At 38.3% G+C, this 72,089-nt stretch overlaps 1 protein-coding gene, 1 long non-coding RNA gene and 1 pseudogene across 2 annotated transcripts; all 3 read left to right on the top strand.

Annotated features, from left to right (window-relative positions):
* The first annotated feature begins 10,856 nt into the window (after positions 1-10,856).
* LOC147908834 (uncharacterized) lies at positions 10,857-11,356 on the top strand (annotated as a pseudogene).
* A 20,240-nt stretch (positions 11,357-31,596) lies between these two features.
* LOC147908835 (uncharacterized) lies at positions 31,597-32,774 on the top strand. The gene is made up of 2 exons (XR_015545945.1): positions 31,597-32,329; positions 32,396-32,774. It is a non-coding gene; the product is annotated as an uncharacterized LOC147908835 (long non-coding RNA).
* Positions 32,775-42,789: 10,015 nt separating this feature from the next.
* On the top strand, positions 42,790-44,620 carry LOC147908836 (uncharacterized). Its single transcript, XM_087408760.1, has 2 exons — positions 42,790-43,513; positions 43,956-44,620. Exons 1-2 carry the CDS (start codon positions 42,790-42,792, stop codon positions 44,618-44,620), a joined length of 1,389 nt encoding a protein of 462 aa, XP_087264886.1.
* The last annotated feature ends 27,469 nt before the right edge of the window (positions 44,621-72,089 follow it).

Raw genomic sequence — 72,089 nt, forward strand, 5'->3', positions numbered from 1 at the left:
TTATCATCGAATGTTACAAACTTGTATCGGGTTTATTAAAAAAAAAAAAAAAAAAAGTGTTATTTAATTAACCATTATCGATTTAATGTAAAAACTGAACTCGAAAAATACTTTTATTCGCTGCTTCTATTGTTTAAACCATAAAGAGATTTGAATAAAATCAGAGGTGTATACGAGACTTATACGGATGTCTTTAAGAATTCAGTGTCTTTTTTGACGAAGGCGATGAAATATCACGAAAGGCTCGAAGAAATACAATCAGCTTTTGAGTATGTTACTGAATTAATCGAGAAGCGCGAAAATAATCTGAAAACAGCAGATAGAAACAAATTCGATAACAACTGAATTGCAATCCGATAGAAGCTGACGATGAAAGAAATCTGATAGATTTTGGTAAGATTGACGCCCCGATTGATTTATCGCAAATGATGTCGCGATTGAACGAAGATCAGAAAAAAGTCTTCGATAGAGTATGTCAAATTTTACAAAATAAAAATCAGATTCTGTGATTGTACGTAAGTGGCGAGGGTGGTACAGGAAAAAGTTTTCTTATTGAAATGATTAAACATTGGATCAAAATACATTTAAAAAAAGCTACTGTCATATCTGCTCCCACGGGTATCACGGCATTCAATATCGATGATTTGACGATCCATAGAATATTTCAACTACCCATCCCCCATGAATCTACGGTACTTGATATACAATATGTACAAATATACGCACTTGTCAGATATGATTTTGAAAACTTTGAGAAACAATTATTTATAATCAATGAAGTGTCCATAATTTCGAATATGACATTTATGTTTATCAATCTACTATTATGTGAAATCTTTGATACGATAGATACAAATGATTTCTTTGGCAGAAAACACACATTCTTTTGTTTGGAGACTTGCTGCAGCTTCCCCCTGTAAAAGAACAATCTCTATTCGTGAAAATGTCTCGATCAGAAATTCATAAGTATTTAAGTACCATGGATGGATCTGATTTGTGGAGATTGTTCGATTACAACGAACTCTTGATTAATATACGATAAAGATGCGACAACACATATCGTGATATACTTTCTAGAATACGAATAGGTTTGGAATACGGATTGAATACGGATTTTTATGTCAATGTTCATTGGCATTTTAAAAAGTGAACCGATGACTTGCCAAATCGTGCATCCTTCGGAACAACCAGTAATTAGAAGGAGCAATGTCCGGAGAATACGGCGGGTGCGGTAAAACATTTGAATGTTTCCAAATATTTTTTTACGACTTTAGCGACATGAGGCCGAGCGTTGTCATGAAGAAAAATAACTTTGTCATGTCTTTGCTCGTATTCCGGCCATTTTTCTCGCAATATACGGCTCAAACGAATCAATTGTAGCCGATACCAATCGCCCGTAATGGAATCGCCAGGTTTCAGCAGCTCATAGTAAACAACACCCTTTTGATCCCACCAGATACACAGCATGATCTTCGAACCATGTTCGGCTTTGGTGTTGATGTTGAGGTCGATGGCAACGATTGACCGGGCTTAGCGTAATATTTTTTCTTCTTGGGGTAGTCGTAGAATATCCACTTCTCATCTCCAGTCACAATCCGATGCAAAAAACCATTTCTTTGTTGTCTTTGAATCAGCTGTTCGCAAGTGAAAAATCGCCTTTCAACGTCTCTCGGTTTAAGTTCATAAGGCACCCAATTTCCTTATTTTTCAATTATTCCCATGGTTCTCAATCGTGCAGAAACGGTTTGTTGAGTTACTCCCAATGATTCTGCTCCTCTTGCGTTTGACTCTGATCTTCTTCGAGTAATGCCTCTAATTCTTTGTCTTCGAATTTTTTTGGTTGTCCAGAGCGAGGCTTGTCTTCAACGCAATGAAATATCCATCCTTGAAACGTCGAAACTATTCCCTACATGATTTATCAGTTGAAGCAGTGTCACCATAAACTTCGACAAGCATTCGATGGGCTTCAGCTACACTTTTCTTCCAATTAAAGCAAAAAATTAGAACCTCCCGCAAATGTTGCTTGGTTAACACAAAATTCGACATTTCAAATACAGTAAAAATCAAGGTTTTTGTATGAAACTCAAAGCGATATAAACTGAATATTATTAGCAGATGTCTTAATCTCTCTGAAAACGCCAAAATCAGTTGTCACTATGAACCATTCACAACAGTCGGAGCCAGCTTTTGGAAAATTAACCGAACTAATTTGTACTCCCAATATTATTCAAGATTCCAGTTCAAAGTAAACATATATAAAGCGTATTCTCAAAAATGTAAACCTTTCAAAATGTGAATGATTATTTGATAATATATTATCTAACAATATACATTCAACAATATACAATCATTCATATCTAACAATATACAAGATCCCAGTTTAAAATGAACATATAATACATAAATTAAAATATTAAATGATTATCTAACAACCTATTACATGACAAGTAACTGATATATTATTAAAGGTGCAAGTTCAAAGTCAACATACATCAAGTGTATCCTCAAAAATTTAAACTTTGAAAAATTTAAACGATTATCTGATAATATGTTATCTTGACAAGTAATAAATATATTATCATAGGTGCCAATTCAAAGTGAACATAAAGTGTATATATTATCTAAATTTATAATAAAATTTATAACATATTATCATAAAAAGTAATTCATATGTTATTGAAGGTGCGAGTTCAAAACGAACATACAAACATATAAGTAAAACAGATTACAATTTCATTCTAGAAAAGTGCAATATATTATTCTTAGCGCACATTATAGTCGTTTATTGAGATTTGATTTGAAATTTATACTAGCCCGTACAATGAAAAATAATTGATCGTAATTCCAGAGTACCAATTTGTTAATGACTCGGAAAAAGAACATGGCGGCCTGTTTTTAAAAAACTTTCGAAAACTTTGGATGGAATATTGAAATAAAAGAGTTATGAAAATGGTTAAAAGTCTACAATCTTTCTTTAGTAAAATTTCGAATTTTTGTACTTCCGATTTTGTTTATATCGTACTTTCAAGTGATTTATTGATCAAAAAACGTTACCTTATTGCCTAAAACGCAAATATTAAGTAAATCCAAAATTCATAAATGTTCTCGGGTATAAGTATAAACAAGCTATACGATTAAAAATTTACTAATTATTTGACGTAATATATATTCATTTCGTTATAGAGCTTTTGAAAATAATTCTAATGTAACACTTTTCGTACTTCAAGTGTTGTAATAATTGAGGGGATGGGCGGAATAAAGGTCTAATTATAAAATCTTGATTTTAATAAAAATTAATAAATTATAACTTGTTACTTTTTTATTATACACAAACGAATACAGTATCAAATAAATTTATGTAACATATTGCACTTATTTTCTAGAATGAAATTGTAATTTGTTTGTATGTATGTATGTTCGTTTTGAACTCGCACCTTCAATAACATATGAGTTACTTTTCATGATAATATATTATATTAAATTTAGATAATATATGGTATACACTTTATGTATATTCACTTTGAATTGGTAGCTTTGATAACATATCTATTATTTGTCATGGTAATACTAGCTTGATCAAAAAATTTCCGGAATTCATTCAGAAAATTCAAAATACAAGTTTATTCATCAAAAGTGATATTGTCCCCTTCAAAGTACTCTCCAGCGACTGCAACGCACTTATGCCAGCGCTTGATCCAGCTCTCGAAACATTTCTGGAACTCTATTATTGGTATAGCCATCAGAGCCGTCTTCGATTTTTCCATTATCTCCTTTCGGCTGTTAAAACGCATTCCCCGCAGGTTTTTTGACTCGATCGAACAGAAAAAAATCGCAGGGAGCCATATCGAGTGAATTCGATGGCTGTTGGATGATATTCGTTGTTGCAAACTCGTTGTTGCAAATTCAACTCCATTTTTAAAACTGTAAAAAATCGAAAACATGCGCAGAGGTAGATGTACTCAAGACGGCGTAATTTTTACAAATGTCAAGCTATGGCGATAAAATTTGATGGAAATGTCAATGATAGATGTGGCAACCTAGCCAAAAAAAAAGAACTGAAATCAGCTGACTCAGAGCATCACCCGGTGGTCTCTTCCGGAAACTTTTTGATCAAGCTGGTATATTATTAGATAATCATTTAAATTTTTGAAAGTTTAAATTTTTGAGGATACATGATGTTCACAATATGTTCACTTTAAACTGGGACCTTGAATAATATATCAGTTACTTTTCGTAGTAATGTATATTGTTAGATAATACAGTCAGATAATTGTTTACATTTTTAAAGGTTTACATTTTTGAGAATACGCTTTATGTATACGTTTATAGGAAGTCGTCAGCGAGCCGTCATACTGTAAACATTTGTCTGTTGCTCTCGCGATTTCGTTATCAATATGTTAGATTTTGTTTGGTATTTCTTATTTATTGTTTGATTTTATGCGGTATTTTCATATTTCTCGTTTTGCTGTCGTGCATTGTCATTTTGTGCAGAATATTTTATACTCGTGCAATATTTTTTAATATCCGTGTAGCTCTTTGTTCGTATATATTTTATTAGATCCCATTATCGTGTGCTATTGTGCTATCGTGTGCGATGTAGGGAATGTTCGAGAGTATTCTTATTTTTTACATATATTATTCCCTATTATCAGTATTATTATTATTTCATTTTCTTCTTTCATGCGTTTATCGAATTGCGTCTTACTTAGCTGTATGGTGTTGGTTGTTATTTTTTTTTAATTTCGTAAGTATTATGATATATTGCTTGTGCCTCGTGTTTTGTTTATCGTCTTAGTTTTTCATTTCAACGTTATTTTATATTATTTATATTTTGTTCGTGTTTTTCTTTACTTATATATTTTCTAACATATAATTGTACATATATTAGGTGTAGTAAAAAGAAATCCATTATTTTTCCAATAGATGGCTTTAGTAATCTGTATCACGCGTAGACGAGATACAGATTACTAAAGCCATCTATTGGAAAAATAATGGATTTCTTTTTACTACACCTAATATATGTTATAACTTAATCATTTATTCATAAATTTAATTATGAGTCAACCTACGTATTGCAAATATAAGCGTTTTTTGTCGCGTACGACGTGCATTTATACATTCTGCAAGACGGACAGTAACGAGCACATTTCTGTTTGTACGAGCGCTGGGCCTGATATTGCGCCTCTGAGGACGGTAAATTCTCTCTCTGCATTTTCTGGACTTGGGACTACTCCATTTCTCTCTCCCATTAGTTCTCAATCCACTCGAGGGTCCGGCTCGGTAAATTCGATGGCTTCGGAGATCACGGACGTTCCCACTGTTCGAACTTGGAGCTTGCCTCTCTCTCGGTAACTTTATCATTCATAAACGGTCGTATTGCCCGACTGAAGTCTGGTATTGATGATCGTATAGAGCGCAGATTGGAGACGTTGAGTGCTGGTTTAGCCGCCCTCGATTTGTCTATTTAGGGGCTTGTCTGTGTATAACAGAGAACTGAATGTCTGATATCGATACCTTTGATGTGTCTTCTGATATGAGTGCACTAAGAGCTCAGTTCTCCCTTGAGAACTATCTGTTTCGCGTTAGAGAATGATGCCTACCACGGAACTATGATTTCTGTACTCGATGTCTCGGCTCTGCCTGTTAACTTTGCCATGCGCCTTGAGAGAATGGAATGTGAGCGCAGAGATCACAAGCTCATCATTTTTTGTCTGCCTGTTGTGGATTCCGAGACGTCTGCCGTGGTCACTCGTGTGGCTGCTTCCTTGGGCGTGACGCTTATGCCTAGCGAGATCATCACTTCATTTCGGATCCTAACAAGAGGTGTTTCCCATAGTCAGCCGCTCATCACTAAACTTACTATCATTGCGAGGAAGAATGAGCTTCTGGCGTGTGCTCGTCGACAGCGGGCTGATTTCGTCGCTTCTCTCTTTCGTCACTCATTTTGGCCTAATGTAAGGGTATTTCTTCAGGAGCGTGCTACAGCTGAAAGACGCACTTTTCATGAGGCAAGGCAGTTGGCGTTAGCCCACATTCGTTATGTGTGGATGCGTCGCGGCGTGACTTATTTTTGTCTGTCTGACGGCTCTCGATCCGATATTCGTCCTCGGATCGAGGACAATATGCTGCTGCGGGAGGTTGACGTCGCCGTTGATCCTGCCCCAAATCCTTTTTGTCGGCTCTCTCGATGGATAATCGCTCCGATTGATTGACTCCGCACGTATCTGATTTTCGATCTGAATCTTCTTTGCGCTTTCGGGGTGGGGGATACATTGGTGCTGTCTGCGGTGGAGGCTCTTTACTTATGGCACACGTTAACTCTAGATCGATCCTATCGTGCACCTTACTTCGAGATTTTGTAGTGTATCAGTGACCTGATGTACTTGTCAAGACTTGGCTGTGCGGTGATGTCGATTCGTCATATTCCGGGGTACTCTCTTATTTGCTCTGATCGACCTGCGGCGTGTCGGCGAGGCAGAGTTGCACTTTTTGTTAAAGACTCTTTATCTTACCATGAACTTACCTTTGTTGCTCCTTCGGTTGATTCTCTCGTGGAGCTGATGGCGTCATCATACTCAATAATCACAGAAAAATAGCTGTTTTATCACCCTCCCCGCTCGCTGCTTGTAAACCTCAGTCACATCGAGTCTTGCCTGTCTGAGATTGCGTGATCGCACTGATTTCATCGTTTGCATGAACGACTTTAACATTAATATGCTTTCGCAAACTGATAGCGGTCGGATGCAATTCATCTTTGATGTCGCTTCTCTCGCTCAGACAGGTTATCGACTCGCATAACATCTGCCTCCGAATCGCTCCCTCTTATTCTGGTCTCATCCGGTATTGATGTCGTCGAGTCCGGTGCATGCGATACCTTTGACATCAGCGATCACTGTGCCGTTTATGCACCTTGCGTTTGGGGGAATCATTACGTCGGTCGCGTTCTTATATCGTAACATTAAATCGATTCTGTCTGATTTGATAGAGGCCGAAGTCTCCCAAATCGATTGGATGCCTCTTTTCAATTTTACCTGCATCGACTATGTCTCCTTCTTTGAATCCTCGGTATTCTTTGTGTTCAATCGCCTTGCACCGATTTCTTTGAGGCGTTCTTCTTGGCCTTCTGTCCCGTGAATTAACGCCGCGGTAAAAAATTGATTGCTTTGAAATCTCGAGTTTTAAATAAGTTTAGGCGGATTCGTTCCAGTATCGACTGGATTTATTATAGAAAGCTTCGAAATGCCGTTACTGCAGCTATGTGTCACGAAAAAAAGATTTTTTGCCCTTACCTCTTTCCATTAACTCTCCTTGTTAATTTTCATGCAACCTCTCTATTCTTGACTCTCGTTCACTCCATCTATCCCAAACCATCTTCTTGATCCATCTCTCTTCAACAATTATTTCATCGACTCTCTTTCCAGTTCTATCCCTAATTCTCTCTCACCCTTTCAAATCTCTTTTCCATCTGACTTCGTCACTCCTTATTCTTTTTCTTTTTCCCCTATTACAGCCACCTATCTTTTTAATAGACTGAAGACCATAAAACTTACTTTTATCGGTTCTTTTGACATATCTGATCGTATGTTTCTACTCTGTCTTCCACAATGTCTTGACTCTCTCCTTCATATTCTTAACTATTCCTTGTCCTCCAATATCTTTCCCTCTGCTTGGAATCAAGCTATAGTATTTCCAATTCTTAAAAATAATAGCCCCTCTTCACTCCTCCTTACAACCAATTTCTATCCCTTCTTTCCTCTCTAAATTGCTTGAGCGTATTTGTTTCGATCAATTGAATGATTTCTTCCGAAAGTTCTTGATTGTCAATCTGGTTTTTGCAGTTCTCACAGTATTACTACTGAGCTATTTCACTTATCTGATATTGTGTTACATGGATTCAACTCAGGATTATTAACCTCATTTGAGGACTTTTGATACAGTTAATTACGAATTGTTTCTCCTAAAGCTTCTTTCCTTTGGCCTACCTTCTTTCATTTTTACATTCTTTACTTACTAATCGCTCTCAACGTGTCTTTTTTTATAATCCTTCTCCCTCTTTCTCTCCTCGCAATATCCCTTCCGGCGTCCCTCAAGATTCCATCTTTATTTTTCACGATATTTACCGCTGACATGCGTCCATCAGTTAACTCCAAACTCTTCATGTATGTTGATGATGTACTATCGTACTCTTTTCATGTATCCGAAGCTTCCTCTGCTGCTGCTGATAAACCAATCTTTGCTCTATTGCGCAAATTACCTCTTCCAATGCACTCCATCTTAACACTTCTAAATCCTCTTTGCTTGCAGGATCACTTTTCTTACGATCCCATTTTTCTTCTTTCAACATTCTCCTTAACCGCTCACAAATCCCTCTCTTATCTTCTGTTAAAATTCTTGGAGTCCACTTTGACTCCTCCTGGACTTTTAGTGAGCACATCGTGATGAAATGTCGCGCAGCCTTCTTACGTTTTCTTTTATATTCATTTCGTCTTTTATCATTTTATCTTTTACAGAAACTCCTAGTATCCCAACTGATTGTAATTTGTTCAACTATGCCGACTTGAACTACATACCAGTTTTGTTTCAAAAATTGCTTACCTGAGTCCAGCGTGTTCAGAATACTAGCTTGATCAAAAAGTTTCCGGAATTCATTCAGAAAATTCAAAATACAAGTTTATTCATCAAAAATGATATTGTCCCCTTCAAAGTACTCTCCAGCGACTGCAACGCACTTATGCCAACGCTTGATCCAGCTCTCGAAACATTTCTGGAACTCTATTATTGGTATAGCCATCAGAGTCGTCTTCGATTTTTCCATTACCTCCTTTCGGCTGTTAAAACGCGTTCCCCGCAGTGGTTTTTTGACTTGATCGAACAGAAAAAAATCGCAGGGAGCCATATCGGGTGAATTCGATGGCTGTTGGATGGTATTCGTTTTGTTCTTGACCAAAAATTCACGGATAATGATGGCACTGTGCGACGGAACGTTATCATAGTGCAAAATCCACGAGTTGTTTACCCACAAATCCTTTCTTTTTTGGCGAATTGCTTCACGCAAACGTCTCATAACGCCCAAATAATACTCCTTATTAACTGTCTGACCTTCTGACAAAAATTCGTGATGTACAATACCGTTGTAATCCATGAAAACCGTGAGCATCGCTTTCTTTTTTGACTGAAAACGATGTGGTTTTTTTGGTCTTGGCTCATTTGGAGCTCTCCATTCACTCGCCTGATATCTGGATTGCGTGTCGTACTCATAAACCTACGTCTCGTCTCCAGTAATGATGCGTTTGATGAATGTTGGGTCGGATTCAGTCTTGGAAATCATGTCTTTGGCGATGTCAACGCGGTCCCTTTTTTGCATGAAATTCAGTTCCTTCGGGACCAACTTTGCAGCAACACGGCGCAAACCCAAATCATTAACTACAATGTCCTGAACGGATCCATAAGCAATGTTTAAGTCTTCTGCCAGCTCTCTGATAGTTAATTTGCGGTTATTGGCCAACATTTCTCTCATTTTATTGATGTTTTCGTCGGTTTTCGATGTCGACGGCCTGCCACTGCGTTCGTTATCCTCGACGGATTCACGACCACTTCTGAAGTGTTCATGCCCTCGTAAACAGTTGTTTTCTTTAGAACATCACTGCCGAAACAGTTTCCCAACATTTCCAAGGTTTTCGCACCATTGAATCCATTTTTAACGCAAAATTTAATACGAACTCGTTGTTGCAAATTCAACTCCATTTTTAAAACTGTAAAAAATCGAAAACACGCGCTGAGGTAGATGTACTCAAGACGGCGTAATTTTTACAAATGTCAAGCTATGGCGATAAAATTTGATGGAAATGTCAATGATAGATGTGACAACCTAGCCCAAAAAAAGAACTCAAATCAGCTGACTCAGAGCATCACCTGGTGGTCTCTTCCGGAAACTTTTTGATCAAACTGGTATATATCTTCGTTATTTTTTAAATTATGTAAGTATGATCATATTTTGTTTTTTGACTCTGGCTGCCCAAAATGCATCAACGTTATGTTCTTGTGTTGTTTTGTTTTTCGTCTCCTTCGTTATGGCATTCCTCGATACTTACGTAGTCTCTTGTACTTGAACTCCGAACCTTCATTCTGATGATACTCCTGACACACGATATCATAATTCCTTGTCCTTCTCTAGACATCAAATTTTCAAATTCAAGACTGCGTTTTTCTATATTGCCACAAAATTTTACAATATGCTACTCTCTTCCGCTCATCCCCTTCAGTTCCTTCGTTTCACTTTGCCGCTACTAACAAAGGAACCTCTTGAGGTATTAAATTCTGATTTTAATAAAACTTTGTGAATTTATAGCTCACATAAAGAGATGAATTCAGAAAATATTGAGGCTGAAAAATGATTTGAAAGGGTGAAATCACTCCTTACGTGTACAGCGGTTTTCAGCTTTTTTCGTTATATCTCGAAAATTACTCGAGATATTAAAAAATGTTTTATACAAAAGTTTTATAACAAAATGGCTGTATTTATTCGCGTCAACAATATTTTTTAAAAATAATTATTTTTTTAAATTTTCAAAAAAGTGTTAAATAATTATTTTAAAAAAATATCATTGGAGTGTATAAATAGAGGTAATTTTATTGTAAAAATTTTATATGAAACATTTTTTTATATCTTGAACAATTTTCAAGATATAAAGGAGAAAGTTCAAAATCGCTTTACACATGAGACCTAATTTCACTCTTTAAATTGTATGTTGTCAACAATTTTCAGAACTTTTGAAAAAAATTGTTATTTTTTAAAATATTTATGATAGATAGACGTAATTTTATTATAAAGTTATTTGTAAGTAGATTTCTATCACATGAAACTGTTATTAGACTTTTGGAGCGAACATTGTCCTGGAAGAGTTTATGCTAAAAAAGATAAAGATATATACGAATTTTAACTATACCAAAGAAAACTACGGGAATGATTTAATCTTGACGTTTATGAATTTAGACTATGGAAAAACTTTGTGAGAACATTCAGTGATCGTGTTATGCTATTAAATTATGATATTAATTTACATCTGAGAAATAATATCATCAAATTACAATCTTTAACGCACATACAACTATCTTCTCCGCGATTTCATAATCTTTTTAAATATGCCTGGTTTAAGAATGGATACATCAAAGAACGATCGTCACAATTTAAAACTCCAATAGATTTTTGTTTCTTCAGAAAAGATATTCAAGGAATGTCTCACTGTTCCATATGTGGTGCACCTACTATATAATACGATGTTCCTGGTGCAAGAAATATTTTTATATGCAGCATTTATTTGAAGAATATTATAATTGCGAACATATTGGCATATAATAATCATGTTAGTATTAATAACGAGATTTACAAGTAGTTTTAAAATTTATAATAAATACATTCATGGCTCTTTATAAAAAATGTGCTTACATTATAGGAAATATATGATACCATAACTCATCACTGTTAGATGTTAAAAAAGCAACGGCAAGCCTGTTCCTTGAGTTAAATATTATAATATTTTATAACATTTTATTATCTTCTTACTTTCATGTCAATATTAAAATATTAATCAATCTATTTCTAACATAAGTTAATTCTAACATAAGCAACTATTACGTCCAACGGATTGCCACGACTCTTTTCTTTCGTGGAGATCTGGAATTCGTTGAAATAAAAAGACAGCTGCGAATAACGCACAAGTTGAGCATTATAGCCTAGGAAGACTAAAAATTTTCTTTTCCCACACTAAAAACTAAAACGAAGAATCCAATATTTCCTCGTAAATATCGCTCCGAGATAAATTAAAAATCGGTGTACGTGCACGAGCGGCCAAAAGGACATCAAGTTTGTGCCCCTCGGACACTGCGGCTAAAATAATAATTAATATATCATTGGAAGCGTAAGACCGGCGCCAAGATACTTTTCAAGTCGCGGATGATTCTCACGAGTCCGTGATCACAAAATCTAAAAAGCGATACACGACATTCAGAGGTAGATTCTGGGTGGTCTCGTGCTGACGCTGCACGTGCGCTTTCTTGATGCACTGCACGTGCGTTTTCCCATAAATTTTAAGGTCATAAAATTTAGGAGAACACTTTTCCACACTACAGACTTGGTCAACATCCTTCAAGATCTTGACCAATCTGAGAGCAAAGATCCTACTACTAATTAACGAAACCTATTCTACTAATCCAAATTGGAGTAATCAGGGGGCGATTAATATAAAAATCGCGGTTCCGTGGACCTCAGGATGATTTTTTTCTGAGTTTTGGGAAGCTATAATTGTTAGAACTTTTGGAAAAAGCTTCATCCGATTCTCGAAGCCCTTTTTCTCCAATAGAGTCAATGCAAAACCATACTATCAACTTAAGACCAAGCAGGCACTGATCGGATAATTTGACGAAGCGGACCTGGCGTCCAATATCCCACAATCGATGGTCTCTCGGGCATCTTATTCATCATTATCGCGAAGTAGTAAGTTTTGATTTCGCTGCAGTACACTGGGTGATCCCTTTTCTTCTTGTGTGGTCCCTCTTTAAACACGACCAAATTTTTAATGCGTTCACGCAGTTCTTCCGTCACCTAGCAGGGACTAACAACGCGCGCCGACTCACCATCCGTGTCCGCTCTAACACCGCGCAAAACTCTCGGGAACAATCTCCGTTAATTCAGACATCAGCCCAAGAACAGGGCCTTCATTTCGAGGATCGTTCAGTCACCACCCTCAAGTTTATCACCGCTATTAGAAATTTCTTACTCCCTTATCTCCGATCTGTCCCCAGACTTCTTCGATGGTCTCTTCCCGTCTAGTCCTTCCCCTGTTTCATATTCGGTATCACCACTCCCGATTGCGGAATTTCCCATCTCGCATATCACCCCCTCAATTCCTCCTGTTCAACCTAACGCTTACTCCCCCGCTAATCTCCTTCCTCTCCTCTTTCATGACGCTCATCAGTTGTTGATATACATGTCTTATTTTATTCCTTCTACTAATGACTGTGTGATAGTTAGCATCACAGGATTAACTTGTCTATTTTTAATCCCCATTCCCATACTATTCCTCATTCCCATCGACCCTTTTTTCCTCCAATCATATTACTCTACACAACTTTAATTTCCCTCTCCTCTTTCTAAATCCTCCTCACACAAAATAACATCAATATTACACGCAACTCTCTTTCCACACGCATACACATACACACTCATTCACTCATACATTCACTCATACGCTAACATATTTCAAAATAGAGAACCAAAAGATTGTATTTTTATAAATACTTAAAAAAAATGTATTATATACTAAATATTACTTTTATTATAGTACTATTAAACTAAACTCTTGTTTGTTAATTTGAAAAATCTCTCCTTGTATTTATTGTAAGCTTTCCCGCGGGCTTCGCCCTTTTTCCGATCACTTGGAAGTTCCATGACCGAAAGCCAGGGCATACGGATGTACAGGCACATCTGGCGTTAAAATGCGTCCTCCCGGCACACCTATCCAGTTTGGGCCCTTTAAATTAAAAGCACGTTTGACTCGTGTGTCCGTTTAGCGAAGCATGAGTTGAGATTTCCACTTCGTCTTCCATTTGATCTCCGGCTTTGTTAGGAGTCTCAGGACGAAGCGAAGTGTCTCCCGATTTGCGTCAGTCCTTGCCCACGGTTTCTTTGCGGTTCTGGACACGACTAAATCGGTCTAATAATTCGGTTTCTGTTGCGTTCACCCCCCTCAGCTCCATGCATACGGAGCTTGGACGTAACACAACATTCATATTAACATATGTAAGTGTAAATAAATTAGACTCAAATTAAAACAGCTTCTCAAGTTAAATTATTTAACTGCATTATTAAATTAATGAAATATTGAGGAAAATGAGAAGAAGGATGTTGTACATATATTGTTAATTTTACAATATTTTGGTAAGCATTCTTAAATATTACTCGCGCGAATATAATTTTTATATGATAATAATAATATATATTTTTGAACACATTTTTTTAAATGACATGTATTCACACAGGGAAAGAAGAACAACATTCGGAATAATTCTTGCATAAAAGAATGAGAGTGGAATAGGTCTACTGGGGAAAGAACTATAAAAAAAAAACGCACTATACTATCTATTTCATGATAGGTGATGTGGAAGTGATAGCACTTTATCATTTTCTTGTGATAGAAGTCTACTTACAAATAGCTTTATAATCAAATTACCAGGGACCATAACCGTTATTAAATATATGCAATAAATTGTACAATAACAATTATTTGTTGATCTCGTTTCTTTCCATAACGATTATTAGATAATTTTTTTGTTTTCAAGTCAGCGATAACGATTATCGATTGATTTTTATATACCGATTGTCCCATAATAATTATGAACTGATTTGATCGATATTAATCACCGATAACGATTATTAGGTGACACTTATCATATCGATCCTATATGATTATCTAATAACATTGCATTTGTATTCATAACTGAGCTAAAATTTCTAGGGCACTAGGGTGATTTCTGGGGGAGTCGTGTCATTTGTCATTGTCATTGTATTGTCAATATTGAATTTAGACAATGGGAGCCAACGGCGTCTGCGGCGTCTACTACATCCTATAGCATTGGAAAACGTTGAGGGTTTTTTATAAGCAGAACGCTTTGAACTTTTATTAGATCTACGAATTTTTACAGACGACTCTTAAAACTGGCATTTAATGTATTTGTGTCGTTTTCTTTTGTGTGAGTTTTATGAAAAAGTGAATATGCCCAAAAATATTATAATTGTCTTCTATTTTTCTTGAACTTTGTAACAATTTTGTTTTATCATTGATTTAACTTAACAAACATCAACTTTTCGAAATACTCATTGCTTATATTATAACGCAAATTACCAAGAATTAGCCTTAATGCTGAAAATGATCTTTCAACGCTCACTTGCGTAGCGGGAACGCTATGTACGAAGCGAGCCAGTTTGTATTATAAGGATGCTGATACTTTTTGGATTTCCAGTACTTAAGCAAATCCTTTTCCACATCTAATCTCTTCGGACTATACCCATCAATTTCTTCATAGGCCTACCGAACATTTGTATCAAATTCTTCATCGTCATTCTCCGATGAAAAAGACGCAGCGAGTTCTATGGTATGGATGCGACCTCGAAATATCGACGATGCTTTGCATGGAACTCTTATCTATATCAAATATTTGTTCTTTTCTGTCATTTAATTTTTCCTGTGTCCGTATGACCAATACAAATGTAGTGACATCTCTCTTTAAAAACACGAAATTTTCAAACACGAATGGATAACTGATAGATCAAATTATACCTGTGTCAAATGGTGCATTTTAACCATCAGTTTCTTTAAATGCTATGAAGCTTTGACAAGTTTTTTAACCGAAATCAATCGCTGAAATTTAGAGTCAAGGAATAGTGCAGCGTATATGGTGTCGTGTTCAAGCAGTCCTTTCTCTCTTATTCGTAAGAAATGAATGACTTGTTTGCTCATGTCGCTGTTCAGGTTTTCCATCTGGCAGATAAGTTCTAACCAGTGCTTATAAAAATCACCTAACAGCAATTGACTTTTTTGTAATTTTAAAGTCAGTTTATGTAAGGGCGCCAGAACATTTACTATGTCACCAATTGCATTCCAGTCCTCTTCCATCAGTTCTTTAGACGAACCGACTGTTCTCCAGTTATCTACCCAGAAGTCTCGCAGTTCCATGAGTCCTTTCAACATATTATATATAGATCCCCATCTCATGGCAACATTAATTGACGGTTTCCGTAAGTTGTTTTGCGCTATTTGATATCTGTAGCACAATACAATAATATAAGGGAAGTTAGAATAATCATTAAATGTTGAATATAGGAGTAAGAAAACTTTACTAATCTAAGTGTTGTAGTCCTGAGAACTTCGACAACATTTCGTGTTTGGTCGACTATTGTTGCTCTCTCGCTTTTCTTTAAAAAGTCATTAACTGCCAACTGCAGAGTGTGACTGCACATTTAATTGATGTGATTCTGTTGAACGAGATGGACTCTGAGAGAATGTCGGATCGATCTCACAACTGATCTTCCCAATCCGTCTCTGCTTCTATTGATAATTGGTCCACACATTTTAACTTATTCCGTTATCAGTGGTAATCAAATAAATTTAGCTCTTCTTTATAAAAAAGCCATTCAGAACCCGTTCCACTTCTGCATTCAAATTTTCGCCAGTGTGACGAGTTTTGATCTCGATCGCTAAGGTGAAAATTTTTACCTTATTTTCTTCTAGTGCTTGAACATTTATTCCTAACACAGAGTGATTGAGTCGCGTTGCTGCATCAATTTTTATGCATAACATGTGATTGCGCATTTTCTGAATAAGTTTCTGCTTTAGTTTGATAAATTTTTTAGTAATCCATTATATTGCGCGATGTAATTGGATCTTTGTCCAAAGATTTGAATGTTGCTTCCGTAAGACATTTAAATTCTTCAGAATCGAAGAAGGAAAAAGATAGATTTTGCTTTGTAACGAAATTGATGAAATTGATTGAATTTTGAATAAAAGTGTCTTCGCAAACCTCAAACTGAACTTTCACAACATCAGTTTTTTTTTTGGTGCTGCATTCTGCACTGGCCTCTTCTCTATTTTGTTTTTCAAATTGTTAATACATTTTACTATGTTCCTTTGCAAAGTGCCTTTTAAGATTCGTGGTTGATTGAGCACTATAACTACCACCATAATTCTTGCATTTGTTACCGCCTACGACAAAAAAATCTCTTATAAATGTATTCCTTTTGCGATCCATTTCACAACTGATATTACACAATAGTTTAAATTAACGAAATTGAAATCTCTATAAAATTCAAGCAAAATCATAAAATAATCAAAATCCGCAATAATATTACAAATCATCAATTTACTCTGCATCAATCAAAATTTACTCTACACGTGCACTCTGCGTAGACTTTATAAGAATACAAATGCAATCGTTATCAGACATGCATAGGATCGACTTGATAAGTGCCATCTAATAATCGTTATCGGTAACTAATATCGATCAAATCAGATGATAATCGTTATCGGTGACTGATATCGATCAAATTAGCTGATAATCGTTATCAGTGATTGAAAACGATTAAATCAGCTCATAATCATTATGAGGCAATCGATATTTAAAAATCATCCGATAATCCTTATCGCCGATTTGAAAACAAAAAATTACCTGATAAACGTTATTCAAAAACAGATCTTCAAAAATGTAAACCTTTCAAACTTTAAATGATTATCTAATAATATATATTACTATAAAAAGTAATATGTTAGTCATATGTTATTGAAGGTGCGAGTTCAAAACGAACATACATACATAAAGTAAAACAGATTATAATTTCATTCTAGAAAATAAGTGCGATATGATATTCTTAGTGCACAAAACATAAAAGTCGTTTATTGAGATTTGATTTGAAATTTATATTAGCCCGTACAATGAAAAATAATTGCTCGTAATTCCAGAGTACCAATTTGTTAATGACTCGGTAAAAGAACATGACGGCCTGCTTTTAAAAAATTTTTGATGGATGGAATATAAATAAAAAAGGTTGTGAAAATGGTTCAGATTGAAAGTCTACAATCTTTCTTTAATAAAACTTCGAATTGTCGTATCAACTTCCTATTTTGAGTTTATATCATACTTTCAGCGAGCGATTTATTGATCAAAAAACGTTGCCTTATTACCTTAAACAAGCAAATATTAAGTAAAATTTATAAATACAATCGGATCAAGTACAAAGAAGCTGTACGGTTAAAAGTTTATTGATTCTTTGATAGTATATATTTAATAATATTTCATACAATAGTATATATGTAACTTATAATTATAATAAATATTGACCATACATTATATATTTATTTCAATTGGAACAGAATGAATTCTTAATATTCTATGAATATACTGAAAATAAAGAATGGGCTCCTTCATCACCCATTCTCGTGAGGACGCAACCATATTTTCTTCGTCTCTCCGATTTTAACACAATCTTTAATATTTACTTTGATTGCAACAGAATGAATTTTTTAATGTAGGAAATAAGATGATTCCAATGATGGAATGTTTGGTGAGCCAATATTTATTGGATAACAATTTAGAAGAGATACTAATCGTATTTCACGCTTCGCTGTGCCACACGTGTTCGCCATTTTTAGACTAATTTCCTTTTGATCTAACTTTCCTTTACTTCTTGCGCAAGCGCGTTGATATTCTAGCGTATATTGCCATAGCCGGAGCGCGCGAATAAAAATAAAAATTTACAAACAGAACATATATTTTTCCTACATTAATATTGTATGAATATAGGTTTTTTTTTGCGAAGAGAAAAATCTTTACATAGCTCCTCATCCAGAAGGCTTCCGAAGAAGAATCTAATCGGATGAGAGGAAGACACCTAGGAGTCGGTCTCCTGATTATGCAAGATTCGATGAGTTTGCATCCCTCTTATAAGGAAGGACAGCGGACATCTAAAAAACTCCCGCTATTCAGCACCTGAGCAAGACTACATTGGGCACATCTCAGAATCGCCTACTCGGGGGCATTTCATCAGGGTGCTTCCAAGTCGTAGAGTATATACTCCTACCTCCAGGGTACAGTATACTTAAAGCTAGAATTCTATCCTATATTATATTAAATAGTATCCTAAATATGTACATTATATATACATTTTTACACATAGTTGTCAGACCCCAGACAGACTCGAGCTAAAAAAGCCCTTTGCCTCTTCAGGGTCTGACGTTCCCACTCGGCCCCCTCCTTTTTGCGCATGAAGGCCTCGCAGAAATCCATGAGGGCCAACACACAGCGAAGTACATAGCCGCTCTGACAATGGAGCCGTATGTCCTGTCAAGGATATATCAACCGCTCAAAAAGTGACGTCCTCTCCGCGGCCCAAGATGAGCAAAACAACAGCGTGTGCATCGCCGTATTCGCAGTCGCACGACAATGCGCACAAATCGGCAATACGTTACGCAGTATCTCAAAAAAGTAGGCCTCAACCATTAAAATCTGGGTCATGCGGATTGTATGAATATACTAAAAATAAAGACTTGATCCCTCCCTCGTTCATTCTCGTGAAAACACAACCACATTTTCTTCATCTCTCTAATTTTAATACGATTTTTGACACAGAGGTTCATTTCTTAATAATATTCTGAAATATCATGAAGTTCTTCGACTATAATAAATTTAAGAAATTAGAAAGAGATAAGAAATTTTTGTTATTCATAATAATATATCGATACCTAGGGCAAGCCAGAATTTTATTGCATTCGTTTTAATGCAACACTTACGGCAGCCTACATACAGTGTCAGAGCAGCTATGTGTTTCCGCGCTTACGGCAATCTTTATACAGAGCAGTCGATGTTTTAATGCAGCGTTTACGGCAATGTTTATACGGCGCCAAAGCAGACGATTAATTGTTTCAATATTCTGAAAATAAAATTTAATTATAAACCTCAATAGTTTATTAAGGTTCACGTAAACGTACCAGAAGAATTCTGTTCTATTTCAAGAAAGTGTCATTATATGTAAAAGTTATTTCCAAACTTACTTAATTTGTTTGAAGAACAACATGTATGCCTCTTGTGCTCCTTTCGGCCATTTCTTCTTGATAACTTGTAAATTATTAGAATAACACTTTTTGTCTGCTCTCACATATACGTATATGACTACGATTCATTTCTTCGTCCTCGTGAAATATAGCACTTATCTTTTTTTTATTAAATGTGACAGTTGGTACGGCGTTAATTCGATTACTAATCGATAATTTTTTTAGAAACCATTTAGAAAAGTGTATAAATTGAGCTGTATTACTAAGACGGATAAAGTCGATCCGATTACGGTTTTCTTTTTCAGAACGGTACCCTTGCATTTGTTACAATTGCCATTTATCGTTTCTTATTTCGAAAATTCTAAATCAATCAAAGTTTGCAGAATGAGGAGCTATGTGAAGATTTTTCCTCGCAAACAAAAAAAAAGAGTATATTCGTACAATATTAAAAATCCATTCTGTTGCAATCGAAATAAATATTAAAGGTTATGTTATAATCGCAGGAACAAAGAAAATATGGTTGCGTTCTCACAAGAATGAGCGATGGAGGAGCTCATTCTTTATTTTAAATATATATTTATAATGACACGCGCTACATCAACTGGGACTAATGTTAGCTGTATAACGACACGTTGCGATAATGACCAGTATACATCACTAAAAGTTTGTATATATTATATATATTTTTTTGTATATATTGCATATATTTTTTTTATCTTTTTATTGACCAGTTTAAAACCGATCTATATTAAATATACATATATATATATATATATATATATATATATATATATACTTGTCACTTTGTAATTATAACATTGAGAATGACCGGGCACGAAATGTCGTTTGTTATTTTTAATTTCTCTTAGTTCTTTATAATTATGTGCAAACTTTGGATAGTCTTTTCGTCATATTTCGATAACTTTTACTTAATTTTATTCCTCTTTTCAATCTGGAATTATTATTTGTTAACATAGACCTGCAGTATATGATACTTGTTTTCCCACTACGTTTCTTGCAACCTTTGAAAAATTAAGCAGTCACCCATCTCACGTTAAAAAGTTATTAAAAATGAAATAGGAAATTCAACTCCGATGATGTTGATCGTGACATATATATAGTCAAGGTAATGACCCTTAGTGACCATCGAAGGACAATTCATCTCCGATGACCCTAACCTTCCCACATATTATGAAGGTCAGCACTCCGAACAACTTTTAAAAAGTTGTAGTAGTCACCCATCACGCGTTACGAAGTTATATAATATAAAAAAATTAACTCACATTGTCAAGGTCACGACCCTCGTATTAATTTTTCTGTAGTATAGATCATCGGACACTTTCAGCAGACGAAGGTGAGAGACGACGAAAGAGAGTGAGATAGGGCGAAAAAGAGAGGGATGGGTGATGGTGGAGGAGGAAAGGAAGAGGAGGAGGTGGAATTAGTCGAAGTTGGGGAGATGTGAGTGAAAGGTGAGAGAGAGGAAAAGTACATGTGACTGCAGATAGAGAAGAAGAAGAAGAAGAAGAAGAAAAAGAAGAAGACATTATTTCATTCTTCACGAAAATCATTACTTTTCGACCGCTTGTATGTCAAGAACGGCTTGACCGATTTCTTTTGCTCAAATTACTCGTGGCGATGCCGCCTTTCATGATATGTTACGTGTGATTCAAAATTTTTTATATTTTAGTGGTTCTGTACCCCCAAAAAATGGACTTTGGTGGCTCCGGATAAAAGACTTGTAATATCTTTGTGTCTTTTACTTTTTTTTTTAACATGGCTGGAGACACTACCGCATCTCCTAATGAATATCTTTTTTTGAAAAAAATTGAAAAATAAGGATTCTAATTAAATTGTATAGTGCAGTTTTCAAAGATAATATTGGTGTACTTAAAATATAAGAATACGATAACATTTAGTCAATGTTTTTTTCAATCAGAAATGTGGAAAAAAATTGTTATTTTCGATCCCTGAATATTACGTCTATCTATCATAAATATTTTTAAAAATAATAATTTTTTTTAAAAAGTTCTGAAAATTGTTGCTAACATATAGTTTAAAGGATGAAATCAGGCCTCATGTGTAAAGCGATTTTGAGCTTTTTCCTCTATATCTTGAAAACTGTTCAAGATATAAAAAAATGTTTCAAAAGTTTTACAATAAAATTACTTCTATTTATACATGCCAATGATATTTTTGGAAAATAATTATTTAACAATTTTTTTTTAATTTTTTTTTCAAAAGTTAAAAAAATAATTATTTTTAAAAATTATTATTGACACGAATAAATACAGCTAATTTTGTTATAAATCTTTTGTATAAAACATTTTTTGATATCTCGAATAGTTTTTGAGATATAACGGAAAAAGATGAAAACCGCTATATATGTAAGGAGTGATTTCACTTTTTCAAACTGTTTTTCCGTTCCAAAACTGATGTTTTCTAAATTCATCGCTTTATGTGAGCTATAAATGCATAAAGTTTCATTAAAATCAGAATTTGACACCTCGAGAGATTCGTATCAACGCTTTAAGTCTATTTATATTAATTGTACTGTTTACTTTAATTGTAGTCAGTATTTTTAATATTAATTCTGATCTTTTTAATTGTCTTCGTTTACTATGTAATAAATCTGCGTTCATTATTTTAATCATGCTTTTTTACAATTATACTTAAGTCATTCTTGTCCTCTACTTTCTTAAAACTATCGAGTTATTTATTAATTGTAAGTAAAAAACTATCTTTTTGGAACTGTACTCATTTTTCTATAATTTGTAATTTGTAATTCGTTTTGTTTTTCGGTAGGCTTAGTAACAGCAATTATGCTTAAATTATTCTTGGCCTCTATCTTCTTAAAACTATCGAGTTATTTACTAAATAAGAAGCTTATCTTTCTGGAATTGTACTAATTTCTCTATAATTTGTAATTTGTTTCATTTTCTGGGAAGCTTAATAACAGCAATTCTGCTGGTGTCTCACCATTGTATGCTTTGTAATTTCTCTATACACAATAAAATAAATAATAATAATAATATGTTTATACTGTTACGTCCAAACTCTTGAAAATTTGGTCAAGGAGACAATGAGGGAGAATGGAGAGGATATGGAAGGACGGTCAGACTCAATCTCACAGGTATACGCGCGGAGGCGAACATCTGTGAGTTTTACGCACCTTTTAAGTCCCGGAATGTGGGTCAACGTCCGAAGGAACGCTATGATACCTGTTCCGCTGAACAATGCGAACGTCGGTCCTACTTTTTCGGTCAAGGAACTTAATCCCTTTGACCCGGGACTGGACCTCGTGCGATCTCAGGTATTCGAGGGAAGTGAATGCGAGGGGTGATATCAATAAAAGACAGGGGAATACCTTAAATTACATTTATTAATAAAATAATAAACAAAGGGTTTTGTACATTATAACTTCTTTTTACATAAAAAAATATACTATCTATAATTTGTGAATGCGTGTATGTGTGTGTGTGTGTGTGTGTGTGTGTGTGTGTGTGTGTGTGTGTGTGTGTGTTTGGAGGAGAAAGGGTTAGCGGGTACGGGCGGCGAGGAACGTATTGCAGGAGCACATCGGGATGAGGTATTTAAAAAGCACGGTGTAAGGTGCGGGATTTTCGGGGATATATACGGTCACTAATCTGTCCCCTTCGTCGGAGGGGGACGTATAGAACCGGAACATCCGATCCCAATTGATCGGCTCGGAATTTAGTCGAAATGGGAGAGGCAGGAGTTGATCCGAAGGAGGAAGCGGGAGTGGGAATCCTTGTTCGTAAGGAGGAGGAGCAGGGAATCGTTGCTCAAGAGGAGGAGGGGGAGGGAATCGTTGCTCGAGAGGAGGAGGGGGAAGGAATCGTTGCTCGAGAGGAGGAGGGGGAGAGAACCGTTCCTCGAGAGGAGGAGGGGAATAACCAAGGATTTCTTGAATATCGAGGTCGATAATAGGAGAAGAGGTGAGGTCCAACGGTTGCATTGGTGAGTAGGAGATTTCTGTGAATTGTTCGACAGTCGATTGTGCCGGCGCGATTGTGGGTGGCCCTGGGGAGCGGTTCCGCCTACTCCTCCGGTTATAGGAGGGTCGTCCGCGTTTCTTGATAGTATGCACTACGAACCGACGAGTTAAAATTGAAGTACGTTCTTTGGAAACGCGTGTATGTGTATTCATGCACAATAAATGAGTTTTTCCATGCGGGGAAACGCGGGGTGGACTGTAAATAATTACGACTTACTTATTAGCTGTCCCCAAGGTATCGGGTAGGTTCTAACCGAGTGGCCAAGGAGATCCGTCGCCAGCGAAGAGCGTCTGAAGGGCAGTCGCCGTGGCGTATGGCTAACTTCAGTTGCGATTTGATTACAAGTTCACACTCGGACGGGATCGCGAACTGGCGTGATTAGCGCGGGTTATAATGATTTTCGGACCGTCCGAGACAATAAGTAACTAAGCGCGAACTCCACTGATGTGGACTGAATGGTTTAAAATTCTGTACTGACGCTCTGTGCTTCCGCGGGACCTCTATTTATACCCCGAAAAAAGGGTGTTGAGCCCTTTGTCTAGGATGCTAAGTTAGTTGCAATGTCACTCGGGATTTACGATTTTTATAACGTTCTATCATTGTTGATTTAAAGTATGTAGAATAGTTTCGAGAAGAAGAGAAAGTGATTTATGGTTAAAGAGCCAAGATTGCTCCAAGACGGATGACGAATTCTGTTATTCTCGCGGAAAATATGGCTAGATAAGCAGATGGTTACCATGCTACCATTGTCAGTTGCGAGTCTGGTTTCAGATAACGCTCCTGTTGGAAGTTATTTTATGCGTTTACGTTTTTTTTAAGTGCGACATGGCGCCTGTTTTCTAAGATAAAATTGTTAGTCAGTCTCGGATGATAAAGCTTAGATTTTTACTATTGCGTGACTTCGGTACATTTATAATGTCTTTTCAATCTTGTCTCTTTTCGGGCCTACATTAAGGTTATTATTCTTTTCAGGTTGATTGACATTTACAAGTTTTCGCGGTGCCTGTCCGATCCCTTTTTCAATTCTGTCAGTCCGTTATCAGAAGGCGCCGCTCGTGTCTTGTAGACGCCAACCATAGTCGCGGCGAAGAAAAAAATCGTGGCGTCTGTAAGAACGTAACAATACATTTATACATACGTTTATACGTACGTTTATATGTACATATATATGTTTATAATCGCTCGCGATGCTGACTTATCTACTTTTAAATAATGTGTGACCCAATAGGCAAAGGGACAAATATTTATATTTTCATAGTGTATATGTTACTATTATATATTATCATTATATTTCGTCATATACATTTCTTACATTTATATAAATATTATTATTATGTTTTTATGTAGCACCATTTTTTACATATTATTATTATTTTTCATTTCATGTATCATACATTTATATACGTATTTTATATCTGCATACTTCAAAACGAAGATGAAAGGGATAATAAAAATATTTTACATGTTTGTATACTTATATTGATTTGTTATATCTGTACAAAATATATAATATGAATAAAAATTTTATTTATCAAATGACATTGTTTTTGTGTATCCATGAATTGTACGATCCATCGAATTACCACCACTTGACGTACACCCTGTCTCCCTTCCTGCGCAATATTTTTTCCACGAGATACACTCTCCGGATGAATAGCGCGACGCAACTCGTGCTCGTAGAACGCTCCAGCGATGGATTTTCCGCGATAGTCCTTGAGTAGATAGATTACAGGATTGATACGCTGCATCTTAACGATCGTAAACACCTCGGTGGTCTAATTTGGCGTGTAATCCTTCTCAAAAACTATCTTGTACTTGCTCACGCATATCGAATTGTCTTGAATTACTTTGAATTTTATCGGATCTTTATACTGTGCCTAAGAGTCTTTCGGCGATCGCGGGAGTTACGTCGGCGGATCGCATGTCAATAGTGCGATGCTTGCGCCCGTTATAATCTGACATGAGAGGCGGCAGCTCATCCCACTTATAAATGCCGTAAACATCTTCCACATGTCGTTTTTGTCATGTAACAATCAGTGCCACAACGCAGAAATACAATCTTAAATTAAGCAACAATGAATAACGATTACAATGAAAATTTAAAAACCAGTGAAATGTCAAAATATAAAAAAATCGAATGTCAATAAGTATTCCGCCAGATGACAATAAGATAGGAATATTTGGATACTTCAGCCAACAGTAGATTAATTATGTCATCGATAAAATAGATTCGCCAAATTTCTCGGTTGAGATCGAGAATCCAATTTGTCACAGATTTGTATCAAACGATTTGAGAATTCATTAGTTACGAGTACTTTATAATATTCTGTAGAATAGATTTATGATCGTTACTTTGTTAAGATAATATATTATTAGTGTAAATAACTTATGGTTAATTTATATAAAATACCATAATCTAAATTCTCAATCAAAGATCCGATTAAGTACATTATTACTCTATCAAAATCAGCAGTACGGAAATGGTTCGTTCGTTTTTGTATTGGAAATTTCGATGTGAAAGATGAACCTCGCTCCGGTTGACCAATCCACTGAAAAGTCCGATGAAATTATGGAAAAAGTTGAGCGTGATAAGCATGTGAGCACTGTGGAGATTGCCAGGGAACTAGGCATCGACCACAAAACAGTTTTAAATCATTTACACAAAGCTGAATACAAAAAGAAGCTCGATGTTTGAGTTCCTCATGAATTGAGTGTTAAGATATAATGGACCGAATTAACATTTGCGATACGCTACTGAAACGGAATGAAATTGAGCCATTTCTGAAGAGAATGACTGATGATGAAAAATGGATCACGTACGACAATCGAATTCGCAAAAGATCGTAGATAAAGAAAGGAGAGAAGGCACAAGCAATCGCAAACCTGGATTTACGAAGAAGGTGATGTTGTGTGTGTGGTGGGATTGGAAGGAAATCGTTCGCACTATTATCGCCCGATCAAACAATTAATTCCGAACTCTACTGTGAATAACTCAAGAGATTACAATAAACAATTGAGAGGAAGCGGCCAGAATTAATTAATAGGAGGGGTGTCGTCTTCCATCACGACAACGCTCGACCACACACATTTTTGATAACTCGACAAAAATTGTGAGAGTTTGGCTGGGAAGTCTTAAATGCATTCACCGTATAGTCCTGACATAGCACCCTCAGACTATCATTTGTTTAGGTCGACAGAACTCTCTTAATGGTGTAAAGCCGGCTTCAAAAGAGGCCTGTGAAAATCACTTGAAGCAGTTTTTCGACCAGAAACCACAGAAGTTTTATCGCGATAGGATTATGACTCTGCCCCAAAAATGGCAACATATTATTGAAAATAATGGAGTATATTTGGTTTAAATAAATTAATTTTAATACTCTAGAAAAACACTTAAATTTTACTAAAAAACCGCCACGAACTTTTTCCCAATATGATTCCTATCTTATGACATACGGGATGATTCGAATAGAACGATAAATACCTGCCCGAGAACGTCTTTTTATGGTACTAATCTGAAATAATAATATTGTCTTTATTGATGACCAATAGATCCAAAAAATTCAGACAATGGTCTTCATATTCAATAGTGAATTTAAGTCTATTATGCTGTTCATTAAATGAATTTAAAATTTGAGTGACCTTTAGATGCAATCATAAAGACATCATCAACATATCTAATGTAAGCAGAAACCCAAAATTGTAAAGAATTTAACACTCTCTCTCTCTTTCAAATCCTCTATGACAATGTCAGAAATGATAGGAAAAAGGAGGGAATCCATAGGTGTGCCAAAAGTTTGTTTGTAAATAATCCTATTAAATGTAAAATATGTCGATGTTAAGACAAATTTGACTGCATTAATGAATTTATTTTTTAGTATGTTTGTGGCACCTTTAATCCCATCTTCCCACCAGTCCAGCGCAATATCTAATGGAATATTAGTGAACAGAGAAATAACATCTAATGAAACCATTATCTCTGTTTTGTCAATCGTCATTCCAGTTAATTTATTGTGAAATTTAAAGCTACATATTTTTTATTCTCTTTGCAGGAGGGATATTTTCAGAGATAATATCTTGCAAAAAATCAGTCGAATATAAAGCTGTGTTGATTGAAGAAACAATAATTCTAAAGGGAACGCCTTGTGTATTTTGGTAAAGCATATGCCTTCGGCAAGATGGAATCGCCGAAGATTCCATAATTCCTTATCCGAAATGATTCCCTTCTGATGCCATTTTTTTAACATTTAAGATTTTTTCCAATCATCATTTTTTTTAACCACCAAATATGTATCAGAATCTTTAATTAGTTCAATAATCTTGTTATTATAAAAGGTCCATATCCATGGCTATGGTTACGTTGTCCTTGTCCACTCGTGTGAAAAATGTGTCTTTGTTATTATTACACCATTGTGCCATTAACTTCAGCATCTTATTAATTTTTCTATCATGAATATTCAAATGTGGATTGTTATGGAGAAACTGATGGAATTCAGGAATGGCGATGTTCCTAATTTTCGATATCAATCCTAAGTTATTGCGATTGAAGCAGCTTTCAATATCCTTGATGAATTCCCTTTGATTTCTCTTTAATGTTGGAATCTGGGAGATTAAGTAAAATTTAGTTCGTTCTAATAGATTAAAAGAAATGTCTCTAAATTTGTCAGGTTCGATATTAATGGTGACCAAAGATTCATTAGAATCAATCAAAGGAATATTTTGGCTAGACTTTAACATTTTAGTTTCTTCTTTGTTGTTCCTAATATAGAAAATTTATCCGTATTGGTTGGATATCTTTGGAATTATCAAATTTTTTTTTCGTTATTAACAAAACTTCTTTTTATGTTTTAAAAATAGTCTTCTTTCACATTTAAAAAGGTTGTGATGATAGGATATGTTGCCACAGGTGGTCAGATAAAGAGTTGATAAGAGTCCAAGTAATGGAGGCTAATCTCTTCTGCAAAAAGCTAATTGTTTTAGAGATCAGAAATTTCAATATTAAGTAATTTCTTTTTTAAAATAAAAAGTGATCTTTTATATTTAATATACAGGGTGGGCCATCTATTGGTACGTTTTTGAATTTCGTCGTATGGCAACACCGAACGAGCTACAGACCCGAAATTTTGACAGTTTATTAGTCATACCGTCCGCGGCACGAAACAACATGTTTTCTCTTGAAGAGCGTTTTGAAATTTTAAAAACTTATTTTCAAAGTCAGTGCTGTGTCGCCGAAACTGTACGAATTTTGAAAAGAAATATGGGTCGTGATAGAGCACCCACCGAAGGAGCTATACGCAAATTGGTGAGGAAAGTTCGTGAGAAAGGGATGTTAGTGGATGACAGAAGTGGTCCCAGAGCTCGGACAGTGCGCACACCCGAGAATATTGAGGCTGTGGCCCAAAGTGTGAGACAATTCCAGCTTTGAAAAACAATATTACGACTGTTTTGAGTGAAATTGGCGCCGAGGTAGTCCAAAATGTCATTAATAATTGGGGTGACCGAATGGCATACTGTAAGGCCAGTAGAGGGAGCCACATGAACGAAATCGTTTTTCATTCTTGACGCGGATACTTTTAGCTTCACAACAAAAAAAAATTAATAAAAAATATCAATGTATGCTCATTTGATCGCATTTTTAAAAACGTACCAATAGATGGCCCACCCTGTACGTTCTATGATGATGCAAATCTAACGAATTTCTAAAAATATGATTTAAATGAACTAAAATGACTTCATACTCTTTACAATGTCTTAAAAATTTCAATTTAGAAACTGTCTCAATTAATCTGTAATTATAATCAATCCACTGTTTTAATAAAAAAGGTTAATTATTATCAGGTAATATTATTACTAAACAATAATCTAATATAATAAAAGTTAGTTATGTTTCTATCTTTGAACAGACTTCTTTTTACATTCGATTTTAATGACTTACTTTTATTTGACCTACACTTCACATCAGTTAATTTTCAAATGAGCAACAGTCAATATTTTTAATGTAGTTGTCATCTTTGATTGAGAGTTTAGATTATAGTATTTTATATAAATTATCGTAAGTTATTATTTGATTTTATACCTTTTATTCATATTAATAATATACGTAATTATCTTAATAAATCTATAAGGAGTATGACTTTGCTCATGCGGTTTTTTTCCGAAATTCGAGGCTTTATTGTAAAAAACTGGTTATACATTTATGATTCAAAGTATTGTCCATCGCTGGCCACTACTTTTTCCCATCTTTCGGGCAGCATACGAATCTCGCGTCGAAAAAACTGGTCATCTTTTGAGGCGATCCACGAATCGATCCAATTTTTGACTTCTTCATAAGACCGGAAGTGCTGGTCAGCCAGGTCGTGTGCCATTGATCGAAACAAGTGATAGTCAGAGGGAGCAACGTCTGGAGAATACGGCGGGTGGGGTAGGACTTCCCATTTCAACGTTTCCAAGTATGTCTTGACCACTTTCGCAACATGGGGTCGAGCATTGTCATGCTGCAAAATCACTTTATCGTGTCTCTCGTTGTATTGCGGCCGTTTGTCTTTCAATGCTCGGCTCAAACGCATCAATTGCGTTCGATACTGATCGCCTGTGATTGTTTCAGTCGGTTTTAACAGCTTATAATATACTACGCCGAGCTGGTCCCACCAAATACAGAGCATGATCTTGGAGCCGTGAATATTCGGTTTGGCCGTCGACGTGGAAGCATGGCCGGGAACTCCCCATGATTTTCTGCGCTTGGGATTATCGTAATGAACCCATTTTTCGTCCCTAGTCACAATGCGATGCAGAAAGCCCTTCCGTCTTTGCTTTTCAAGCAGCTGTTCACAAGCAAACAAACGTCGTTCACCATCTCTCGGCTTCAACTCGTACGGCACCCAATTTCCTTGCTTCTGAATCATTCCTATGGCTTTGAGACGTTTTGAAATGGCTGATTGAGTCACTCCTAATGATCTTGCCAATTCTTTTTGATTTTGACAAGAGTCTTGATCAAGTAATGCCTTTAATTCTGCATCTTCGAAAACCTTCTCTCTTCCACCGCTATGCTGGTCTTCGACGTGAAAATCACCGTTCTTGAAGTGTTGAAACCACTTATGACACGTTCTTTCACTAATAGCGGCTTCACCATAAATATTTGAAAGCATTCGATGAGCCTCAGCCGCAGATTTCTTCATATTGAAGCAGAAAATTAAAACCTCCCTCAAATGACAAGAATTTGGCTCGTAAACTGACATTTTCAATCGAGAATAACTTTATGATGCAGACACAAATCGACTAATGTTTCTTTTTGGATTATGTTGACAGATTTCCAAGTTTATTGTGTAACGTCTATGATCTATTTATTTCGATCACCACTTACCGCTAAAGCCATGTATACGAAAACCGAATGAGCAAAGTCATACATCTAATATTTGTTGTACAGAATAAATTTGTTGTACAGAATATCATAAAATACTCGTAACTATGAATTCTCAAATCGTTCGATACAAATCTGTGACAAACTGGATTCTCGATCTTAATCGAGGAATTTGGCGAATATATTTTATCGATGTAATTAATTTACTGAATTAAATATTCAAATATTTTTATTTTATTGTCATCTGGCGGGATACTTATTGACGTTCGAATTTTTTTATATTTTGGCACTTCACCACTGATAGTTTTTAAATCTTTATTGTATCCGTTATTGTTGGTTAATTTAAGATTGTATTTCTGCGTTGTAGCACTGAGGAAGGCTTTGTAATCCGAAACGTTTGTTGATTATATTAATTTAAAGTTAATTTAATTATATCTCGAAATAAGCCATGACATTGTGTTAACTTTTTAAATTTATAGTTTATTAATTTATTTTAACAAAGTTTTATTGATTGACGAAAATATAACATTTTTAACGAGATATGATTTATATTAAATTTTTTGTTTTTTTTTTCTTTTTATTATGTAATTCTTTATTTTACAATTTTAATGATTTTGACAGTTTTTAATTCTTATACAATAATTTATTGCGGTTTTTATCGATTTGACTTAACAACATATACATGTGTTTTGTTCGTCATATTTGCAAATTTGCCTTAATGATTATCATGTGACTTCTTACTTCGAGAATAGTTCATCTGAGTAACACGTCGTCATACACGGACGTTCTAAAAATTGTGATCTTTATATTTGATTTTAACAATTCTACTTTTTAAGTTTTAATATGTTCAACATAGCTTCAGTGCAATGCTTCATGTTCCGTGAGGGTAAGTCATTTGAATTGTTTACGCATATATCACTTTAATAAGACTTGTTTTTATTAAAAAATATCAAACTAACAACGCTGCATCTTTATCAATTTGGTCACTTAAGTATTATGGACATGTGAGCTAATTATACTTGTATCATTCTTGCTGACGAGGACAAAGAGAGTCGAACCGTTCAAAATAAAGAAGACATCAATCCAATGTCTGAATATTGATTATCACAGGTCAACATTTGATCTAAAAGGATACTCTGGAAGCGGACTGGTCCCAGTAGGTTTTTTGGGTCGCTGATTACGATGGGCGGGTTGGTTAAGCTTCATCAGGTTCAAGGTCATTTCAAGGTCAAGTGGAGAGAAAACCTTCGAAAAAATCCAAAAAAATTCATGGATATGTTTTTGAGGTCCCCGAATCCGAATCCATAAATTGTTTAAACCCGCGACCTATCCTAGAGGTCATACAAGGTCATTCTAAGGTAATTTGAATATAAAGCACAAACAAAATGTATTCATACATATCTTTTTTGAGTTTAGCTTTCCAGAATTTAGGTTTGGTTGCAACCAGGGCACCTCCCCGTGGTGACGGTGTGCAACGGAGTTGTCTCACTATCCGGCGAAGTCCCTGGGTTACGGCGATTATGCCGTCATGGCAACTAAACGTAGAAAATTTACGAGACAGGATTTCGGATACCCAGAATCGGCGGCTGGTCAGGGTGGGGAAGCGGGCCCGCAGGCGTCGTCATCAAGCGACCGTAGCTCTACAGTGGTGGAAAACTTGGCCTCTGTAGAGTCGAATGCTACAAGACATTTGTCATGTACTATTGACGTGAACAATTTTTGTATTGTTTGTGGGGAGTTTATTCCACAAAAGAAAAAATTTGTATTTTCAGATGCTTTGAAAATAAAATATAAACAACTTTATAGTATTGATACAAGTTCATTGGACAACTCATATACTCCCAAAACTATATGTTCGAGATGCCGTAGTGTTCTTAATGAAATTAACAAGCAAGTATTTTCTAAACCAATGATATGGAGATCCCCAACAAATCATGCTACCGACTGTTTCTTCTATTTAACAAACGTGAAAGGTTACAACCGAAAGAATAAAAATTTAATTTCATATCCACAAGTCAGATCTGTGAATTTTCCAGTTCCTATTCACACGAATACCAATTAGTATTCGACTTGTGGATATGAAATTAAATTTTTATTCTTTCGGTTGTAACCTTTCACGTTTGTTAAACAGAAGAAACAGTCGGTAGCATGATTTGTTGGGGATCTCCATATCATTGGTTTAGAAAATACCTGCTTGTTAATTTCATTAAGAACACTACGGCATCTCGAACATATAGTTTTGGGAGTATATGAGTTGTCCAATGAACTTGTATTAATACTATAAAGTTGTTTATATTTTATTTTCAAAGCATCTGAAAATACAAATTTTTTCTTTTGTGGAATAAACTCCCCACAAACAATACAAAAATTGTTCACGTCAATAGTACATGACAAATGTCTTGTAGCATTCGACTTTACAGAGGCCAAGTTTTCCACCACTGTAAAGCTACGGTCGCTTGATGACGACGCCTGCGGGCCCGCTTCCCCACCCTGACCAGCCGCCGATTCTGGGTATCCGAAACCCTGTCTCGTAAATTTTCTACGTTTAGTTGCCATGATGGCATAATCGCCGTAACCCAGGGACTTCGCCGGATAGTGAGACAACTCCGTTGCACACCGTCACCACGGGGAGGTGCCCTGGTTGCAACTAAACCTAAATTCTGGAATCGAAAGCTAAACTCAAAAAAGATATGTATGAATACATTTTGTTTGTGCTTTATATTCAAATGACCTTAGAATGACCTTGTATGACCTCTAGGATAGGTCGCGGGTTTAAACAATTTATGGATTCGGATTCGGGGACCTCAAAAACATACCCATGCATTTTTTCATATTTTTCAGACGGTTATTTCTCTACTTGACCTACAAATTTCCTACGAATGACCTTGAATGACCTCTAGGAGGGGTCGTGGGTTCAAACGAACTACGGATTCGGATTCGGGGACCTCAAAAACATACCCATGAATTTTTTTGGATTTTTTCGAAGGTTTTCTCTCCACTTGACCTTGAAATGACCTTGAACCTGATGTGATGAAGCTTAACCAACCCGCTCATCGTAATCAGCGACCCAAAAAACCTACTGGGACCAGTCCGCTTCCAGAGTATCCTTTTAGATCAAATGTTGACCTGTGTTACAAACGCGTAGTCGTCACTAATTGATTTTGATACGATCGCGTAACGATTATAATTGCTTGGTGGGAAATCCTGTGACGGAATCTGAGATTGAATTATTCAAAGTGCAGTGGCAGATGCCTCATGTTGCGTTAAACGAAATCAATAAATTATCAATGCTGCGAGCATTGGAAAGCGGTCGTTATCTGAGCATGAGTTTTCGCTCGTGATATCTGTAGTATTCTCTGTTACAGAATACGATTAAGTATTCATGGGCAGTCAAAACGACTCAACTTGAGAAGCCGCGATGTTATCTTTGCTTTGCAGACAGGTCGAAAGAATGTCATGTCAGCGTGTTCGACGATTGTAATTTGAGTAATGTAAAAGAATATCTTAATTCAGAATTTTATCCATACAATGATTTAAATCTTGATTTTAGCAAAAAGAGATACGCCGTCCTGTTTGATATGTACATTTTCGTAAAGCATATTATGGAATCAACTGCTTCGAAACGCTGCTCTCATTTAACGAGAAAGGCCTTTTGCGATCATTGATTGCTCGTGACAAAATGAATCCGTCAAGAATATCACTGTGGACGTACGCATAGAGTTTGATTGCAAAGAGAATGTGCCCGCCAATACTACCGCGTATTGCCTCATCATATTCGATCGTGCAATCGAGTACTGTCCGTTGTCCAACGTAGTGCGCAAGATTATATAAATTGCAAGGTCAGCAAATATTTAGAACTTTAAAAGGGAGAGAAAAACCGGGGAGAAGCACAAAAATTCTTAAAGAATTACTCGTTATGATCATACCAATGTTTGTGGATCTGCAAGGATGCATCGTCGAAAAAAGATTTATCGTCAAAGAAGTAACGATGCTGAAACAGGGAACCGTTTTCACACATTACATTTTTATGAGTCCCGTGCCATAGAAATTTTTGACAAGCTCCGACAGTTTTTGCGCTTCCTGAGTGTTTATCAGCATGAATTGCTATGGAAGGATGGGATGGTCCCGTACAACGAAGCGAAATGCGTGATCACGGTAGTTGTATTTAAAAATGATGTTTTTGTGTATGTTAAGAGACGCGAGAAACGAATATATATATATATATATATATATATATATATATATATATACATAGTGCGACAAATATGTTCCCGGACAGGGCCTGAAAATCATAATTGAAACAACAATATGCATATTTTTTGGTTTTATTATTCAAAATATTCTCCTCTGGCTTCAATACACTTGTTACAGCGATTCAATAGTGATTCAAATGCATGTTCTAGCTTAGTTTGCGGAATTGCCTCTAGTGCCTGTGTAGAAGCTGATTGGATGGTCGGAATGTCATCAAAAAAGCGTCCTTTCAATTTCAATTTCAATTTTTGGAATAATGAGAAGTCGCAGGGGGCCAAATCAGGTGAATACGGTGGATGGTTTAACACAGAGACATGATTTCGAGCCAAACATTGACGGACAATCAATGAAGTGTGACTCGGTGCATTATGTGTGTGGAACAAACTTCGCACAAACCTTCATGTAATATGGTTCGAATCGTTTTTCTACTGATATTTAAAGCCTCCTCCATCATTTTCAATGATACATTGCGATCGTTTGCAACAAAATCACGTACCTTTTCGATCATTTCGGGTGTTCGAACTAAAATTGGCAGTCCTGATTTTTTGTTATCTTCAAGGGTCTCTCTGCCTTCCAAATAACGCTTATGTCACTCAAAAACAACTGTACGACCTAGACATTGACTTGTAAACTTGTTGCGTCGATCGGAATGTTTCTGATGCACTTTTACCAAGTTTTGCGTTAAATTTAATCACTGCTCTTTGTTCCATATTAAAATTTCTATCTCGACTAAAATCTTGTTTAACATGAACTGTCATATCTTCGTTATATGTCAACCAAAATGAATGAAACTATGATAGATGATAGCAAAATGTTCAACCTTTAAAATGCATGTTTGAACGCACAGATGTCGCCACTGGTTGCTGAGATATGGTTTGTGTCCGGGAACATATTTGTCGCACTGTGTATATAAATATATATATATATATATATATATATATATATATATATATATATACAGCACATGAAGTTGGAAAGGAACTGATATCAGTCTGGTAGCTGTTTATAGTTGTTAAATATAAGTCTGATAGCTGTTTATAGCTGTTAAATATAAATCAGATAGCTATTTATAGCTGTTAAATATCGGTCTGTTAGCTGTTTATAGCTGTTAAATATCAGTCCGGTAGCTGTTAAGTATCAGTCTGATAGTTGTTAAATATCAGTCTGATAGCTGTCAAATTTTAGTTCTATTTAATAGATATACGTTTAATAGATATACGTTATTGTGCTTCAATACGAAGTGCTGCAAGTGACAAAAATGTTGAGAAATCTTTCGAGCGCGCCGTCTTTTCGTATATTTTTGGCTGAGGCATACGCTTTTGTTCGAGGCATTATACTTTTACCACTATATTGATGATATGACAATCTAATAACTGATGATCTAATTATAACTGATAAATACTGAAGTTTATTCGTGGAATCGTTCAAACGCGTGATATCACGTCACCAATTGAATGAGATGAATTGGATTGGGATAATAATTTTAGACACAAAACAATCATTAATGAAAAGAAGAATTTCTGAAATGATATATATTAAAGGCCAAATAAGTGGTATCAATAAGCAAAGTGACACTGAAGGTTCGCCTGATGTTTATCTGCTTCTTCTTAAGAAAAATCTCTCTCACATGTAATAAATAATTCTAGAACTTTCTAAACTTTTGACTTATACATATAAATAAATAGTAACATATATAATATGACAAATAACAACACACAATGTCACGACAAATTTCCATCTATGCAAAGGATGCTTGAGATTCATTATTTTTTTGCTGTAAAACAGGTAACGATTCTATTCTCACACATTTCGATTAGAAGATATTAATGATACATAAATTTGTTAAATTAGAATCTGGAAATTCTCGTTCTACACTTTTCGTGATATGACTATTGGCGGTGTATTATTGTACGAGGCATCTTCACATATGAAAGAACACGTTTATATATATAATAATTATATCATACGACGGTATTTAATGTCAGCTATATGTAACTCTGCGTTTTAAGAATATTGTGAATTTACTGGCCAGGATGGCCAGATTGTGGCCGAAACGTCTAATGTTTTTATTAATGTAATGATAATTCAATATTACAAACTATAACTTGTGCGGTGGTTTTTTATGCTCTCCTTTTCATATATTTTTTTCAGTTGAGGTATAAATTTTTGACCGGAGCATTGTACTTTTGCTGCTAATATAATGCATTGATCTAATTATAACTGATAAAAATGCTTTATTCATCGTTCGATCGCGTGATATACTTTTCAGTGTAAATTTTGATCAATTGTTCTTTTCTTGGAATGGTATCGTATTCCACGAACATCTTTACTGTATAACATCTCACACAGCCCCGCGGACAATCAGTCTGTCAGTCTGTTAGTCTGTCAGTCAATCTGTGCGAGATTTTTATAATGGCAAATATTAATAACATGATTCAGTGTGCAAATGTGATGGATGCCCGGATGCGCTTATTAGCGCAAAAGACCGAGGCCTTACTCGAGCGGCTGATGATCTTATGAAGGACTTCTACAATCGAGATACCCGGCGGCTTTACTGTAAATTTGGATATGGACAGCGCTGGCAATCCGTTGAGGCAAATGTAAGTATTTTATTCTTAATAAATTAATTAATTAATCCCTTGCCCTATGATTTACGTTCTGATGGTGCGTGTCATGATCAATGTTTGCGTTTGGCTTGAACGACGTACCACGGTTCTCATGATATCCATGTTTCATGTGATATTGTGTTCTATTAATTTAAATTATCATTTTATATTTTTATTTTTCTGTTCCAGACATAGTACTGCGGACATCATCGCGCAGTTGAATGAAGTATTTGATGAATTAATAGAGAATATCTGACAAATGAAGGAGTAGGAGGAAGAGGAAGCAAGCCGCATTCACCGACGGTTGGTGCGAAAAAGGAGGCCAGACCGCGATGATGACAACATTGCAATTATATTGGAGTGGAGGAGAAAGACAATTGGATTCAGAAGATGACAAAGTTGCGTTTATATTGGAGCGAAGAGATTAAAAATATGCAATATTATATAAATATATATATATATATATTAGGGATACAAATAAATTCGTGCGGTTTTTTCTCGAAATTTGGGGCTTTATTGTGAAAAACCGGTTACAATGTAATCAGAGTCACTTCCAATGATAATGCAAGCTTTTCTTGCGTTTGACATGGATCTTCATCGAGTAATGCCTCTAATTCTGCGTCTTCAAACTTTCTTGGACATCCGGCACGCTCTTGGTCTTCCAAGTCAAAGTCACCACTCTTAAACCGTGCAAACCACTTCTGACACGTTAGCTCAGATAGAGCATGGTCACCATAAACTTCCACTAAAATACGATGACTTTCGGCAGCACTTTTCTTCATATTGAAGTAATGCAGTAAAACTCCCCGCAAAAACACTTTATTTGGTAACAAAGTTCGACATATTTGATGAAGTAAAAATATTGTTGTTTACAATTCGAACAAATGACACATACTGAACTTAATACCTACTAATGACAGTTATCCAACGCATACTTAGAAATACGGAACGGTGGAATGAAACAGTAGTTACGCCATCTCTTTCAAAACCGCACGAACTTATTTGTACCCCTAATATATATATATATATTTATATTATATTGCATATTTTATTTTATATATATATAAAGTAAAATGAAATATACATATACAGATTAACTCATTGTTGACATTTTTGCTTTTTTCTTTCATTCCTTTCTTCTTTCCTATCTTTGCCGTGTCGCGTTACGTTCGATTGTACCGAAGCTCTCGATAAATCGCACTCTTATTATTGTGCAGTGCAAATAATTATTAAAGGAAGTTAATAAAAATAAAAATAAAATAAGATAAAATAAAATACATAAATAAATAAAATATTTTGCGTGCGAGAAGAAGATGATGACACATAAGAGGAAAAATGTTAAGTATTAATGGTAAGTATACATCGTAAGTATAGCGCGCGGTGGGGACCGCGTCCGGAGGCGGCGGTGAAGGTCAGTCGCGGCAGTGGCCCCCTCGCGGGCTGCTACCTTGTCATGGTGAGGGGGCTCCCCCACGGGGAGCTTGCGGCACGTGGGAGTCTAAGAGCAGCCTGTACGGACTCCTTCCTCACGGGGGGAGTCTGTACACCGGGTCCGGCACCCTAAGGGAGTCTCCTCTCCTCGTGGGAGGGACTCCTGAGGGTCTCGTCCTTTCGGAACGGGTCCCCAATGTGCCGGTAGAGGTTGGCGGCCCTGACTTCAATCGCCCGGTGGCACGGCACCGTTAGGGGGAATTTCTATTCCCTGCCCGTGCGGATGTGGGCTTCGACCCCCCACCGCACCCGGGGTCCCGTGGGGCCCTCCCCTCCCCCCTTTGGGTTGGTTCCCTCGGGTCCCGGGTGTGGGTTGTATCGAGCGGGTGCTCCCGCAAGGCGGATCGGCCCATATGCTGGGTGCTCCTGGCTGCGGGCTGGCTCATGCCACTGAGCGAGGGAGGGGGTCCCTGAAAGCTTCGGCTCATTGCACCAGGGGTCCCTCTCTCCCGCCTCGAGAGGTGCGGACTCTGTTCGTAGGGAAGGACGGGGCCGCGCGGACTTCGGTCCGTCGCGGAACCACCCGTCCCTCTCGGCGGAGGGGGTCGCGAAGCTGCTCGGACGTATTCCGAGGCAGAGCGCGCGATCCCCACCCCCTCCGGACCGCTCGGACGTATTCCGTGGTCGGGGCCGGGGGAGCGTCGAGTAGTAGTGCACAGTGTCTCCGACGGCATCCCTTCCGAAGCGGGACACTGGGCAGCGCACATTACGCTGGTCGCCACGGCGGCTAGGGTCCGGAAGGGGCGCCGCTTCCCTGACCCGAACCGTCCGTGGGGCCGCCCGCAGCGGTGCTCTCGAGGCGAGGGACCCCCGAAACTCGTGAGTGGACTTGCACCACATCCACTCACGGGGAGTAAGGGGCTGGAGGCCAGTGTCCCCGATGATACATTCCGGGGATCCGTGCCATATGCCAGCTCCCCGGGAGAAGTCGGGGCCCCTTTTCCTGGTGTTCCGGGGGAGGGGTGACGGTACACCCTGGCTGGCGGAGCCGCTGCGGGCCGTGGGCATAACCAGAAATGAATAGCTCAACAATCAATAACGCGGACGAAATACGCTCTGCAAAGAGCGTAGAGCAGGAGGCTCGCCCAACTAAGGGCGAAACGGAGGGAAGCAACTCTCGAAAATCGCGTCCCGGCCCTGCCTGCAGCAAGGTCGGGTCGCGCGCCGAGGCTGCCGCCTCTGAGAGTACTCTGTCGAGGGCCGAATCCATGGCCTCGCTAGAGTCCCTTAGAGGAGAAAGCCGGAAGAGGCCGAATTTGTGGTCTCCACCTGAATCCGAAGCAGAGTCCACGAAACGGTCAAGGGGTAGGCCTTGAATCCTGAACACGCCGGCAAATATACGGCGGAGGCTAGGGCGAAGAAGGCCGACAAGGCAAAGGCCCGGCAGCTGAGGAGGGACCACCGAGCCATAATAGACCCGGATGTGGAGCCCTCCTCAGCGTCCGCTAAACGCGCAAGGGACAGAGCCATCGACCTCGCCATAGAGTTCGATCAGCAGCCTTTGCGATCGGTTGCCGCGGTTGTAACCCGCGAATTGGCAACCATCGCAAAGGCTGTCGAGAAGAGCAAGAACATAAAAGGAGACCTCGTAAGGGATCTGTGGGCAGCCTTTTCAAAGCTGTCCGCAGCCCTGAGCTCGGTTATGGCGAGGTCGGGCAATGGCGACATGCCGGCCGAAGATGACCAGCTTCATGAAAGCTCCAGGGCCTGGGTGGAAGAGAAACGGCAGCTCAACCAAGAGTTGGTGCTCCTCCGCTCTAGAGTTGCGGTCCTGGAGCACGACAGGGGGAGGTCTACCTCCCGCTGCACGTCCGGCAGGGACAGGGCGCCGGGGATGGAATGGGACTCGACCATGGAGTGGTCGGGTCCCGATAGCCTGACCGGCGCCCGCAGCCCGGTCAGAACGCGGAGAGGAAGAACCGCGGAGGGGGAGGAGCCGCGGCCGCGCGTGACGGTCACGGAGGAGGACCTGAAGTCCCCATACTTCAGGCCTCCACTGCAGGGGATTTCAAAGCAGTTGAATCCCCCGGCGACCGTCGCGGACAAGGTCGCGTCTGCCGGTAAGAAGTCCCCTGCGAAAAGGAAGGGGAAGACCGACGGACGGGACGACGGGGACGTCCGTATAGAAAGGGTCCTCGAGAGGCTCCTCCCCCGCCTCCTGAGAGGGATGGGGGTGGTCCCGATGACGGCAAAGGCATCACCCGCCAAGCGGGGCGGCCAGCCCCCAGCTAAGCAGGGCGACCAGCCCCCCGCCAAGAAGGGGGCGAAGATCACTCCTAAGTCCGGTGGCAACGCGCCTGGCGTGCCCACCTCCGCCACGAGGAGGAACTCGCCGCCCCTCGCGATCTCCCCATCAGCTGGGGACGGAGGGCGCGTGGCGGATGCCAACGAGGCGACCTGGGCACGGGTCGTTTCGAGGGCGGCGAAGAAGGCGGCCACCAAGGCGGCGAAGGCCGCGGCGGCTCCGCCCCGACCGACGCCCAAGAGCGCCAAAGCCCCCGCGGCCCCCGCTCCCACCAAAAAGGGGAACGGTGGGAAAGCGGGCGGGACGGCGAGGAAGGAGAGCACTGCCGCGAGGCCTCAAGCCTCCGATAAGAAGGCTCCCCTTCCTAAGCTGAGGTCGCCCAGCTCGGCGGCCATTACCGTGATCTGTGCCGACCAGCTATCAAGAGGTGGTGGGGAAGGCGAGATCTTCGATCTCCCTCAAGGATGCGGGGATCGAGGATCTCCGACTCAGGAGGGCCATTACAGGGGCCCTCATTTGGGAGATCCGGGGCCCGGAGAGCCGCGCCAAAGCCAACAAGCTGGCGGAGAAGCTATCGTAAAGGTGTCCCGTCCGTCAAAGACGGCCGAGGTGCGGGTCTCCGGGTTGGACAACTCGGCAACCCAACAGAGGTTGCCGAGGAGCTGACAGGGGCCTGCGGGCGACTCCAACCGGAGTTTAAGGTGGGAGGAGTCAGCAGGGCTCCCAACGGGCTGGGCACATGCTGGGTGTGGTGCCCCGTAGAGGCGGCCAAACAATTAGTGGCCGCCTCACGAGTCAAGGTGGGGTGGTCGAGCTGCAGAGTGGCTCTATTGCCGGCCCGGAGCCTCCAGTGCTATCAATGCCTGGAGGCCGGTCACGTGCAGCAAAAGTACACGAGCACGATTGATCGATCCGGGTCGTACTACCGGTGCGGGGGCATCGGCCACGCGGCGCGTGAGTGCCGCGGTAAAGTCGATTGCCCCGCGTGCCGTGGGCTCGGCCGCCCCTCGGGGCACCGGATGCGCCGCCGCTAAAGTGAAGAACAAAAGGGGGAGGGGGCAGAAGCCCAGTAGCCCCCCCAATACCGCCGTCACGGGGCAGACCCCCGCGGCGGCGACAACAACGGAAGCGCCATCGGCCGTGGTCGACGTAGAAATGACACCCTCCGCGGCGGTCAAAGAGGTGGTCGACGGCGCTAACGTCGGAGGGGGCGAGGGACCAGTTAATGTCCTTCGCCCTCGCCGAGACGAACCTCAACCACTCGGCCGGGGCACAAAGCATGCTTATGCAGTGCCTCACCGAGTGGGGGGGGGGGCTTGGCCATCACCGCAGACCCATACCGAATCCCGGAGAGTCACCCCAACTGGGCGGGGGACTCACTGGGACGGGTGGCGGTGGTCAGCCGGCACGCGCGCGACATCCCGCCGATGATTCCTATATCGGCGAAGGAGGGGTTCACTCTAGTAGAGTGGGGGCCCATGTGGCAGGGTGCTACTTCCCTCCTCGCCTAATGAGGAGGGAATATGAGGACGCCCTGGAGTCTCTGGGGGAGCACATCCGACGACGCTTCCCCAGGCCTGTACTGGTGGGTGGGGATTTCAACGCCCACGCGTTGGAGTGGGATTCCCCATCTACCGACTCCAGGGGCGACAGCACCCTGCTGTGGGCGGCGAGGCACGGCCTAGTCCTTCTGAATAGGTGCCGTGCCAGCACCTTCGTGGGGGCCCGGGGGGAGTCCATCGTCGATCTGACATGGGCGACCCCCGCGGCTGCCATCAAGATACGAGGATGGCATGTGGACGTCAGCTCCCTGGGAGAGCTTACGGACGGACCATCGCCTGGTCCGTATGGAGTTGGTGTCCACCCCCGCAGAGGTGTCACGAAGTCGCCGCCGACACGAGATGGAATGTCGATGTGCCCTGCGCAAGTTGGACCCCAGCGCTCTCGAGGTGAGTCTCCTCTCCTCCACCTGGCCGGAACGTAACCCGGCCCGCTCGGAGGAGGAGGCCGAATTGCTCGGGGACGCCATGTCGCGCGCGTGCGACGCGTCGATGCCCCGCTGTCGTCCTGTGGCGAGAAGGGCAGTCTACCACCACCTCTGGTGGTCCGAAGAGCTGGCTGAGCTACGACGGGCCGCCATGGCTGCTCGAAGGACGTATACTCGCCGCAGGAGGCGGGGCACCGACGCAGAAATGGAAGTGGCCGCCGGGGCGCTCCGTGATGCAAGGAGCGCCCTTAGGGCGATCATTAGGAGGGCGAAGGCCGACACCTGGCGCGAATTCGTCTCTTCCCTGGACAGGGATCCGTGGGGGAGGCCCTACAAAATTGTGACGAAGCAACTTCGTCCGTAGGCTCCCCCGATAACGGAAACCTTGGACGCTCAATTCCTAGAGGACGTGGTGGCCGCCCTCTTTCTCAATAAGGAGAGGGATATTCAAGAGAGGGTCGGCCTCCCGTCCGGATGGACGGAGGAGCTGAGCGTCACCGGGGAGGAGATGACGAAGGCCTTCGCCCGCCTTAAGGGGAGGCCGCGGGCGCCCGGACCCTCCGGCATTCACGGCAGGGTCTGGCTCGCCGCGGCCCCTATTGTGGGAGATCATCTGAGGCAGCTCTTCACGAGCTGCCTCAGAGTAGGCGTCTTTCCCAAGTCGTGGAAGAGAGCCAAGCTTGTCCTCCTACGCAAGGAGGGCAAGCCGGCGGAGAGTCCCTCCGCTTATAGGCCGATATGCCTGCTGGACGAAGCGGGGAAATTGCTGGAGCGAGTCATCGCTGCCCGCATCGTCCGGCACCTGTCCCGGGATGGTCCCAATCTATCCCGCGGTCAGTACGGCTTCCGGGAGGGCCTATCGACCATCGATGCCATTAGGCAGGTCAGAGCCCTTTCGGAGCAAATGACCGCGGGAGGGAAAGTGGCGTTGGCGGTGTCCCTGGACATCGCCAACGCCTTCAACAGCGTCCCGTGGGGCCAGGTAGTGGGGGCGTTGAAAGGACACTATCTCTTGCCCCTCTACTTGGTCGTCACTGTTGAGGACTATTTCCGGGACAGGAAGCTGTAGTTCCATGATAAAATGGGACTCCAGCAGCGGAGGGACGTGTCGTGCGGCGTTCCACAGGGGTCCGTGTTGGGACCCCTACGTTGGAATGTCGCATACGACCATGTTCTCCGCGCGGCCCTATCCCCTGGCTGCCACGTCGTCTGCTACGCGGACGACACGTTGGTGGTGGCCGGAGGCACGACCTGGAAGAGAGCCGTGAGAACGGCGAATGTCGCGGCGTGTGTGGTCGGCTTCATAAAGGAGTTGGGCCTGAGGATGGCCCTCGCTAAAACGGAAACCTTGTTCTTCCACGACGGGAAGAGCGGGGTGCCCCCTCAGGCACACATAGTGGTGGACGATGTCCGCGTCCCGGTTGGGCCCACGATCAAATATTTGAGCCTCACCGTGGATGGTTGCTGGGGCTTCGTCGAACATTTCGACGAGCTAGCCCCGCGGTTGGGCCGCCGAGCAGACGCTCTGCTCGGCCTAATGCCCAACCTCCACGGTCCGAACGAGTCGGTCAGGCGGGCATATATGCACGCTGTCCTGTCTGGGGCCCTTTACGCCCCCCCGGTTTGAAGTGGGAAGGCCCTGGCCAGCCTCCGCATCCAACAGAAGTTGCACAGCGTGCAACAGCGGCTAGCCCTTCTCATCTGTAGGGCCTACAGGACGGTGTCGTATGCGGCTGCCATGGTCCTCGCGGGGATCCCCCCTGCCGAGTATGTAGCCGATGCCCTGGCGGAGACTTACGCCAGGGTGAAGGCCATTTGGCTTCGGGGGGGGATCGTAACCCCGAGGACCGTTGACCGACTGAGGAGGAACGCCCGTCGGCGGGTCTTCGAGGAGTGGCGCGCCACTCTCGAAAACGACTCGCCGACAACGGGTGCACGGACCGTTGAGGCCATCCTCCCCTGCTTCGAGGAATGGGTAGGCAGGGGATAGGGCGGACTATCGTTCCACGCGACGCAGGTGCTCACCGGACACGGATGTTTCGGAGTACCTGCGTCCTTGCGGGGGCCGGGATCCCCAACTCCCGTCCCCCAACAACAACCGGGGAGCGGGCGCGGGGGTGATGTCCCCCCAGCGCCCGAATATTGGGTCGACGGTGCCCTGCACTGCCCGGGGTCGTTTCGACAATAAAATCCCCGGGCGGGAAAGGATGTCGGCACCAGACTGGCCAGAGGGGCTCTCAGAAGTATGTTGCACGCGTTCCTGGGAGTCCCTCAACCATGGCCTGGTAAGGACACCCGGAGGGGTTTTAGTGGGTGCAAGCCCCACATAACCCCGGGCTCTCTCCCGAGGCCTGGAGTATGCGTTAGGCATTTCCCCTCCGTTATCAAAAAAAAAAAAAAAAGTTGCGGCGGCGGACCGCGCCCGGAGGCCATTGATCCCGCGCCATGTCTTCACTGGACGCAAGTTTCCGCTACATAATTTCCGGCTACGTAATTTCTCGCACCCGGGACATTTTCGTCCTCCGCATCTCCATCCTCGCGACGTCATTCACTGTGACGTCATTTTCCTCCTCCCCCTCGCCTAGTGACGTCACTCCCTCCACTCTCCGTGGCTCTCCTCCCCGCGCCGCGGGTTCTCCCCCGGCCCCTCATCACTCCTCGGAGAACCTGGGTTAGATCGGTCTACTCTTACTATTTACATTAATCATTGTCATTGCGAAACATGTTAATTGTCCTTGAAAAAAATTTTTTGTATTACTGACAAGGTCACATTGAAACTTGCAAATTTGCTGACATTGCAATTTGCGGTATCACATTACATTAATGTCATCTGGATGTCTAAAATATATTTTGTTACAAAAAATTGTTGCAGGGGGTAAGATTTAAATAGAGATTGGAGCATTGATACTGCATCAGTCGCTCAGACAAATTCGTTTTGTGATCTCCATCTATGGATTCTCCGCTATGGATTCATATGTTCAACATGAGTCGAGCGAGTAAATATTTCAATTATACTTGTTTATAAAGATTTTTTTTTTCTATATATTGTTTATTTTTTTGTTCTTCTCCATTATAGCGTGTTTCTTATACCATTTTGACAAGACTATTAGCGTTGACACTGACAGTTTACAAATTTTTGAAGATTGGAATCGTCATGAGACCAACTCCTCATATAGAAATTGCGATAGGAATGGCGATAACCGAAGTAATCATCCTGTTGCATGCTACGTGGATAGCGTTCATCGAAAAATGTTTAGATATCCAACGATTGGTGCAGTCATCTATACCATCGAAAGTAATGATACAGGACCTTGTCATTGAAGTTGTTAAAATATGTAATGTCGACAATGTGAAATTATATTTAAGTGAGAAGTATTTATATATGAAACGTCAACTATACTTTTTATGCTTGAACTCGAACAATGTATCGAGCACATATTTTTCAATTTGTGTCAATATACTAATATTATAAGCGATAATTTTTAATATTTTATGATTCATTTATGTCAAAACTGTATAAATAACAATAGCGCTACTACAGATACTTTGCTTAGGATTTACGATAAAAATTTATATATTGAATGCGAATTGATAGTACGTAAGCTGCTAGAAAAGTTTCTGCAAACAATATGAAAAAAAATATGTAAAATTTGCTAAATGGCTTTATTGTTTTTCGAAGTATTCGCCTTTAAGATCGATACATTTTTGCATATGCTCGAACCAATTTTCGAAGCATTTTTTCCACTTTGCGGCTATAACCTCAGAAATCAGTGTACGAAATATTTCAACAGCTGCTTCAGACGACTCAAATCGCTCACCATACATCTTCTTTTTAATGTTTGGGAACAAAAAGAAGTCAGTTAGGTGATAAATCAGGTGAATACGGACAATGAGTCATCAATTCGACATTTTTACTGGATAAAAACTCAACGGTTTGACGTGTTGTGTGATAGCTGGCGTTGTCATGATGAAGGATAATGCGACGATTTTGGTTTGTTCTACGCAATTCATTTATGACTTCTGGCAAACAAATTGTTATATACCATTCAGTATTTCCTTCCTTCGATCCTCTAAAGTCACGGTTGCCACATGTCCAGTATAACTGAAGAAACAAGCAATCATTTGCTTGGCAATACTGCGTGAACAACTTTTGTTAGTTTCGGTTCATTTTGAAATACTCAAACAGCGGATTCTTGTTTACTTTCGGACTCATACAAATAGATCCATGTTTCGTCCCCAGTAACGATGTTGTAGACCAAATTTGACCGACCTCGGTTGAATTTCTTGAGCCTCTTTTTGAGCTTTGATCAAATTGTGTGGGATCCAAAGTGGGACTGCAAAGTTTCCGTACGCTCAAGTGATTGATGCAAAATCGTATGTATTGCTTTTATGTCAATGCTTAAGGATGCCTGAATTTCGCGGTATGTCATATATGCCGGTCTCGCTCAATCATTTCACACACAGCATCAACATTAGTGGCAACAACAGATGCGGATAGACAACCTTCACGGAATTCATCACAAAGAAAGGTACGTCCACGCTGGAATTCGGTAAACCAATTATAAAAAGTCCTATTGGATGGTGCTTCATTCCCAAAAGCCAAATGAAGTCGATGCATTTTGGAGTTAGATAAAATTTTCGGGCAATGATTTTCACGCGAAATTTCCATTTTCTCACAAAATAACTTCTTTTAAAATACTATGTAAACAAAACTAGTTGGCTTGGGTACAAACTATCAATTAAATTATAAGTTAAAAACGTCTAATTTTACGGATATGATAGTAGCAGAACGTTGGCGCCACTGAAAGTATTAGATTGCAGAAACTTTCCAGCAACCTACGTATATGCTGTGAAGATATTATAATATAATGCATCACATGAAATATAAATGTCTAAAAATATCTGTGTCTGCAATTAATCGTTCCTTCTTCACAGAATCGTATTACGCGTGTGTCATCACGCGCGACTGTACCGTCGCGCTCTCTAAAATAATAATATAATTCGGCAGAATAAAAAATATTTCTGCATGAATAATCGCATAAATGCTGAAGAGAAGGTTACGTAAGAAGAAGATGACGACGCTTGAGAGATGGTGAGCATACATGGTATACATATAAGCGCGGTGGGGACCGCGTTCGGTGGTGGTGGCGCGGACCAGCGGCGGACCGCGCCCTGTGGCGGCGGATTGCGTCCGGAGGCCATTGACCCGCGCTACATCTTCACCGCGACGCGGACGCATGTAATTTCCGGCTACGTGATTTCCCGCACCCGGGACGTCCTCGTCCCCCCCTATCGCCATCCCCGCGACGTCACCCATTGTGACGTGACCCCCTCGCCTAACGACATCACCTCCTGCGACGTCATCCACATATCCTTCTCCCTGTGACGTCAGTTCTTTACGAGCTGACGTTGCGCGACTTTGCTGTCGTTTACCGCTTTCGCCACGCTGTCCGCTTCGCCAATCAAGGATCCGAGCGTGCCAAAAATTGGCAGAATTGGTAACGCACCGCCTCGTTTCACCATCGGAAGTATCCGCTTTTTTATCACGTTTTTCCTCGTCGTCTTCTTCTTCGATTTCATACCGATCTTGGTCTTGGCTTTCATCATTGACCAGACCGCTGGCAGCAGCGGCGGCTCTCTCGAGCCGAATCTTTTGCGACGACGCGTCCTAGCGCTTTATCGAGTACCTTGTCCGCCGCGTATCTATCGGTGAGATCATTGCTCCTGGAATACGCAATGTCGTGTTCCCGGTACGCCGCGTCCAGAGGATTTATGCTCGCGTCACCTCTTACTGATCGTTTCGTAAGCCGAGTGCCTGGGCTGCAAAATTGATAATCCAGAATATGTAACTCGAAAGGAAGCGTGTTTATCGATTCAGTAGACCGCTGCGACGCTGACATTCGCTACAGTCCTTTATCTACAATCCTTTATTTGCGGAACCGTCAAAGTGCGTCCACTGTCACGGATTGTACTGCTCGTCGCAGCGACGATAGGTTGGAACCACTGAATCTGCCTTCACGTGTTCCGGAAACTTGTCCCAGACGTGTTCGATGTAGTCGCCGCACATGCGTAAAAATACGACCTTCGGTATATATTGCAACTGCTCGTGGCTCAAGTCTTGAATATTGGAAGCATGACACAGCTTGAGATACATTTTGCTACTGCACGATTCGGGTTCGCGCACCTTTATATTGTCGTTCGAAAGCGCACAGCCTGTAGTGTGAGCATGAAACTTGTGCGGCAACCGTTGATGATGCGTGTCACAAACTGTGACGCAAAATTGCAAATGATGGGAGGCAGCGCGGAGAATCGCAAGCACGGCGAAATGCTGCCGAATATTATACGCGTGATCATTTGCGGCCCGTCAAATTGCATTAAAACCAATATTCTCATAAGTTTGATTGATAGTCCGAACATACGTTTCGAGAATGTGTACGTCTACTCAAAATCGCTGCAACAGTCAAAGTATCGATATTAACAAAAATTATTTACATCTATCAACGAAATCGGTTACTTTACGTTTTCCAACAAGCGAGGTCGTTCCAAATTCTATTTTTATCTTTGATGACGTGGCATGTTCGAAACGACGGATGACTTGCTAGCAACGAAGGTACAAAGTCGATTGCAAACGTCGGAAGATCGAGACGCGTTACAAGCCGGCTTGGGTCCGCTGGGTCAAAATTACGTCGAGGCTATCCTGAGGGGAACGCGAGATAAACAGAAGAGTGGTATAGATGTGTACGGCATTTACCTACACAAGAATGGATAGATGTTTGGCACAAGAAGGATGCAGTGAGAGAATACTTCTCGATGGACTGACATGCGAACATTGACTGCTTCTATCTTTATCAGACGTGAGGAGAAGTCTAAACATCTGATATGCGAAAACGCGAATCTGCTGATCATGTTCAAATAGGATTGTACTAACTTGAAACACGTTTACAACGATCACGTGAATACCGACATATCGTACGAAGAATTTTGTTTGTTGTGATTGTTGGCAAAAAAAATATGGATTTTTAGATAGACAAAGATAGTGCGCTTAAAGACGGTAAATACCGAAAAGGATTTAACGAGTTTGCGATATCGTAACATGATCAATCGTTGTCGATACTTCGTCAGAGACGAACATGTGCGCGAGGGAAATCGAGAAGAGTCGAACGAGCGAATCGGTCCGCAAGAAATATCGCTCTCTGAAGACCGATAGAATCGAGGAGGATATGGCGTTGAAAAGGCATTTTAAGCCTTATTATCAAACCGCTGCAACAGATCGTCGACAGCTACTGATCGGCGTGCATGCGATAAAGACAATCGCGCGACGATGACGTAGCATCTGCCCTCAAACACGAGAGGAAAGAAGAGGAGGAGGGGGGGGGGGAAGAGGAAGAAAAAGCGAGCGAGACGTTCGAGCGTTTCGCGACCCCGCATAAATCCGATGATCTATCGCACGATCGTGTATAGCCGATAACCTTCACTCCGCGTACGACGATCTTACTGACAATAGAATCATTGGAGTATGTTTTCGAAACGACGGATGACTTGCTAGCAACGAAGGTACAAAGTCGATTGCAAACGTCGGAAGATCGAGACGCGTTACAAGCCGGCTTGGGTCCGCTGGGTCAAAATTACGTCGAGGCTATCCTGAGGGGAACGCGAGATAAACAGAAGAGTGGTATAGATGTGTACGGCATTTACCTACACAAGAATGGATAGATGTTTGGCAATAAACGTTTTGACGTGGATGATGTGGACAACATAATTATTGACGACATACGATACGCCGATACACCCTTTATGAGTTACTTTTCAAGAGAAGTCCCGACGGTCTCCTCTACACGGAAGACGATATGAACTAGTACAAGAACATGCTGCTGGTAATGAATGCGCACAAACACAAGCATCATTCGCAGGATCGATTATTGAGCAACAGGGGATACAAGTGCAAATACGTAATCGCGCCGTTGATGTCGATCACACCCAAGAAACAGAAGAAAAAAATCTGAAAAGGGATTATCTCACGCAATGACATTGAACGATGCGATCGATTACGTGCACTGGGACGATCTCAATGGGCTGGTGGATCGTCTATGATTGCTCGACGCTTCGCATCGAGCGGGCAACAACGAAACATGACATGGCAACGAGATGCTGTCGATCATCGAGGAACTTCGCAAAGCCGGTCTTATTATAAATTAAATCGCGTACAGATGAAATGAATCAGTCGAGTGGTGTCAGCGAGAAAAAATACTTTTTCCCTGTATATTACGCGTCGAATCATGAAAAAGAGATCCCTCGAAAAGAGAAAAATTAGCTCTGAGAGACGTCGACTCGTCGAGGAATTGCACTCTCTGGCGAGAAGAAATTTTCTGCGAAGGCGCGTCATAGTTCGAGGATACGACAATCTGTGGCAGACTGATATCATCGAGATGCGCCTATACACGAACTTTAACAGAGGACACCACTACATATTCATCGTCATCGATGTGTTGAACAATTATGTGTGGGCCGCACCTCTCAAGAGCAAGGGTGAAAGCTAGACTGATGCTATCGCTGAGATAATTCAAACGAGTGGAAGATGTCCTAAAAATTTATAAACTAATATGGGAAAGGAGGATTTTACTATGCCGATATGCAGAAAATCATGAAAAATACGATGTTAATCACTATTCAACGTTGAAAGCGTCAGTAATCGAGCGGTTCAATCGCACGCTCAAAAACGACATGTGGAAGATGTTTACACTCAACAATTACAAGTGAGTTGACGAGCTACAGCGTCTCATTTCAGATTACAACGCGCGCAAGCATCGCACTATCGGCATACGATCCGCTGACGTAACTCCCGCGATCACCGAAAGACTCTTGGACATAGTGTACAGTGCGATAAAAATCGCTGGTCGGCAAAATTCAAAGTGGGCGATTCGGTACGTGTGAGCAAATACAAGTTTTTGAGAAGGATTACACGTCAAATTGTACCATCGATGTGTTTACGATCATTAAGGTGCAGCATACTAATCCCGTAACCTATCTACGCGAGGACTATCGCGGAAAATTCGTTATTGGATCGTTCTACGAGCACGAATTACATCGCGCTACTCATCCGGACGTGTATCTCGTAGAGAAAATACTGCGCAGGAAGGGAGAAAAGGTGTACTTCAAATGGCTGGGATTCGATGAATCGTACAATTCATGGATACACAAAAACAATATCATTTGATAAAATTTTGATTTATGTATTTTTTTCTACATATATATATAGAGTGAAATCGAAATAATGCCCACTAATTATATAGCGCTATTCCTAATCAAAAACTGAGTCGAAAAGTCTTGAGCCATTTTTTTCTACGATGCTTAATGCAGATGTTACCGAATAATGTTAATCCAATCGGCGCCGGTTTTTAAACGTCCGCCACGTAAACGTGAGCCACGCACCTAGTAGTGTGTGCTCTCCGCCTAGTAATGTGAGCACTCCGCCGCGCCGCTATGCCGCTGTCTTCACTGCTATCGCGTAATATTCTCACGCATCATAATAATGTGAAACATTTTCTTCTGAATTAAGTATCATGTTCCTTCCAAAAGAAATATCTCCCTTCGTGAAAATTTTGACAAGGTATGGAAGTCTCGCCCAAACTTATCAGATTAATTTACATTAAAAAAGAAACCTAATCTTACAAATTATTTAAAAATTTCTTTAAAATCTCTGTGCGTCTCTCTTACATAGGATAGACATATGTATTATCATTTTCTTGTTGATACTTCGTAACTGAATTATACTTTAAATTAAGTGTGTATTACAGATGACTTAATGTTACTCAAAGAATCCAATTTTCCATTTCTCTCAATAACTTTTTTCACGAATGTAAATTAATTTAGATCGATCTCGATTTTTTAATTTTTTCTAATTCTTAGAAAAAGATAAGTCTAGAAAAAGATAAAGTGTAAATTAACCTAAGATTAACGTTAATCTGTAAATAGACATAAGTGATTAAAGTAAAATGCCTAATAATGAAATTTTCTATTTAATATTTCGTAAGTATGACTGTGTAGGTGAACAGGAAAGAAATATTTTTTATTTATTTTTGTTTTCTTTATTTTATAATAAAGTCGTATTTACTTTATTTAATACAATAAATATTACTTATACATATGTATTTGTCTTCTTCATTTTATAATTAATATTTCATTTTATAATAAATTTTCGAAATGAGCCCCGCGGATCTCGATACATTCTTCCGCACGAACAATTATGTCTTTATGTACTCGTCGAAGCATTCGATCATAAATATCATCAATAGATTGTATAGCTATTTGCATTCTTGCAATGATGTCTTCGGGAGAAGCGAACTCCTTTGCATATATTATTTGTTTATTAGATGACCCCAAAGAAAAAAGCGGTGTTAGATTGTGACCGAATTTGTATTCATTTGCACAAAAATTGGTCCCTCACCATCGATGTTTACGGTCTTTTGACCCCCAAAAACGAAGATGCTCGTTTCTCCTTCCGCCTTATGATGACTCAGCTCCTTCTGTTGTCCTTTCTATTGGCTGCTCGTTCGCTCATCGCATTAGCGTTAAGGGAAAGGTATCATAATAATAAAGTCACTCAATATTACATTCAACACAACTTTATAACATAAAATAGAGTACATGTATCTGTCATGCACTGTCCGTCAGTTTGCAGAATGTTCGGCTCGCGGTGCTCTCCACGGCTAGAGTTTCGTCACAGATCACTTTTTCGGTGTGTCTCGCATTCGATTTTGTATTAGATTTCGCATACGATCCCGAGTTATCGAGTTACAATATATTCTCCATGTCTCGCGCTCACTTTCCCGTTTTTTGCGCCCGTGGCTAAACTGTACTATTACCGGGAGGTAATTCCTTTGTACATCTCCGATTGAATCAAGACCCTCTTTTCTGTCATATGATCGGACGAAGACTCTCTCTTCGCTCGCTCGCTACTACGCTATTCCTCGCGCGCTCCCTCCTCTCGCCACGATTCCCACTCGGAGTCCGTGCTCAGAGCGCTCACATCACTTTCAACGCTTAATGCACTCAGTTCACCGCACATCCTCGAAATCAACATTCGTCCTTATAATTAATTAAAGCATCTTTTCTGTTTCAGGTACGTTCCGCCGGAACTCGCTGTGGTCTCCTTACTTCTTAGGTGGATTTAGATAAGTATATCGCTCTTATTTTAACTTATACGCTCTTTCCTAGGTTACCTGGTATCCATTTGGTATTTCCGTTTTATTTACATATCTATAACTATTCATGCGCCAGATCTCTCCATCATTCCTCAAGGTAACTCCCCTTATTATGCCCTGCATTGGAGATTTTCCGCCTACGCTATTTTCCTTCTATAGGAAAATGCGTTTCTGGGGCTTCTGAGAGTGACAACCGGAATTGGCCTCCGTTATTGCCCTGGTATTACTTGCCCTGAAGTACTACGGTGACACTTTTCAAATATCACGCCCTTTCATGGGTGAAACTATGTTTTCGATATATGACGTGGGAATTTTCGGAATCCGGCTCCGTTGTTTTCCAAGTCCTTATCTTGAGGTATCATGGTGACCCCTCCGAACTACCACATCTCTTTTTACCCAAAACATCGTTTTCGGTACTTGGCACGGGAAATCCCGAAATTCGGCTCTGTTGTTTCTCATTACTTCCAATACCATGGAGATTTATGGTGGCGAATTCCCGATTGGATTCCGCGTTCGCCTACAATCTCGTTTTTTAGATTACCTGTATACTTGATTTTATCACTATGGCGGTTCCCGCAGTTCTTTCTACGCTCCTGATATTCCCCTTTGCGCCAATGCACATACATCCATTTTCATGATAGTGATGCTATTATAGATATTGTACTAATTATCGTACGATTAGCAAGGCTAGAACCTCTCGCCATTATACGCGGTGACGCTTTACAACAATTTATACTTATACCAAATTATATACCAATAAACTATTTAACACCAAAAACAAAATAAAATATTATCATTCTTATGAAATTAACGAAACACTACAACTTATCTTTTTGTATCAATTCTAGATGGATATCGTCTCCCATTACGACCGATTTATTATTTATTTATTACTCTTACTTACAGTCAGGATGTAACGCATGTATTACGTGACTAGGTATTTATTAAACATTATGCAACGATTAATCTACTTATTGCAACTGAAAATAGCATAAAATAACACTTTACCACGCCTATTCCCTGTTTCCTATAATCATATATATAGAGTGTCCGTTGCAGACTTGCCCCTCACGCACTGCTCTGTCGTACCTTTTTCCAGGCGAGTTCGGAACATGCTGTCGGAGATTAACTTTCGGCTGCAAGAGCCGGTGAACTATTAAAAATCATTATGAAAAATATTAAATCATTTTATCTACTTTTTTCTTTTTCAACTGCTACCTTTCTAAATTAAAATGTTCTCGCATCGTGCGGGCCATCTAATTGGTCCATATTGTGCTATCCAGTGACCGAAAACATTCATTTAAAAAGTTCGTTACTTCTTATATCTATGCTCTGTTTTGTTGAAAAAACATGTGTTTTCTTTGTAAAAAAAGAATTTCTTCTAAAAGTTCGGGTAACCATTGTCTTAAGAAATCTAATTTTTTCCCTGTAAAAAATATATATTTATTATGTATTAAGGGGATGCTGGAGCAAAGGCTGAAGTTAATCAAGGTCGATATTACAGGTTTTCATTTTCATGTATAAGATGCTTACGCCCTCTGAGTTAATATGATCATGCAGGAAATTCGATCGATTAATTATTGATATTTTTATTTCGTTTCCTACATTACCATCTCAGCAAGGACGAAAACGTTTATTAGAGTCGGTTCTAAATAAGATTTATTTTATTTTGGAAAATTTTCCAATTTTAGAATTGAGAAAAAATACCGTATATAAACCGTAATTGAAGTTAATCTCATTTGTAGAATCGGGCCTTAGAAATACAGTTGTATTATGTATACATGCAATGTAGGCCGTGTTCCAATATATACCACCAGTACTAAAAATCTGTAATATACATAAAGTACAGATTTTTAATTAATAGTTATATTGATACGAAGCCGTAGTAGCACTTTTTTCTTACATCCAATGCCATTTTAGGTTACGATAATATATTATCAATAAATGAATACGACATTGCATATACATAATGTAACTTTTTTTGCTCTGTCTAATAAAAAGAGATAGATACTTATAGTATTTACATTACTACATATCGACTTATATATCTAATATAGAAAATTGTATGTATATTATACTATGATAATTCTAATATTGTTGTAACATATAAAAAGATATTATTAGTGAATATAAATTATAATTATATTTTATATGTATTGTATTATAATGTACATATACACAATAATGTACTCAAAATATAATTTTAATATTGCATACCTGTATATCATTAATTCACTAACATGTTTATATGTCTTCACTAATACACACACATTCATTATACACATTATATTATAATATAAAATTTTAATATTGCATAAATATGGACATAGAGAATATCTGCATGAATATCCATATATATATTAGGTGTTGGAATTAATTCGTAGCGTTTTACAAGTGATGGGAAGTACTTTCATTAATGTATTTTTTAATGCTCATGTGAAATAAATAACATTCTTTCATTAAAAACGCTACGAATTAATTCCAACACCTTATATATATATATATATATATATATATATATATATATATATATATATATGTACATATATATATATGCAACACCCATATGTTGACAATAATACATGTTATCTTGAAACCCTAAAATGATATTGATCATAGGAAAAAATAATACTGTGTACCGATATTGACTGCGAATAATGAAAATACGTAACTATAGATTTTCAGTATTGACAGTGTACATTGACACATGGCCCTAATAGCATTTTTCGCGTCGTACAATGTCATTTTAGGTTAGGATAACATGTATTTGCTATACATAGATATATTACACATATAATATATGTAGCTATACCATTTTTTGTTACATTTAATAAAAAGATGTAGAAGTTAATCATGTTAAAATATTAGTGATGTATGTACTTAAATATAATACACATATAGGCAATATTATACAACATTGTATATATGTATACTATAATGTGTGAATATACATATGTTGCAGATAGATATTCAATGCTATTTATGCATTCCCTATGTTTAAATATGCAATATTAAAATTATATACATATATAAAATATATATATATATTAGGTGTAGTAAAAAGAAATCCATTATTTTTCCAATAGATAGAATAGGCTTTAGTAATCTGTATTACGCGTAGACGAGATGAAATGCGTATATATGTACATATAAAATGAGGATTTATCAGAGGATTCGTAATTTGATTATTTTTTTTTAAGATGTTACGTCTGATCATCTGCGTTTGATTCTTGTTAGCTTTGATTTATATTAGTTGTATGTATATTCTGATATTGAAAATATTGTATTATATAAAAGCATATATCATTAATATCTGTACATTTGACCATAAAAAAATATATCTCTTTTTATTAAACCTAGAAAAAAAAGGACATCAGTACAGTTACACGTAACAAAAAGAGATGAAGTAGCTACACACGTATCTAAATATGAATCAGAAATATATTTTATATTTTATAATGTGTGTACATCATAATGCACATAAAATATAATTCTAATATTCACTAATGTGTCTATACTATATCTGCATGAAAAGCTAAGTATGAGTAACTTCTATCTCTTTTTATTATGGGCCTTCTACAATAAGCCATTAGTTATAAATCAGAAGTCAGAAGCTAAAAATTGATCAATCACAATCATCAATTTTTAGCGTCTGACTTCTGATTTATGACTGATTTATGGTTTATTATTGCAAAAGACCCATTAATAATAAAAAGAGATGGAATAACTATATATGTATGTGCAATGTATTTATGTACTGACAATACATGTTACATCCTAAATTAAAATGGCATTTCGAACAAAGGAAAAAGTGCTATTACATTTCACGTGTATACATGTATTTCAAATACATGTTTCCATTCGAAGATATATCTATATCACGGTCAGAGTGTTTATTTAATAAAAATTTGCTTATTGTAACTTGCTGTTAGTCAATGTATACATTGATCTATAAGTGTGTACATTTACTAAAGCACTTTGAATATGATATATTTTTCATAAACGTATAGCGTCGTATGAAAATTATGCATATGGCTATTGACTGTGTAATGTATGTATATATATATGTATGTATAGCACATATATACAGGGTGTTCAAAAAGTCCCGGACCGGGTGAATAACTTGAAAAAAAAAAATTTTTTTGAAAAAACGCCGAAACACGTGAAACGATTTTTCAAAAAATCTATCTTTTGAGAGGGGTTGCGACCCCCCGCCCCCAATGGGGCACGTGGGGTACGAGGGGGGTCGAAAATCTTAAATAGCAACATAGGTCAAGTGGGGGCTCATTTGAAAGATCTTTTCGAGACGAATCCAAAACACTGCGCATAGAGGGCGCTGCGATCATTTTCGGCGGAGTTATTTGATTTTTAAGGTGAGAGGAGTCATGTTATCTTAAATGTAGGAAAAATCCACGACGTTGAAGGAAAAAGAAAATAACCACAAAAACAGCGATAAAGACGCTTGATTTCAAAATTACAGAGATGAACTATGACAAAACAGCTTTATCAGGGAAGAAAGTTACATAAAGTGTAAAATAATAATGACTCAATGATTTGAATTTTTGACTTCAAGTGTCTTTATCGGCATTCAAAAACGCGACCATTGATGTACATGTGTGACAACAAATACGGTGTGTTTCATGTGCAAAAAGTCCTGCGTAGTTTTGGATTCGTCTCGAAAAGACCTTTCAAATGAGCCCCCACTTGACCTATGTTGCTATTTAATATTTTCGACCCCCCTCGTGCCCCACGTGCCCCATTAGGTCGCAATCCCTCTCAAAAGATAAATTTTTTGAAAAATCGTTTCACGTGTTTCCGCGTTTTTTCAAAAAATTTTTTTTTTTCAAGTTATTCACCCGATCCGGGACTTTTTGAACACCCTGTATATGTATAACATATATATTATATAAGGTGTCCAAAAAGACCTCGGATTTATGTGATGAACATAAAAGTGATTATAACTAATCGTGAAGAAATGTGAATTGTACTTGTATCGGCATACATAGTACCAAAATATAATGCGTTGATCTATAACTATGATTTACTCAATTACGGCTATCTTTGTGCTATAAGGTCCTTACATAACGTTTTTGGAAAAAGTTTCAAACAAAAAAAAGTTGTAAGATTTTAAAGAGGCTATTTACTGATATTCAGTTCTTTTTTCTTCATTAGTTTTGGTCGTGTCAAGCAATTAGATTTTGATTCCATGATGACAATGCATCTATTCACATTTATTTAATTGCAGATGCAAAATTCTACAAATTGGTTCCGCATTCGTATTTCACCAAATTTGATAATCGAAATACCTCTGCCAGTAAATTAAAAATAGTCAGCCCACAATGAACGCCTCTGACATTGGATCATAATTAGGCAAAGCACAATTTATTGTTATAACATTTAACCGTATCATTTGTATGATAAATAAAAGTGATATTTTCACAAATGACATAAAGATGCTAACCTTTTCCATTCTGGCTTTATAGGGTGCCTTCCAAGAAGAAACACACATCACAATAATTAATTTTGACCTTATAGAATGCCTTCCAACAAGAGACACAGTGACTCGGTGCATCATTACAGTCTTGTTCGCCAATACAAGGATGAGATAATCACTGTGTTGTACTGAGTGAATCGCTTGTTAGAAAGCACCCATAACCTTCTCTTGCCAAAGACAATTTTCTGTTACTATATTTTTTCTATTTTGTGGCCACAGAACACTATATAAATAAATAAATAAATAAATAAATAAATAAATAAATAAATAAATAAATAAATATATATATATATATATATATATACACATATATATGAGAGTGTATAGAACACTACTACACTACAATGAATTGACAATAATAATACTATTGCGCGGCAACGATACTGTGAACGCGGGTCATACTGGTTACAGCTGATTGACTCGTATAATATAACGCTGTTGTTTTCTACGCGTAAAGCGTCACGCAAAACGATATATGTATGCGTATACATATACACACATACATACAAAAAATTATAACTTTTTACTCTAAGAAAAAAGATACATAATCATGGTCACATTATCTTCTTCTTGGCGACTAATTAAGGAAAGGTATTCACCGTATCTAAATCCACGTTATTGTAAAACTCTTTATTATCTTTGAAGTTCTATTATTGATACGTCATTTAAGCATTCTCCAGATTTATTCCACTAAAAAAAAATACAAATAGATGACCAGATATATAACGCGGTAAAGTAAAATTCTATATTACATTCTGTGGCACGAAAACGTGATCGGTAGCTCTTTGAAACCGAATGTATCATAAAAATAATAAAGTAATATTTTAAAAATACATTGCATTCAGTAAAATGCATTTAGTTATTAATATGATGTTCAATCACTATTATTAAGAAAATATTATGTAGGAAGGAAAATATTTTCATGACAATTTGTTGGAAAATATGGTCGCAGCATATTTTTTTCTACTGTGACGCTCTTGAGATGCACGTCCGCGCATGAGCAGTTTGGCCGTCGAGCGGTTGTGAAGGAAAAGTAGGCAACACTTCAGAAATCGACCCGAAACGCGCAACTATAATAATTTCGAGCACATTGAAGTACACGTATATATTGGGTCATTTAAAAAGTATCCGCGGTTTTTTCATTCAAAAATTGAACAAAAAACTGCGGATACTTTTTAAATGACCTAATAATTCCTATAATTTTATAAAAAAATATATTTGGAATAATATGTTTATTAATAACGTTATTTATAAAAAAAAAATTATGAAAAAAGGAAAAAGCATCGAACTAAGATCTTCAATATTCTGATCTTGCATCCAACGCCCGAGACCACGCTGAGTTCTTGCGGATCACCTCGATGAATGCGATACGTACAGCGCACGGAAAGTTGTAAACTATAATATATCTCATCAATGTTTATGTTTTGAAATCATTTTTACTGTTATACGTTAATGAGAAAGATATATGATTAATAGAATTTAATAAAAAGAAAATGAAAAAATTTTAAATCACAAACATGATTGCCAGTCCTTCGTTTTTTTTACCAGACTTCGGTTGCTTGGACTAATATTCAATACTCCAGCAGACGATAAAAATTGGAGATTTTCACATCTGCTGGAGTATCAAATATTAGTCCAAGAAACCGAAGTCTGTAAAAAAAAAAAAACGGAAAACTGGCAACCGTGTTTGTGATTTAAAATTCTTTCAATTTCTATTGTTTCGATAAAGCGAGACAGAGAAAAAAACAAAAACGGATAGAAACTCTGATTGTAATCGGTGAGGTTCGCACGCCGAGTTGGGCTCGACGAACGAAATAGCAAATCGATTCTGCAATACAAGACTGTGATTTCTATCGATTCTGGTTTAGCATCATCGCCGATGCAGCAAGGACGCATGATTCTTTTTCTAAGCAACGATCCTGATATATATTTCTATATATACAAAAATATATTATTATTATATAGCGTTTCCAGCCGATAATATATTGCTGGTTTATACAATGATTCAATCCATTTTTGTAATTAAATAGCGGTACTTCGCTTGCGCGTGATAAGAGGAATGGCGCTTCTTACTAAGTCGACATTTTGACATTCGAGTCGAGTAAAAAATGTGCTGTATACAATAATTTCAGATTTCATCTTGCATGTTTAAAATAAGTAGCTGGCGATTTATAGAAAACCTCAAAGAACAATACTATGCTTGCAGAAACGAGTTATGAGCTTTAGTATAAGAGTAATGAGTATTCGAAAATTTCATTTACATGCTATGTCTGCTACGAGATTGCCGCTTGTCGTTTCGAAGTCCGAGTCGAGTCAAAAATGTGCTGTATACAATAATTTCAGATTTTGCATATTTAAAATAAATAGCTGGCGATTTACAGAAAATCTCAAAGAACAATACTATGCTTGCAGAAACGAGTTATGAGCTTTAGTATAAGAGCAATGAGTATTCAAAAATTTCATTTATATATCTGCTTCGAGATTGCCGCTTGTCGTTTTGATATCCGAGCAGAATCGAAGCTCAACTGAAACACACATCGCGTTCCGAGCTTTGATATATATATATATATATATATATATATATGTGTGTGTAAATAATTCAGTAAATAAAGTTTAGACATATGTTGTATATATGTACACACACACACACACACACACACACACGCGCGCGCGCAATAATACGCACACGCGTGTGTATGCTATTATACATACATATATATATATATATATATATACATACATATACATATATGTTATTTTATATATATGCATCAATAATTTACTAAATAAAATATAAGTAAAAGACAGAACAGTGCAATTAAAATAAATATCTTCATTTGTATTCATATGTAAATAATATGGTACGTTTCTTGTTTAGGAAGAAATTATTTCAACAAAATTGAAATAAGTAATATCATATTTATTTTATTATTATTTTTCCTCTCAAAAGAAAAAACTTTGACCAGGGCACGTAAGAATGTTTATTGATATGTGCCTGAGTAGATCGATAATTTAGGTCATTTCTTTGATTCAGCGACACACTTTTCATGATAGCGTCGCTGTCGGAATATCGCGGAACTAAAATACTGCTCGATTTCATGGCTTCACGTCAATTTCATTCGTAATATACAAACGAAATTTTCGGATACTCTTTTCTCTTATACTAAAACACCTACCTCGTTTCTAAAAGCATAGGATTGTTCTTTCAGGTTTTCTGCAATTCGCCAACTACTTTTCATGAACATGCAAGATCTGAAACTCTTATATATTATATGCAGCACATATTGTGACGTGTTGACTACAAAAGCCGATAACAAAACTGTGTCTTAAATTTTCTTTCGTTTTTCAAATGTAAATGGCAAATTGCGTTGTTGTCGATACTTTAATTGTGGAGAAGGATTTTTCAATCCATAAACACAATTAAAAGAAAAGAGTCTTTAATAATTAATGGTATAACAGGACACTCCAGCATCCCCTTAATATCATGAATTGAGAGATTTTTAATTTTTTACCGTCAGAACTTCTGGTAGAAGAATGGAACCAATAACTCGATCGCCCAAAATATCTGCCCAGTAGTTTAGCTTCCATCTTTGTTGAAAGCTACGAATACGTGCCACGCATGGATTAATAACATCATAATAATGTGAATTGTGACAATTAAATAAACCTGTGCGTGTAAATAGTGATTTATCTGTCCACATCATATTTGCCAAAAAATGTTCATCTTCTTTATTGTTTTGTAGAAGCCAATGACAGAAATTTTCTTTGACTCGGTGATCTATCACATTTAATTCTTGCACTGATGTACAATGAAACGGATACACAGTGCAACAAATATGTTCCCGGACACGAACTACATCTCAGCAACCAGTGGCGACATCTGTGCGTTCAAACATGCATTTTAAAAGTTGAACATTTTCTATCATCTGTCAAAGTTTCATTCATTTTCGTTGACATATAACGAAGATATGACAGTTCATGTTAAACAAGATTTTGGTCGAGGTAGAAATTTTAATATGGAACAAAGAGCAGTGATTAAATTTAACGCAAAACTTGGTAAAAGTGCATCAGAAACATTCCGATCGATGCAACAAGTCGGCAGTCAATATTTAGGTCGTACAACTGTTTTTGAGTGGCATAAGCGTTTTTTGGAAGGCAGAGAGACCCTTGAAGATGACAAAAAATCAGGACGGCCAATTTTGGTTCGAACACCCGAAATGATCAAAAAAGTACGTGATTTTGTTGCAAACGATCGCAATGCATCACTAAAAATGATGGAAGAGGCTTTAAATATCAGCAGAGAAACGATTCGAATCATATTACATAAAGATTTGGGTAAAACGAAGGTTTGTGCGAAGTTGGTCTTTGTTGCATGATAATGCACCGAGTCACACTTCATTGATTGTCCGTCAATGTTTGGCTCGAAATCGTGTTAATCCACCGTATTATGATAATGCACCGAGTCACACTTCATTGATTGTCCGTCAATGTTTGGCTCGAAATCGTGTTAATCCACCGTATTCACCTGATTTGGCCCCCTGCGACTTCTCATTATTCCCAAAATTGAAATTGAAATTGAAAGGACGCTTTTTTGATGACATTCCGATCATCCAATCAGCTTCTACACAGGCATTAGAGGCAATTCCGCAAACTGAGCTAGAACATGCATTTGAATCGTTATTGAATCGCTGTAACAAGTGTATTGAAGCCAGAGGAGAATATTTTGAATAATAAAACCAAAAAATATGCATATTTGTTGTTTCAATTATGATTTTCAGGCGCTGTCCGGGAACATATTTGTCGCACTGTGTATAATTCATTTCTCAGTATGGACTGTCGTGTGACTAATGCCAAAATCGCGACCAATTGCACGGGTACTACTTGTAAGATCTTGCTCAATAATTTCTAAAATCCTTTCTTCCAATTCTGATTCTTATATTGCGCTCATGACTAGCGTCAACATTTGGTTTCGGCAAAAAGCAATTACTCTCCCGGATCCTTTGATCTAATCGCTCGAAAATTTTACGATCGGGATGCATGCGATTTGAATAATGCAGTATATCAGCCAGCTATTCGCGTTTTTTATATCCTTTAACATATTAGGTGTAGTAAAAAGAAATCCATTATTTTTCCAATAGATGGCTTTAGTAATCTGTATCACGCGTAGACGAGATATCTATTGGAAAAATAATGAATTTCTTTTTACTACACCTAATATATAAGAGCTTTATTGTCATCATTCTCTTCCACACCAATTACAGCCATTGTAACAAGGTGTTTCACCATGCTGTCTTCCCATTGCAATCCATGGTGACAAGCACTCAGCCAGGAAGCGCAGTCCTTTTCGGATTTTGTCAAGAAATTCCATAACATGGGACATGTAAAAATATTATGAGAGAATGGTTCCGTTTCTCAATATCGTCATTTTCTTCATGATAAATTTCCTTCCAACAATAAGTCCTTGTAAAAACAATCAAATTAAAAAGCATGCATTAAAAAAGTTTTCCTTATGTTTTCCTTATGTCATTATGTTTAACGATATTTCAAAGAGATTTTAAATCGATTCCAGAGGTCACACGTATCCCTTTGTTATTAAATATTGTCATGCTTACTGAATGTAAGTAGACAAAAAATGAAGACATACTTACATTGTTACATTAAAGATTCTTTAAATCAATGATTTATAAATAAGCTATGATGCAATTTTTTATTATTGAATGTAAAAACGATTATATCTCTCAACGTGATTTGAAGTTTCTTTCATTTAATCTGAACAATTTGTTACGTCTATATTTTAACATTAACAAATTTCACATTAAATATATTACAGATGCATCTTCAAATCGTAATAAAAAAAATGTAATTCTAAATGTATGAGTAAGTATCAAATGCTAAAACGAATAATATGTTTCAATGTTTCCGTGCAAACATTCACTATCAAAATCTAAGTAATCTTGAAGAATTTATTACTCATGTAACTTTAATGTTAATTAAAATTACGTATAAATTCATTTTAAAGATATAAGAGACCAAGAGACATTTGTTCATCAACGTTAAAAAATAAATATATTATTTCTTCGAACGCTGTTGCACTGCTATAATACCAAATTGTTGTTTAATAACGACAATTATTTATTGTTATAATAAAATTAAAATTAAATTATTGCAAAGTATAGTTTTGTCTCATTATTGCGATCAATAACAAACTTTCTACAGATACAATAGTAAATTCGTGACATTAGCTATACAGTTTTTAAATTTATTGGATTTTGTGGCGTCTTAAAACACCACTAATTGAGTCGCCAGAGCATGCGCGCGATCAGTGCCCTGACTTATTCGCCCGATGCCGTGCTTGATGCCGAACGCCCGCCCGGCGCGAGTTCCGACTGCCGTCGTGGCATGAGAGGGCCACGCGGCATAGCAGCAATCCGCGCGTAAGAATGATTCACCATTCATAGAAGTAGGGCTCTGCGGGAGGTCTTTAGCATCTTCACTCAGGATAGAATGTGCTCTATCAAGGGCCTCTATTCTAGTGACAGAGCATTTTGTGTAATCCGCAAAACGAGCTCTTGTTCATGGGCCTTTGTATTTACTCCGCAAAGCGAGCTCATTCTCGGGCCTTTGCGAAGCAGAGCGAGCCCCATTCGAGCCTCTGCGGAATTCACTTCCTGGCAACGAAAGACATACAAACTGCCACGGAAACGTCGCGGAACTGCTCCGGTCCTCCTCGCACCAAAGGGACTACAGAGAGGCCGCTTGATCCGGGGGTTACTCTCCTCCCGTGGAGGCTTATACAATAGAGCTCCCGCGAGAGAGTAACCCGTCAGGAATCCGCGACCCAGGATCCACAAACAGACGAACACGAGTATCTTGTGACTGCTAAGACCGTCGCTACTTGAGGAGTTAGAGATTGATCGGACCGCCGATCAGTAACTCTGCTGCTAGTAACTCCCGCACGATCGAGGACACCGTAACGAAGAAAGAAGAAGAGGCTCAATCGTCACGGCAGTTCTTCGAAACCAACTCTGAGGACTCCGAGAAAGAGACCTGAGATACATACGTACACATACATACCTCATACGCGCCGCAAGGCGTCACAATATATATCATAAGTATCAAAAGATACCGCTGTACATAATGTATAAAGCAGAATAAAGAGAAATCTAATCTCACTTGTGGAACCTCCTTATTAAGTGGCACCCTTCCACAATTTCATATAATTATACATTATTAATTTAATTCTTTTTTCTTATACATTTATCTTATAATATTTAATTACTTTTTTAATTACAGGAAATATTAATTTTATTCATAAAAGATTTTTGTTTCTGATGTAAAATGCTAATAAATAAAGCTTCAACAAAAAAAACACATACACACACACACACACATTCATTCGTATATACGTTTATACGTTTATACGTTTATACGTACACACTTACATACGTGCACATATGTATGTTTATACATACGTTTATGCGTACATACGTTCATACATACATTCATACATAAGTTTACGTACATTCATACATATATACATACGAGTTTTATGTGCGCGCGATGTTCCATCATACTGTTGTCAAATCAACTTCGGACATGTTGTCGACGTTGATTCTATCGTTGAATTCGGTAGTGTACAATGGTACGCGGGATCTAGTCCAATGCATATGAAGATATGTATGTATGCGAATGTATGTATGCATATATGTAACAACTAGTGAATGAATATCGTTTTTCAAGGGAATGTGTATGAACACAATTATAATACATAATTTTATAATACTATACGAATACTGTAGTTCCATCCATGATTGCATTTCAAGATTGAAAAGGACTTTATTGCGCAGTTTACAGAATTGTCTATGTACGTATGAATTCACACCGAAATATTGTATTTATGCAGTAAGATCAGCTTTGATCGAGTATAGAATTTCTTTTATTTAATTGATGGAATTAAAATTTATTTATCTAATTAAAGAAATTTTTTATACGGTTTATAACATATATATTGTGTGTGTGTGTGTATGTGTGTGTGTGTGTATGTGTATTATTTCTTGTTGAAGCTTTACTTAAGCATTTTACATCAGAAACAAAAACTTTTTATGAATAAAATTAATATTTCCTGTAATTAAAAAATAATTAAAAAGTGTAATTAAATATTATAAGATAAATGTATAAGAAAAAAAAATTAAATTAATAACATATATGTAATCGTATGAAATAAATTTAAAAATTGTATAGCTAATTTATTATTGCATCTGTAGAAAATTTGTTATTGATCGCAATAATGAGACAGAATTATACTCTGCAGCAATTTAATTTTAATTCTATTATAAGAATAAATGATTGTTGTTATTAAACAATGATTTGGTATTATAGCAGTGAACATAAACCGTGCAAGAGCGAAGAAATAATATTTATAGTATTTATTTGTTAACAGTTTAGATTGACCAACAATGTTGCTCTCTCATACTTTTAAAAAGAATTCATAATGTTTTTTGACATTAAAGTTACACGAGTAATGAATTCTTCAAGATAACTTAGATTTTGATAGCGAACGTTTGCACGAAAACATTGAAACATATTATTCGTTTTAGTATTTGATACTTATTCATTTAGAATTACATTTTTTTCATTACGATTTGAAGATGCATCTGTAATATATTTAATGTGAAATTTATTAATGTTAAAATATAGACGTAACAAATTTTTCGGATTAAGTGAAAGAAACCTCAAATCGCGTTGAGAGATGTCATGATGTAACCGTTTTTGCATTCAATAATAAGAAATTGCATCATAGCTTATTTATAAAGCATTAATTTAAAGAATCTTTAATGTAACAATGTTGTAAGTAAGTCTTCATTTTTTATCTACTTACTTCAGTAAACGTGACAATATTCAATAACAAAGGAATATGTGTGTCACCTCTAGAATCGATTTAAAATCTCTTTGAAATATCATTAAACAAAATGACATAATAGGAGCAGACAAACTTTATTGTTATTGGCACCGATCTCTTAAATAAAAGAGATTCGATATTGTTAGATTGCATTCTTATGATGTGTGTCAATTTGATATCCTTTGATCACGTCGCAACTGTTCTTCAAAGTATAATGTATATAAAAAAAAAATCCCCTCCATTTTAGGATGTGTAAAAAAAATGTAGAAGAGAACACTGTTTAAAAGAAGAGCTCCGGGCAACGTTACCGCATCAGTTCGTCAGAGAATTTCAACAGCGTTCAGACAGCTATTGCTAATTATAAATTCTCCGAGAAAATAAAATATCTCAAGCATGAACTATTACGTTCCAATTCAACAGGATGAAGCGTTCAAGTTCATTTAATTTAAAAAATATTTTGCTTATACGTATTAAACGTTATGTATTTTTGTAAGATCCATTTACATGTTTTTTTTTTCAAAGCGCATTTTCTCAAATATCGTCTAGTATATCTTCGAAACCTCGCTACATGCCTCATATCTTGATGAGGAAATATGCATTGACATCGATAGCGCAAATTTCTGGTCATTGGAATCTTTGTAGGATTTATCTCATGTGCAAATTGCGATTGGTGATAATCCACTGCGTGGAAGACGTTCATCGAGAGGCGTACAGATATCGAGCGATTAATGCAGTCAACGATCCCATCAGCATCACCGATTCAAGATCTAAATGTGGAACTTGTTAAAATATATGATACGAATAACGTGAAGTTAACATTACATGAAACCAACAATTGTGCTTTTCTTATTTGAGTTTGTGCAATGTGTTGAACATGTATTCTATGAACTGAGTCAATATACGCACGGCGTTAGTAAGAAATTCGAATATTTTGTGTCATTTTTAAGACAAAATTATATTACTAATAAAAGCGATGCTGCAAACACTTTGTATAAAATTTAGGATAAAAATTTTATTATAGAATGTGAACTAATATTTTATGATTTAGATTATGTACATACTGCATTACATAATAAATAAATTGTATGTTAATATATATATTCTTTTCTTTTAAAATTATTTTATCCTTAGTATTTTCGCCATTTCTTCTTCATATCTTCGTAGTAGTAATGAATTAGTCAATAAAAAAGCGCGCTTGGCCATTTGTATTACGTTGAAAAAAGAATATTATTATAATTAGTTAAGAGATCCGGGTTCGACTCTCGGCCGAGGCAATATTTTTCGCAATAAGTTTATTACAGTTCTTTAAGATTAATTTGAGAAATTTGGATGGGATTATTAATATTTCAGATTGATTGCGTTGAAAGTCCGACAACCATATCGGCACATAATTATCATTTCTGAAATTAATTCATTTATATGAATATATATATTAGTTCAACATCTCAACACTCAGATCGTAGTGGCTTCGTATTTAAAGTATAATATTATAATTAGTGTTACTTGGTTATATTATTAAAAATTCATTACAATATTATCATAATTAGTTTCTAAGTCGTATCATTAAAAATCATAAATATCTATTTAATTAAAAATGATAGCTTGTTTAGTAGTACGATAAGTATTGAATTAATCGATAAGAAAGCGCTTGATCATTTTTGTATTATTAGATGTACAACTTTGCTTCCGCCGTTTTCCTATAGATGGCTTTAGCGGTAAGTGGTAGTCGAAATAAATAGATCATAGATGTCATACAATAAACTTGGGCATCTGATAACATAGAAACATTAGTCGATATGTGTCTGCATCATAAAGTTAGTCTCGATTGAAAATGTCAGTTCAAATGTTAGTACGAGCCAAATTCTCGTCATTTGCGGGAGGTTTTAATTTTCTGCTTCAATATGAAGAAATCTGCGGCTGAGGCTCATCGAATGCTCTCAAATACTTATGGTGAGGCCGCTATTAGTGAAAGAATGTGTCGTAAGTGGCTTCAAGAACGATGATTTTGACGTCGAAGACGGCATAGCAGTGGAAGAGAGAAGGTTTTCGAAGATGCAGAATTGGAGGCATTACTTGATCAAGACTCGTGTCAAAATCAAGAAGAATTGGGAATGACTCAACAAGCCATTTCAAAACGCCTCAAAGTCATGGGAATGATTCAGAAGCAAGGAAATTGGGTGCCGTACGAGTTAAAGCCGAGAGATATTGAACGGCGTGTTTGCTTGTGAACAGCTGCTTGAAAGGCAAAAAACGGAAGGGATTTTTGCATCGCATTGTGACTGGGGACGAAAAATGGGTTCATTACGATAACCCCAAGCGCAGAAAATCGTGGGGAGTTCCCGGCCATGCTTCCACGTCGACGGCCAAACCGAATATTTACGGCTCCAAGGTCATACTCTGTATTTGGTGGGACCAGCTCGATGTAGTGTATTATGAGCTGTTAAAATCGACTGAAACAATCACAGGCGATCGATATCGAATTGATGCGTTTGAGCCGAGCATTGAAAGACAAACGGCCGCAATACAACGAGAGACACGATAAAGTGATTTTGCAGCATGACAATGCTCGACCCCATGTTGCGAAAATGATCAAGACACACTTGGAAACGTTGAAATGGGAAGTCCTACCCCACCCGCCGTATTCTCCGGACGTTGCTCCCTCTGACTATCACTTGTTTCGATCAATGGCACACGGCCTGGCTGACCAGCACTTCCGGTCTTATGAAGAAGTAAAAAATTGAATCTATTCGTAGATCGCCTCAAAAGATGACCAGTGTTTTCGACGCGGGATTCGTACGCTGCCCGAAAGATGGGAGAAAGTAGTGGCCAGCGATGGACAATATTTTGAATCATAAATGTATAACCAGTTTTTTACAATAAAGCCTCGAATTTCGGGAAAAAAACGGCGGAAGCAAAGTTGTACATCTATTACATTACTAAAAAT

This window comes from Acromyrmex echinatior, chromosome 8 (genome assembly GCF_024713525.1).
Source record: "Acromyrmex echinatior isolate Ae372 chromosome 8, ASM2471352v2, whole genome shotgun sequence".
Taxonomy (NCBI): domain Eukaryota; kingdom Metazoa; phylum Arthropoda; class Insecta; order Hymenoptera; family Formicidae; genus Acromyrmex; species Acromyrmex echinatior.

Coding starts and splice junctions, on each gene's coding strand:
- LOC147908836 (XM_087408760.1), top strand. CDS start 42,790: ATGTCCTTCGCCCTCGCCGAGACGAACCTCAACCACTCGGCCGGGGCA. Junction 43,514..43,955: donor TGGACCCCAGCGCTCTCGAG/GTGAGTCTCCTC, acceptor CTCAATTCCTAG/AGGACGTGGTGGCCGCCCTC.